General features: G+C 44.6%; 5 protein-coding genes across 6 annotated transcripts in view; 3 read left to right on the top strand and 2 right to left on the bottom strand.

Moving 5' to 3' along the window:
- Positions 1-32,202: 32,202 nt before the first annotated feature.
- LOC125548985 (transcription factor JAMYB) lies at positions 32,203-33,360 on the top strand. The gene has a single exon (XM_048712486.2). The coding sequence runs from the start codon at positions 32,291-32,293 to the stop codon at positions 33,215-33,217; it is 927 nt and encodes a 308-aa protein (XP_048568443.1). The 5' UTR covers positions 32,203-32,290; the 3' UTR covers positions 33,218-33,360.
- Positions 33,361-48,200: 14,840 nt separating this feature from the next.
- Positions 48,201-52,002, top strand: LOC125545692 (transmembrane protein, putative (DUF2358)). The gene is made up of 5 exons (XM_048709718.1): positions 48,201-48,451; positions 48,568-48,773; positions 50,989-51,069; positions 51,292-51,642; positions 51,738-52,002. Exons 1-5 carry the CDS (start codon positions 48,298-48,300, stop codon positions 51,837-51,839), a joined length of 894 nt encoding a protein of 297 aa, XP_048565675.1. The 5' UTR covers positions 48,201-48,297; the 3' UTR covers positions 51,840-52,002.
- A 1,124-nt stretch (positions 52,003-53,126) lies between these two features.
- Positions 53,127-54,289, top strand: LOC125545693 (thioredoxin F, chloroplastic). Its single transcript, XM_048709719.2, has 3 exons — positions 53,127-53,544; positions 53,726-53,825; positions 53,922-54,289. Exons 1-3 carry the CDS (start codon positions 53,210-53,212, stop codon positions 54,054-54,056), a joined length of 570 nt encoding a protein of 189 aa, XP_048565676.1. The 5' UTR covers positions 53,127-53,209; the 3' UTR covers positions 54,057-54,289.
- Positions 54,290-54,526: 237 nt separating this feature from the next.
- Positions 54,527-56,687, bottom strand: LOC125545689 (uncharacterized). The gene has a single exon (XM_048709717.2). It carries the CDS (start codon positions 56,679-56,681, stop codon positions 55,122-55,124), a length of 1,560 nt encoding a protein of 519 aa, XP_048565674.1. The 5' UTR covers positions 56,682-56,687; the 3' UTR covers positions 54,527-55,121.
- Positions 56,688-72,022: 15,335 nt separating this feature from the next.
- Positions 72,023-72,089, bottom strand: part of LOC125545694 (uncharacterized) — a 1,078-nt gene continuing 1,011 nt past the window's right edge. For both annotated transcript variants that reach the window (XM_048709720.2, XM_048709722.2), the window contains exon 2: positions 72,023-72,089. This exon is cut by the window's right edge. The gene's annotated coding sequence lies outside the window, so the exon portion shown is untranslated.

Raw genomic sequence — 72,089 nt, forward strand, 5'->3', positions numbered from 1 at the left:
AGTAGCTTCACCGAGGTCTTTCATTGAAAAATTCTTATTCAAGTATCCTTTTATGCTATTCAGAAATTCAGTATCATTTCCGATTACAAATATGTCATCTACATATAATATCAGAAATGCTACGAAGCTCCCACTCACTTTCTTGTAAATATAGGCTTCTCCAAAAGTCTGTATAAAACCATATGCTTTTATCACACTATCAAAGCGTATATTCCAACTCCGAGAGGCTTGCACCAGTCCATAAATGGATTGCTGGAGCTTGCACACTTTGTCAGCACCTTTTGGAACAACAAAACCTTCAGGTTGCATCATATACAACTCTTCTTTAAGATATCCATTAAGGAATGCAGTTTTGACATCCATTTGCCAAATTTCATAATCATAAAATGCAGCAATTGCTAACATGATTCAGACGGACTTAAGCATCGCTACGGGTGAGAAGGTCTCATCATAGTCAACTCCTTGAACTTGTCGAAAACCTTTCGCAACAAGTTCAGCTTTGTAGACAGTAACATTACCGTCAGCGTCAGTCTTCTTCTTGAAGATCCATTTATTCTCTATAGCCTGCCGATCATCGGGCAAGTCAAGCAAAGTCCATATTTTGTTCTCATACATAGATCCCATCTCAGATTTCATGGCTTCAAGCCATTTTGCGGAATATGGGCTCATCATCGCTTCCTCATAGTTCGTAGGTTCGTCATGGTCAAGTAAGATGACTTCCAGAACAGGATTACCGTACCACTCTGGTGCGGATCTTACTCTGGTTGACCTACGAGGTTCGGTAGCAACTTGATCAGAAGTTTCATGATCAGCATCATTAGCTTCCTCACTTACTGGTGTAGGAATCACTGGAACTGATTTCAATGATGAACTACTTTCCAATAAGGGAGAAGGTACAATTACCTCGTCAAGTTCTACTTTCCTCCCACTCACTTCTTTCGAGAGAAACTCCTTATCTAGAAAGGATCCATTTTTAGCAATGAATATCTTGCCTTCGGATCTGTGATAGAAGGTGTACCCAACAGTCCCCTTTGGGTATCCTATGAAGACACATTTCTCCGATTTGGGTTCGAGCTTATCAGGTTGAAACTTTTTCACATAAGCATCACAGCCCCAAACTTTAAGAAACGACAACTTGGGTTTCTTGCCAAACCACAGTTCATAAGGTGTCGTCTCGACAGATTTAGATGGTTCCCTATTTAATGTGAATGTAGCTGTCTCTAAAGAGTATCCCTAAAACGATAGCAGTAAATCAGTGAGAGACATCATAGATCGCATCATATCTAGTAAAGTGCGATTACGACGTTCGGACACACCATTACGCTATGATGTTCCAGGTGGCGTGAGTTGCGAAACTATTTCGCATTGTTTCAAATGAAGTCCAAACTCATAACTCAAATATTCGCCTCCACGATCAGATCGTAGAAACTTGATTTTCTTGTTACGATGATTTTCCACTTCACTCTGAAATTCTTTGAACTTTTCAAATGTTTCAGACTTATGTTTCATTAAGTAGATATACCCATATCTGCTCAAATCATCTGTGAAGGTGAGAAAATAACAATATCCGCCGCGAGCTTCAATGTTCATTGGACCACATACATCAGTATGTATGATTTCTAATAACTCTGTTGCTCGCTCCATTGTTCCAGAGAACGGAGTTTTAGTCATCTTGCCCATGAGGCATGGTTTGCATGTACCAAGTGATTCATAATCAAGTGATTCCAGAAGTCCATCAGAATGGAGTTTCTTCATGCGCTTTACACCAATATGACCTAAACGGCAGTGCCACAAATAAGTTGCACTATCAATATCAACTCTGCATCTTTTGGCTTCAATACTATGAACATGTGTATCACTACTATCAAGATCTAGTAAAAAATAGACCACTCATCAGGGGTGCATGACCATAAAAGATATTACTCATATAAATAGAACAACCATTATTCTCTGGTTTAAATGAATAACCGTCTCGCATCAAACAAGATCCGGATATAATGTTCATGCTCAACGCTGGCACCAAATAATAATTATTTAGGTCTAATACTAATCCCGAAGGTAGATGTAGAGGTAACGTGCCGACGATGATCACATCGAATTTGGAACCATTTCCCACGTGCATCGACACCTCGTCCTTAGCCAATCTTAGCTTAATCCGTAGCCCCTGTTTCGAGTTGCAAATGTTAGCAACTGGACCAATATCAAATACCCAGGCACTATTGCAAGCATTAGTAAGGTACACATCAATAACATGTATATCAAATATACCTTTCACTTTGCCATCCTTCTTCTCCGCCAAATACTTAGGGAGTTCCGCTTCCAGTGACCAGTTCCTTTGAAGTAGAAGCACTCAGTATCAGACTTAGGTCCAGACTTGGGTTTCTTCACTTGAGCAGCAACTAGCTTGTTGTTCTTCTTGAAGTTCCCCTTCTTCCCATTACCCTTTTTCTTGAAACTGGTGGTCTTGTTGACCATCAACTATTGATGCTCCTTCTTGATTTCTACCCCCGCAGCCTTTAGCATTGTGAAGAGCTCGGGAATCGTCTTATCCATCCCTTGCATATTATAGTTCATCACTAGCTCTTGTAGGTTGGTGGCAGTGATTGAAGAACTCTGTCAATGACACTATCATTAGGAAGATTAACTCCTAGTTGAGTCAAGTGGTTGTGGTACCCAGACATTCTGAGTATATGTTCACTGACAGAACTATTCTCCTCCATCTTGCAGCTGTAGAACTTATTGGAGACTTCATATCTCTCAATCCGAGCATTTGCTTGAAATATTAACTTCAACTCCTAGAACATCTCATATGCTCCATGACGTTCAAAACGTCGTTGAAGTCCCTGTTCTATGCCGTAAAGCATGGCACACTGAACTATCGAGTAGTCATCAGCTTTGCTCTGCCAGGTGTTCATAACATCTGGCGTTGCTCCTGCAGCGGGTTTGTCACTTAGCGGTGCTTCCAGGACGTAATTCTTCTGTGCAGCAATGAGGATAATCCTCAAGTTATGGACCCAGTCCGTGTAATTTCTAGCATCATCTTTCAACTTAGCTTTCTCTAGGAACACATTAAAATTCAACGGAACAACAGCACGGGCCATCTATCTACAACAACATAGACATGCAAAATACTATCAGGTACTAAGTTCATGATAAATTAAAGTTCAATTAATCAAATTACTTAAGAACTCCCAATTAGATAGACATCTCTCTAATCATCTAAGTGATCATGTGATCTATATCAACTAAACCATGTCCGATCATCACGTGAGATGGAGTAGTTTTCAATGGTGAACATCACTATGTTGATCATATCTACTATATGATTCACGCTCGACCTTTCAGTCTCCAGTGTTCCGAGGCCATATCTGCATATGCTAGGCTCGTCAAGTTTAACCCAAGTATTCTGCATGTGCAAAACTGGCTTGCACCCATTGTATGTGAAAGTAGAGCTTATCACACCCGATCATTGATACGTCTCCAACATATCTATAATTTTTTATTGTTCCATGCTATTATATTATCTATTTTGGATGTTAATGGGCTTTATTTTACACTTTTATATTATTTTTGGGACTAACCTACTAACCCAAGGCCTAGTGCAAATTGTTGTTTTTTGCCTATTTCAGTATTTTGCAGAAAAGGAATATCAAACGGAATGAAACCTCCGGGAGAGTTAATTTTGGAACAAACGTGATCCAAAGGACTTGGAGTAGACGTCAAGCAACCAACGAGGTGGCCACGAGGCAGGGGGCGCGCCCTCCCCCTCGTGGGCCCCTCGTGGCTCCACCGACCTACTTCTTCCTCCTATATATGTTCATATACCCCGAAAACATCCAGGAGCACCACGAAAACCTATTTCCACCGCCGCAACCTTTTGTACCCAAGAGATCCCATCTTGGGGCCTTTTCCGGAGCTCCGCCGGAGGGGGCATCGATCACGGAGGGCCTCTACATCAACTCCATGGCCCCTCCGATGATGTGTGAGTAGTTTAATTCAGACCTTCGGGTCCATAGCTATTAGCTAGGTGGCTTCTTCTCTCTTTGAATCTCAATACAAAGTTCTCCTCGATCTTCTTGGAGATCTATTCGATGTAACTCTTTTTGTGGTGTGTTTGTCGAGATCCGATGAATTGTGGGTTTATGATCAAGTCTATCTATGAACAATATTTGATTCTTCTCTGAAATCTTTTATGTATGATTGGTTATCTTTGCAAGTATCTTTGAATTATCAGTTTGGTTTGGCCTACTAGATTGATCTTTCTTGCAATGGGAGAAGTGCTTAGCTTTGGATTCAATCTTGCGGTGCTCGATCCTAGTGACAGAAAGGGAAACGACACATATTGTATTGTTGCCATCGAGGATAAAAATATGGGGTTTATATCATATTGATTGAGTTTATACCTCTACATCATGTCATCTTACCTAATGTGTTACTCTGTTCTTATGAACTTAATACTCTATATGCATGCTGGATAGCGGTCGATGTGTGGAGTAATAGTAGTAGATGCAGGCAGGAGTCGGTCTACTTGTCATAGACGTGATGCCTATATACATGATCATGTCTAGATATTCTCATAATTATTCGCTTTTCTATCAATTGCTCGACAGTAATTTGTTCACCCACCGTAATACTTATGCTATCTTCAGAGAAGCCACTAGTGAAACCTATGGCCCCCGGGTCTATTCTCCATTATATTAATCTCCCGCCAACAAGTTATTTCTGGCACCGTTTATTTTGCAATCTTTACTTTCAATCTATATCATAAAAATACCAAAAATATTTATCTTATCATTATTATCTCTATCAGATCTCACTCTCGTAAGTGACCGTGAAGGGATTGACAACCCCTTTATCGTATTGGTTGCGAGGTTCTTATTTGTTTGTGTGGGTATGAGGGACTTGCGTGTAGTCTCCTACTGGATTGATACCTTGGTTCTCAAAAACTGAGGGAAATACTTATGCTACTTTGTTGCATCACCCTTTCCTCTTCAAGGGAAAACCAACGCAGTGCTCAAGAGGTAGCAAGATGGATTTCTGGCGCCGTTACCGGGGAGATCTACGCACAAGTCAAGACATACCAAGTACCCACCACAAACTCTTATCCCTAGCATTACATTATTTTCCATTTGCCTCTCGTTTTCCTCTCCCCCACTTCACCCTTACCGTTTTATTCGCCCTCTTTTTCCTTCCTGCCTTCTGTGTGCTTGTTCTTGTTGCAATTTGTTGCCTTCATGTCTGAAACTAGGGAGGTTATCATTGATAAGGATAATAATATGGAAAACTTTGATGCTATTGATGATCCTCTTCAAAATCCTACTATTTTACACACTAAAAAGTTTCGGATTGGTAGCGGTAATATTATTGGGAAGAGAGTTATTCAAGATTTCTTTACTTGTGTCAGTGCTTTGCCCACCATGAGCGGGTCTATTCTTCATAAAACTAGTAGTCTCACGGATGCTATATCTTTGCTCATAGTTGAACTTGAAAGACAATTTTTACATATGCATCCTTCCATACAAAGGATTTTCCTAGAATTTTCTAATATTGAGCATTCTTCTGTTAAGCGAGCAGCGACCATCTTTTTAGCTCATGAGTTCAGATTTATAATAAAAGAGGCCAATGAAATTTTTGCACATTATAGGGTGGATGCCGGACGTCCTCCCATAGAAGCAATCCTTTTTTATCAAGAAGACATTATGCGTTTACGATCTTTAGATCATGTTGCTTTTAATGAAAACCTTAGAAAAAAGGTTCCTGCCGATGTTCTTGTTGACAGGATCTCTGAACTTAATGATAATTTTGTAATCCAGAATAATGGGTTAGGTTTTTCCCTTGAACAAAGGCTCATGACTTTTTGCCAAAAGAATGCTTATAATGATGAATTGGTTGTGCAATATGAGGGGCCAAAGGAGGAACCAATACCTCCCGAGCTTGATCTTGGGGGCTTTTGTCCCATTAAATTTAGCCCTTTTGATTACTTTTGCTTGCCACAAAGAAAGCTTGCTGCTGAACATAGGGAGTATGAGATGAGTTTTCGCGATTTACCTTATCATTATCATGGCAATACCTAGATCTATTCTTGCCTTTATGCCTAGCTAGGGGCGTTAAACGATAGCGCTTGTTGGGAGGCAACCCAATTTTATTTTTGTTCCTTGCTTTTTGATTATGTTTAGTAATAAATAATTCATCTAGCCTCTATTTAGATGTGGTTTTATACTTTTAATTAGTGTTTTTGCCAAGTAGAACCTTTGGGAAGACTTGGGGAAAGTCTTTGCGATCTTGCTGTAAAAAACAGAAACTTTAGCACTCACGAGATTTGCTGCCATTTTTTACTGGAGAGTGCTATTTAGTTAATTATTTTTGAATATTATTAATAGATAAATTTCTCACGTCCAGAAATTTATTTTAGAATTTTTGGGGTTCCATAAGTATTCGAAACCTACAAATTACTACAGACTGTTCTATTTTTGACAGATTCTGCTTTTCGTGTGTTGTTTGCTTATTTTGATGAATCTATGGCTAGTATTTGAGTGTATGAATCATAGAAAAGTTGGAATACAGTAGGTTTAACACCAATATAAATAAAGAATGAGTTCATTACAGTACCTTAAGTGGTGGTTTGTTTTCTTTTACTAACGGAGCTCATGAGATTTTCTGTTTAAGTTTTGTGTTGTGAAGTTTTCAAGTTTTGGGTAAAGATTTGATGGATTATGGAACAAGGAGTGGCAATAGCCTAAGCTTGGGGATGCCCAAGGCACCCCAAGGTAAAATTAAAGGACAACCAAAAGCCTAAGCTTGGGGATGCCCCGGAAGGCATCCCCTCTTTCGTCTTCTTCTATCGGTAACTTTACTTGAGGCTATATTTTTATTCACCACATGATATGTGTTTTGCTTGGAGCGTCTTGTATGATTTGAGTCCTTGATTTTTAGTTTACCACAATCATCCTTGCTGTACACACCTTTTGGGAGAGACACACATGAATCGGAATTTATTAGAATACTCTATGTGCTTCACTTATATCTTTTGAGCTAGATAATTTTGCTCTAGTGCTTCACTTATATCTTTTAGAGCACGGTGGTGGTTTTATTTTATAGAAATTATTGATCTCTCATGATCCACTTATATTATTCTGAGAGTCCTTTAGAACAGCATGGTACTTTGCTTTGGTTATGAATTTAGTCCTAATATGATAGGCATCCAAGATCGGTATAATAAAAACTTTCATAAAAAGTGCATTGAGTACTAGGAGAAGTTTGATACTTGATACTTGTTTTGAGATATAAAGGTGGTAATATTAGAGTGTGCTAGTTGAGTTGTTGTGAATTTGATAAATACTTTTGTTGAAGTTTGCAAGTCCCGTAGCATGCACGTATGGTAACCGTTGTGTAACAAATTTGAAACATGAGGTGTTATTTGATTGTCTTCCTTATGAGTGGCGGTCGGGGACGAGCGATGGTATTTTCCTACCAATCTATCCCCCTAGGAGCATGCGTGTAATGCTTGGTTTTTTATGACTTGTAAATTTTTGCAATAAGTATGTGAGTTCTTTATGACTAATGTTGAGTCCATGGATTATACGCACTCTCACCCTTCCATCATTGCTAACCTCTTCGGTACTGTGCATTGCCCTTTCTCACCTTGAGAGTTGGTGCAAACTTCGCTGGTGCATCCAAACCCCATGATATGATATGCTTTGACACATAAACCTCCTTATATCTTCCTCAAAACAGCCACCATACCTACCTATTATGGCATTTCCATAGCCATTCCGAGATATATTGCCATGCAACTTTCCACCGTTCCATTTATCATGACACACATCATCATTGTCATATTGCCTTGCATGATCATGTAGTTGACATCGTATTTGTGGCAAAGCCACCGTTCATAATTTTTCATACATGTCACTCTTGATTCATTGCCCTTCCCGGTACACCACCGGAGGCATTCATATAGAGTCATACTTTGTTCTAGTATCGAGTAGTAATCATTGAGTTGTAAATAAATAGAAGTGTGATGATCATCATTAATAGAGCATTGTCCCAAATAAAAAAAGGCCCAAAAAGAAAATAAAAATAAAAAGGGGCAATGCTACTATCCTTTTTTCCACACTTGTGCTTCAAAGTAGCACCATGATCTTTATGATAGAGAGTCTCTTGTTTTGTCACTTTCATATACTAGTGGGAATTTTTCATTATAGAACTTGGCTTGTATATTCCAACAATGGGCTTCCTCAAATGCCCTAGGTCTTAGTGAGCAAGCAAGTTGGATGCACACCCACTTAGTTTCTTTTGTTGAGCTTTCAAACATTTATAGCTCTAGTGCATCCGTTGCATGGCAATCCCTACTCCTTGCATTGACATCAATTGATGAGCATCTCCCTAGCCCATTGATTAGCCGCGTCGATGTGAGACTTTCTCCTTTTTTTTCTTCTCCACATAACCCCCATCATCATATTCTATTCCACCCATAGTGCTATATCCATGCCTCATGCTCATGTATTGTGTGAAAGTTGAAAAAAGTTTGAGATTACTAAAGTGTGAAATAATTGCTTGGCTTGTCATCGGGGTTGTGCATGATGAGAGCATTCTTGTGTGATGAAAATGGAGCATGACCAAACTATATGATTTTGTAGGGATGAACATTCTTTTGCCATGTTATTTTGAGAAGACATAATTGCTTAGTTAGTATGCTTGAAGTATTATTATTTTTATGTCAATACTAGACTTTTGTCTTGAATCTCTCGGATCTGAATATTCATGCCACAATAAAGAGAATTACATTGAGAGTTATGCTAGGTAGCATTCCACATCAAAAATTCTGTTTTTATCATTTACCTACTCGAGGACGAGCAGGAATTAAGCTTGGGGATGCTTGATACGTCTCCAACGTATCTATAATTTTTTTATTGTTCCATGCTATTATATTATCTGTTTTGGATGTTAATGGGCTTTATTTCACACTTTTATATTATTTTTGGGACTAACCTACTAACCCAAGGCTCAGTGCAAATTGCTGTTTTTTGCCTATTTTAGTGTTTCACAGAAAAGGAATATCAAACGAAATCCAAACGGAATGAAACCTTCGGGAGAGTTATTTTTGGAATAAACGTGATCCAGAGGACTTGGTGTAGACGTCAAGCAACCAACGAGGTGGCCACGAGGCAGGGGTGCGCCTACCCCCTGGGCGCGCCTAAAGGAAATATGCCCTAGAGGCAATAATAAAGTTATTATTTATTTCCTTGTATCATGATAAATGTTTATTATTCATGCTAGAATTGTATTAACCGGAAACATAATACTTGTGTGAATACATAGACAAACAGAGTGTCACTAGTATGCCTCTACTTGACTAGCTCGTTGATCAAAGATGGTTATGTTTCCTAGCCATAGACATGAGTTGTCATTTGATTAACGGGATCACATCATTAGGAGAATGATGTGATTGACTTGATCCCATTCCATTAGCTTATCACTTGATCGTTTAGTATGTTGCTATTGCTTTCTTCATGACTTATACATGTTCCTATGACTATGAGATTATGCAAATCCCGTTTACCGGAGGAACACTTTGTGTTCTACCAAACGTCACAACGTAACTGGGTGATTATAAAGGTGCTCTACAGGTGTCTCCAAAGGTACATGTTGGGTTGGCGTATTTCGAGATTAGGATTTGTCACTCCGATTGTCAGAGAGGTATCTCTGGGCCCTCTCGGTAATGCACATCACTTAAGCCTTGCAAGCATTGCAGCTAATGAGTTAGTTGTGGGATGATTTATTATAGAACGAGTAAAGAGACTTGCCGGTAACGAGATTGAACTAGGTATTAAGATACCGACGACCGAATCTCGGGCAAGTAACATACCGATGACAAAGGGAACAACGTATGTTGTTATGCGGTCTGACCGATAAAGATCTTCGTAGAATATGTGGGAGCCAATATGAGCATCCAGGTTCCGCTATTGGTTATTGATCAAAGACATGTCTCGGTCATGTCTACATTGTTCTCGAACCCGTAGGGTCCGCACGCTTAACGTTACGATGACAGTTTCATTATGAGTTTATATGTTTTGATGTACCGAAGGTTGTTCGGAGTCCCGGATGTGATCACGGACATGACGAGGAGTCTCGAAATGGTCGAGACATGAATATTGATATATTGGAAGCCTATTTTTGGACATCAGAAGTGTTTCGGGTGAAATCAGCATTTTACCAGAGTACCGGGAGGTTATCGGAACCCCCCGGTAACCTAATGGGCCTTAATGGGCCTAGTGGAGGAAGGGAGAGGAGGCCAAGGGGCAGCCGCGCGCCCCTCCCCCCCCCCCCCCCCGCCAAGTCCGAATTGGACAAGGAGGGGAGCGCCCCCCCCCCTTTCCTTTCCCCTCTCTCTCTCCTTCCCCCCCAAGTCCTAGTCCAACATGGAAAAGGGGGGAGTCCTACTCCCGGTAGGAGTAGGACTCCTCCTGGCGCGCCCCTTTCCTGGTCACACCTCCTCTCCCTTGATCCTTTATATACGGGGGCAGGGGCACCCCATAGACACAACAATTGATCATTGATCTCTTAGCCGTGTGCGGTGCCCCCCTCCACCATAATCCTCGATAATATTGTAGCGGTGCTTAGGCGAAGCCCTGCGATGGTAGAACATCAAGATCGTCACCACGCCGTCGTGCTGACGGAACTCTTCCCCGATATTCTGCTGGATCGGAGTCCGGGGATCGTCATCGAGCTGAACGTGTGCTAGAACTCGGAGGTGCCGTAGTTTCGGTGCTTGATCGGTCGGGCCGTGAAGACGTACAACTACATCAACTGCGTTGGTATAACGCTTCCGCTTTTGGTCTATGAGGGTACGTGGACAACACTCTCCCCTCTCATTGCTATGCATCACCATGATCTTGTGTGTGCGTAGGAATTTTTTGAAATTGCTACGTTCCCCAACAGTGGCATCCAAGCCTGGTTTTATGCGTTGATGTTATATGCACGAGTAGAACACAAGTGAGTTGTGGGCGATATAAGTCATACTACTTACCAGCATGTCATACTTTGGTTCGGTGGTATTGTTGGATGAAGCGGCCCGGACCGACGTTACGCGTACGCTTACGCGAGACTGGTTCTACCGACGTGCTTTGCACACAGGTGGCTGGCGGGTGTCAGTTTCTCCAACTTTAGTTGAACCGAGTGTGGCTACGCCCGGTCCTTGCGAAGGTTAAAACAGCACCAACTTAACAAACTATCGTTGTGGTTTTGATGCGTAGGTAAGAACGGTTCTTGCTAAGCCCGTAGCAGCCACGTAAAACTTGCAACAACAAAGTAGAGGACGTCTAACTTGTTTTTGCAGGGCATGTTGTGATGTGATATGGTCAAGACATGATGCTAAATTTTATTGTATGAGATGATCATGTTTTGTAACCGAGTTATTGGCAACTGGCAGGAGCCATATGGTTGTCACTTTATTGTATGCAATGCAATCGCCCTGTAATGCTTTACTTTATCACTAAGCGGTAGCGATAGTCGTAGAAGCATAAGATTGGCAAGACGACAACGATGCTACGATGGAGATCAAGGTGTCACGCCGGTGACAATGGTGATCATAACGGTGCTTCGGAGATGGAGATCACAAGCACAAGATGATGATGGCCATATCATATCACTTATATTGATTGCATATGATGTTTATCTTTTATGCATCTTATCTTGCTTTGATTGATGGTAGCATTATAAGATGATCTCTCACTAAATTTCAAGATAAAAGTGTTCTCCCTGAGTATGCACCGTTGCCAAAGTTCGTCGTGCCCAGACACCACGTGATGATCGGGTGTGATAAGCTCTACGTCCATCTACAACGGGTGCAAGCCAGTTTTGTACATGCAGAATACTCAGGTTAAACTTGACGAGCCTAGCATATGCAGATATGGCCTCAGAACACTGAGACCGAAAGGTCGAGCATGAATCATATAGTAGATATGATCAACATAGTGATGTTCACCATTGAAAACTACTCCATTTCACATGATGATCGGTTATGGTTTAGTTGATTTGGATCACGTGATCACTTAGAGGATTGGAGGGATGTCTTTCTAAGTGGGAGTTCTTAAGTAATATGATTAATTGAACTTAAATTTATCATGAACTTAGTACCTGATAGTATCTTGCTTGTTTATGTTTGATTGTAGATAGATGGCCCATGCTATTGTTCCATTGAATTTTAATGCATTCCTTGAGAAAGCAAAGTTGAAAGATGATGGTAGCAATTACACGGACTGGGTCCGTAACTTGAGGATTATCCTCATTGCTGCACAGAAAAATTACGTCCTGGAAGCACCGCTAAGTGCCAAGCCTGCTGCAGGAGCAACACCAGATGTTATGAACGTCTGGTAGAGCAAAGCTGATGACTACTCGATAGTTCAGTGTGCCATGCTTTACGGCTTAGAACCGGGTCTTCAACGACGTTTTGAACGTCATGGAGCATATGAGATGTTCCAGGAGTTGAAGTTAATATTTCAAGCAAATGCCCGGATTGAGAGATATGAAGTCTCCAATAAGTTCTATAGCTGCAAGATGGAGGAGAATAGTTCTATCAGTGAACATATACTCAAAATGTCTGGGTATCATAATCACTTGACTCAACTGGGGGTTAATCTTCCTGTTGATAGTGTCATTGACAGAGTTCTTCAATCACTGCCACCAAGCTACAAAAGCTTCGTGATGAACTATAATATGCAAGGGATGAATAAGACTATTCCTGAGCTCTTTGCGATGCTAAAAGCCGCGGAGGTAGAAATCAAGAAGGAGCATCAAGTGTTGATGGTCAATAAGACCATCAGTTTCAAGAAAAAGGGCAAAGGGCAAAGGGAAGAAGAAAGGGAACTTCAAGAAGAACAGCAAACAAGTTGCTGCTCAGGAGAAGAAACCCAAGTCTGGATCTAAACCTGAGACTGAGTGCTTCTACTGCAAGCAGACTGGTCACTGGAAGCGGAACTTCCCCAAGTATTTAGCGGATAAGAAGGATGACAAAGTGAACAAAGGTATATGTGATATACATGTTATTGATGTGTACCTTACTAATGCTCGCAGTAGCACCTGGGTATTTGATACTGGTTCTGTTGCTAACATTTGCAACTCAAAACAGGGGCTACGGATTAAGAGAAGATTGGCTAAGGACGAGGTGACGATGCGCGTGGGAAATGGTTCCAGAGCTCTTTGCGATGCTAAAAGCTGTGGAGGTAGAAATCAAGAAGGAGCATCAAGTGTTGATGGTCAACAAGACCACTAGTTTCAAGAAAAAGGGCAAAGGGAAGAAGAAGGGGAACTTCAAGAAGAACAGCAAGCAAGTTGCTGCTCAGGAGAAGAAACCCAAATCTGGACCTAAGCCTGAAACTGAGTGCTTCTACTGCAAGCAGACTGATCACTGGAAGCGGAACTGCCCCAAGTATTTGGCGGATAAGAAGGATGGCAAGGTGAACAAAGGTATATGTGATATACATGTTATTGATGTGTACCTTACTAGAGCTCGCAGCAGCACCTGGGTATTTGATACTGGTTCCGTTGCTAACATTTTCAACTCGAAACAAGGACTACGGATTAAGCGAACACTAGCGAAGGACGAGGTGACGATGCGCGTGGGAAATGGTTCCAAAGTCGATGTGATCGCGGTCGGCACGCTACCTCTACATCTACCTTCAGGATTAGTATTAGACCTAAATAATTGTTATTTGGTGCCAGCGTTGAGCATGAACATTATATCTGGATCTTTTTTGATGCGAGACGGTTATTCATTTAAATCAGAGAATAATGGTTGTTCTATTTATATGAGTAATATCTTTTATGGTCATGCACCCTTGAAGAGTGGTCTATTTTTGATGAATCTCGATAGTAGTGATACACATATTCATAATGTTGAAACCAAAAGATGCAGAGTTGATAATGATAGTGCAACTTATTTGTGGAACTGCCGTTTAGGTCATATCGGTGTAAAGCGCATGAAGAAACTCCATACTGATGGACTTTTGGAACCACTTGATTATGAATCACTTGGTACTTGCGAACCGTGCCTCATGGGCAAGATGACTAAAACACCGTTCTTCGGTACTATGGAGAGAGCAACAGATTTTTTGGAAATCATACATACAGATGTATGTGGTCTGATGAATGTTGAGGCTCGTGGCGGATATCGTTATTTTCTCACCTTCACAGATGATTTAAGCAGATATGGGTATATCTACTTAATGAAGCATAAGTCTGAAACATTTGAAAAGTTCAAAGAATTTCATAGTGAAGTTGAAAATCATCGTAACAAGAAAATAAAGTTTCTACGATCTGATCATGGAGGAGAATATTTGAGTTACGAGTTTGGTCTACATTTGAAACAATGCGGAATAGTTTCGCAACTCACGCCACCCGGAACACCACATCGTAATGGTGTGTCCGAACGTCGTAATCGTACTTTACTAGATATGGTGCGATCTATGATGTCTCTTACAGATTTACCGCTATCGTTTTGGGGTTATGCTTTAGAGACGGCAGCATTCACGTTAAATAGGGCACCATCAAAATCCGTTGAGACGACGCCTTATGAACTGTGGTTTGGCAAGAAACCAAAGTTGTCGTTTCTGAAAGTTTGGGGCTGCGATGCTTATGTGAAAAAGCTTCAACCTGATAAGCTCAAACCCAAATCAGAGAAATGAGTCTTCATAGGATACCCAAAGGAGACTATTGGGTACACCTTCTATTGCAGATCCGAAGGCAAGACATTCGTTGCTAAGAATGGATCCTTTCTAGAGAAGGAGTTTCTCTCGAAAGAAGTGAGTGGGAGGAAAGTAGAACTTGATGAGGTAAATGTACCTGCTCCCTTATTGGAAAGTAGTACATCACAGAAACCGGTTTCTGTGACACCTACACCAATTAGTGAGGAAGCTAATGATAATGATCATGAAACTTCAGATCAAGTTACTACCGAACCTCGTAGATCAACCGGAGTAAGATCCGCACCAGAGTGGTATGGTAATCCTATTCTGGAAGTCATGCTACTAGATCATGATGAACCTACGAACTATGAAGAAGCGATGGTGAGCCCAGATTCCGCAAAATGGCTAGAAGCCATGAAATCTGAGATGGGATCCATGTATGAGAACAAAGTGTGGACTTTGGTTGACTTGCCCGTTGATCGGCAAGCAATTGAGAATAAATGGATTTTCAAGAAGAAGACTGACGCTGACGGTAATGTTACTGTCTACAAAGCTTGACTTGTTGCGAAAGGTTTTCGACAAGTTCAAGGGATTGACTACGATGAGACCTTCTCACCCGTAGCGATGCTTAAGTCTGTCCGAACCATGTTAGCAATTGCCGCATTTTATGATTATGAAATTTGGCAGATGGATGTCAAAACTGCATTCCTGAATGGATTTTTTGAAGAAGAGTTGTATATGATACAACTGGAAGGTTTTGTCGATTCAAAGGGAGCTAACAAAGTGTGCAAGCTCCAGCGATCCATTTATGGACTGGTGCAAGCCTCTTGAAGTTGGAATAAACACTTTGATACTGTGATCAAAGCATTTGGTTTTGTACAGACTTTTGGAGAAGCCTGTATTTACAAGAAAGTGAGTGGGAGCTTTGTAGCATTTCTGATATTATATGTGGATGACATATTACTGATTGGAAATGATATAGGATTTCTGGATAGCATAAAGGGATACTTGAATAAGAGTTTTTCAATGAAAGATCTCGGTGAAGCTTCTTACATATTAGGCATTAAGATCTATAGAGATAGATCAAGACGCTTAATTGGACTTTCACAAAGCACATACCTTGACAAAGTTTTGAAGAAGTTCAAAATGGATCAAGCAAAGAAAGGGTTCTTGCATGTGTTACAAGGTGTGAAGTTGAGTAAGACTCAATGTCCGACCACCGCAGAAGATAGAGAGAAAATGAAAGATGTTCCCTATGCTTCAGCCATAGGCTCTATCATGTATGCAATGCTGTGTACCAGACCTGATGTGTGCCTTGCTATAAGTCTAGCAGGGAGGTACCAAAGTAATCCAGGAGTGGATCACTGGACAGCGGTCAAGAACATCCTGAAGTATCTGAAAAGGACTAAGGATATGTTTCTCGTATATGGAGGTGACAAAGAGCTCATCGTAAATGGTTACGTTGATGCAAGCTTTGACACTGATCCGGACGATTCTAAATCGCAAACCGGATACGTGTTTACATTAAACGGTGGAGCTGTCAGTTGGTGCAGTTCTAAACAAAGCGTCGTGGCGGAATCTACATGTGAAGCAGAGTACATAGCTGCTTCGGAAGCAGCAAATGAAGGAGTCTGGATGAAGGAGTTCATATCCGATCTAGGTGTCATACCTAGTGCATTAGGTCCAATGAAAATCTTTTGTGACAATACTGGTGCAATTGCCTTGGCAAAGGAATCCAGATTTCACAAGAGAACCAAGCACATCAAGAGACGCTTCAATTCCATTTGGGATTTAGTCCAAGTGGGAGACATAGAAATTTGCAAGATACATACGGATCTGAATGTTGCAGACCCGCTGACTAAGCCTCTTCCACGAGCAAAACATGATCAGCACCAAGGCTCCATGGGTGTTAGAATCATTACTATGTAATCTAGATTATTGACTCCAGTGCAAGTGGGAGACTGAAGGAAATATGCCCTAGAGGCAATAATAAAGTTATTTATTTCCTTGTATCATGATAAATGTTTATTATTCATGCTAGAATTGTATTAACCGGAAACATAATACTTGTGTGAATACATAGACAAACAGAGTGTCACTAGTATGCCTCTACTTGACTAGCTCGTTGATCAAAGATGGCTATGTTTCCTAGCCATAGACATGAGTTGTCATTTGATTAACGGGATCCCATCATTAGGAGAATAATGTGATTGAATTGACCCATTCCGTTAGCTTAGCACTTGATCGTTTAGTATGTTGTTATTGCTTTCTTAATGACTTATACATGTTCCTATGACTATGAGATTATGCAACTCCCGTTTACTGGAGGAACACTTTGTGTGCTACCAAACTTCACAACGTAACTGGGTGATTATAAAGGTGCTCTACAGGTGTCTCCAAAGGTACATGTTGGGTTGGCGTATTTCGAGATTAGGATTTGTCACTCCGATTGTCGGAGAGGTATCTCTGGGCCCTCTTGTAATGCACATCACTTAAGCCTTGCAAGCATTGCAGCTAATGAGTTAGTTGCGGGATGATGTATTACAGAACGAGTAAAGAGACTTGCCGGTAATGAGATTGAACTAGGCATTAAGATATCGACGATCGAATCTCGGGCAACTAACATACCGATGACAAAGGGAACAGCGTATGTTGTTATGCGGTCTGACCGATAAAGATCTTCGTAGAATATGTGGGAGCCAATATGAGCATCCAGGTTCCGCTATTAGTTATTGACCGGAGATGTGTCTCGGTCATGTCTACATTGTTCTCGAACCCGTAGGGTCCGCACGCTTAACGTTACGATGACAGTTTCATTATGAGTTTATATGTTTTGATGTACCGAAGGTTGTTCGGAGTACCGGATGTGATCACGGACATGACGAGGAGTCTCGAAATGGTCGAGACATGAATATTGATATATTGGAAGCCTATGTTTGGACATCGGAAGTGTTCCGGGTGAAATTGGCATTTTACCGGAGTACCGGGAGGTTACCGGAACCCCCCGGTAACCTAATGGGCCTTAATGGGCCTAGTGGAGGAAGTGGAGAGGAGGCCAAGGGGCAGCCGCGCGCCCCTCCCCCCCCCCCCAAGTCCGAATTGGACAAGGAGGGGGCGGCGCCCCCCCCCCCTTTCCTTTCCCCTCTCTCTCTCCTTCCCCCCAAGTCCTAGTCCAACATGGAAAAGGGAGGAGTCCTACTCCCCTTGCCTGGCCGCACCTCCTCCCCCTTGCTCCTTTATGTACGGGGGCAGGGGGCACCCCATAGACACAACAATTGATCATTGATCTCTTAGCCGTGCGCGGTGCCCCCCTCCACCATAATCCTCGATAATATTGTAGCGGTGCTTAGGAGAAGCCCTGCGACGGTAGAACATCAAGATCGTCACCACGCCGTCGTGCTGACGGAACTCTTCCCCGACATTCTGCTGGATCAGAGTCCCAGGATCGTCATCGAGTTGAACGTGTGCTAGAACTCGGAGGTGTCGTAGTTTCAGTGCTTGATCGGTCGGGCCGTGAAGACGTACGACTACATCAACCGCGTTGTTATAACGCTTCCGCTTTCGGTATACGAGAGTACGTGGACAACACTCTCCCCTCTCGTTGCTATGCATCACCATGATCTTGCGTGTGCGTAGGAATTTTTTTGAAATTGCTACGTTCCCCAACAGCGCCCTCCCCCTCGTGGGCCCCTCGTGGCTCCACCGACCTACTTCTTCCTCCTATATATGTTCATATACCCCGAAAACATCCAGGAGCACCACGAAAACCTATTTCCACCGCCGCAACCTTTTGTACCCAAGAGATCCCATCTTGGGGCCTTTTCCGGAGCTCCGCTGGAGGGGGCATCAATCACGGAGGGCCTCTACATCAACTCCATGGCCCCTCCAATGATGTGTGAGTAGTTTAATTCAGACCTTTGGGTCCATAGCTATTAGCTAGGTGGCTTATTCTCTCTCTTTGAATCTCAATACAAAGTTCTCCTCGATTTTCTTGGAGATCTATTCGATGTAACTCTTTTTGCGGTGTGTTTGTCGAGATCCGATGAATTGTGGGTTTATCATCAAGTCTATCTATGAACAACATTTCATTCTTCTCTGAAATCTTTTATGTATGATTGGTTATCTTTGCAAGTCTCCTCGAATTGTCAATTTGGTTTGGCCTACTAGATTGATCTTTCTTGCAATGGGAGTGTTGACGCTCAAAAGTGGCACGTTTACAAAGAGTGGCTTGAAGCTATGTCCAGAGTAATTCAAACTTACTGTTGAAAGTCACTATGAGATGGCTCTCTTCGAGAATATCAAGATGAATATGAAGATGGTCTAAAACGGAGTTCGGATGCAAAAGTTATAACAACTTCAGAGATGCTCATGTTGACACCAGATTAAAGAATGGCTTGAAACCCAATTAAGATGTCCTCATATGGGAAAATGATCAACACGAATTGTCTTCGTCTGGTCGAAAATGGTCAATTTTGATATAAAAATCGTCCCAATCTGAGTTCGTATGCAAAAGTTAGAGCTATCGGAGTGCAGCCCTGTCACGAGGCAGATGTGGCGCGCCCCACCACACATAGGTCTGATGGGTAGCACGAGCGAACAGGTGTTCTGCGTGACCGTTTTGGCCCAGAAGATGGCCTCAAATTGAAAAATGTTCAACATGAAAGTTGTTCGTCTCGTTGAAACGGTCAAGATTGCTTTTGCGCTCGTTTCCATGCGAGATCGTTTACCACCACAAAAAGTACCCGCAAGGTGCAGCCAGTTTAAACCGAACAGTTTTGGAAAGTTCGGACAATACCAATCCGAATTTGACTAGGGTTTTGGACGTGAATCCAAGCCTTTTCTTTGCACGGGAAGTCCAGCCGCCTCTTATATATCTAAGGGGTGATGGCCGATTGAACAACACACAATCGAACAAATCTATCTACATCTTTTACCTTTACTTTTCCTTCTCCCTTGTTCTTCTTCTTCCTCGTTCTTCGTTCGTTCTTCTTCATTGCAGGGCGGCGAACCTCGAGGCCCTAGGGGCGGTCAGGCCGACCTAGGGCAGCCCATAGCTGCCGCGCGCCCTGACGGGGTCCCTCCCGGGCGTGTGGGATTTCGGGTCTACAAAAGCGCCCGCTGGATTGTCTTGCGTACCGTGCTTCCGGCGGGTCTCCTTCGACGTGAGCTGCGGTGCATCACCCTCGGCGTTGGAGGTGCACGGTGACGTGTTCGTGTGCGAACACACTTTTTGGTGACTCCGCTGGGGATGAAGCTTTGAACGGTCTCCAGCCCATTCTTGCTACGAAGAGATCGTCATCAAGTTGCTGCAATCTACAAAGGTAATATGAATACCCAATTCCCCTTTGTAGATGCAAATAATCCATATGTTGTTGCTAGATCACCTAATGAGCATAATGTATCGGCTAGCCCTAGTTTTATCAATCATGCATCTAATTATGCGCAAGGGCCGATGCAAAGAAATCTTCATGCTTCAAATTCTTATGATTTTAGCAACGTACAACATATGTATCCAAACTCTCATGCATTGGCAACCCCACAAATCCATATGCCGATGAACAACATAATGGGTTTGGTTAATCAATTTGAAACACCTCATGTTAAAATTTCCAATAGCATACAAGAAAGTGTTTCACCTTTTTATTCATCGGCAACTAATTTGCAATATGTGAATCCAACCTTGCCGATGAATGGGAGAATTGGCCATGCTACTACTAGCTATTCGGCCAGTTACTCTCAACCATCATATGCTACACCTCATGTTAGTAATTTTTTAGCACCGTATGCAACTGTAGATGTTCATAATTCGGCCCCGCATCTTCATGGTCATAGCCGAATAAGTGAAAATTTTACAGGAACACATGTGCGGTCATCAAATACTGTAGCATATAATGCATACTCTACGCAATTCAAGAGTTTCGGCAACACTCACAAATCATTGCCGAAAGAATCTGAAAGTATTGCGGAGCAATCCCTTCCAGAAGCGGTTGTGGCTGCATTAAAAAGAGCTTGGCACAAAACAAGAGAATTAGTGCTCTTTGCCTTGAACAATATGAAAAGGGGTTGTTTCCTGATTATGCTGCAATAAAGGCTAGAGTTTTGCAGGAAGATGAAACTTCATCAATTGATAGTATTGGTGAGAGAGCATATGGTTATACAGCAGTGCATACACCTCCACCTAGTACGCAGCATATTATACACCCCCTACACAATTGCAAATTTTCGGCAACACTAACACTTCATTGCCGAAAGATCCTAAAAGCATTGGGCGCAAACTAATCTAGAGCTGACTGAAATTGAGAGGGGAGTTAAAGCTTTGCATGATAGGGTGCAAGTACTTCGCCAAGAGAGAATTGATAGGGAATTAGCTCAAAGAAAAGAATCCTTGCCAATTGATATAACCGGTGAAAAGAATGATGATTCGGAAGCTAAAAGTACTTCGGTTGAAAAAGCCGAATCAAGTAGTATATATTCTGAATCCATCAAATCCAAAGAGGCAAACATCATTGAGAAAGGGCATGGAAAGTATAGCAAGACAGCCATACTTGATTTTTCTGAAGTTAATGGAACCTACTTCCTGCCCTATGAGTTTCGTGCCATAGAAATTGATGAGCTTCAAGAACAAGAACAAGTGTCCGAAGAAAGTTTGGTGGAGGAAGTTCTTCAAACTAATGATGCACGAAATCAAGAGAAAGATGATGACAAGGCGTTGGGGAGCTATCCGAAGGCGGAGCAAGATATTCTTCAAGTCACACCACCATCATGCTCTCCCAACATATTTGAAGAGGTATGTCTAGCAATTAATTTACCTGTTTTCAGATTTGGTCATGACTTAGTTGTTGATGCATATATTAGAAAAATCTGCATAAGAAATATTGAGAGGCCCATGAAGAAGGGTAATTTATCTGTTAGCAATCAAATTGTCACAAAGCATATCGGTCAACATATTGCACCATTCAGAAAGACCGATTGCGAAAAATTATTGCAGCCAAGGCTTTCCCCATTGCTTTATCTAAAGCTCATATCTAATTGGGTAGCTCTGCTTATTTCTTACTTGTCTTACACTTGGTCTCAATTGAGACATGTATGTTCTAGCTATTTTCGTTTCAGAAATTTAAAGCCAAGGTTAAAATCTTCTGAGCAAACCGATGCCTGTATAGTTTCTTATCCAAAGACATCGGATATAGAGTGCAAAACACAATGCATAGCCGAATGGGGTGATGCAAAATCTGAACCATTCGTTTGCTTAACTCCAAAGCCGTTCTCGCAACAAGATCGGCTAGAAAACAAGAAGTATACCTTCAATTCAAGCATGTGTGATCAAATATTTGATTTGTTGCTGAAAAATAATTACATTACAATTCTTGATCACCATGTTAAGCCATCAATCCAAGGACGAATGTATTGTAAATTGCATGATTCGTCCACGCATAATTTTGAGGATTGCAACATGTTTCGTCAAATAGTTAAATCGGCCATTGAAAAAGGACAATTGAAGTTTATTGAAATACCAAGAGATGACCAGTCTATTCCGATTGGTCCCTATGGCAAAAAGTTTTTGCATCGGCTGCTTCAAGCCGGTCCATTTAAAGAGAAGGTAAAAACTGCAGGTGATGGGATCAAGCTTTCAAGTAAAGAAGTTGTTGAAGAGCATAATGAACATAATCTTAAGGGCGAGAATTCCATCGAAGTTACAATGGAGACGCCAAGGACTGGGGGCAGAAAGAAAATCCAATGATCAATGAAAGCAAACCAAAAGAAAACAAAGACCGAAATAAGCGCAAGTGTAAGAGATCAAAAATCACCTTCGCTGAACTATTGGATAAATATCAAAAGAAGATTGAAGAGAAGAATGCTTATCGGCCAAATCATGCAAAGAAACCAAGATCACCCCCAAGGCGCAAATATGAGGATCGGTATTGGCAAAGTGAGAATTTTAATGCAACATATTCATATCCTTATTTTGGGCTGCCAATGCCAATGTCGTGGATGCCTCCCTATGCTCATATAGATCCATATTCCTCATGGGACAGGTATGATACAAGGGCACATTCTCCATCTTATTTTAGACCATCTCACCAATATTATGCAGCTCCGAGAAGATCAACATTTGAACAATCACATGTTAAAGACCGTTTCAATCATAAGGAATTGGTGCAGAGCTCAAGGAAGAAGAAAGAGGTGGTCAAGCAAGTTTACCGTGTTAAAAGAGATGGGTCGTAAGAGTGCAACTTCAGATTTGATCTCAAATGAAAAAGAGCCAATTAATGTGTTGACATTGGCTACTAAAGACAATGAGACAAAGCAACCAATTATTGAGAGTCGAAGTGCCAAATCTGAAGAAAAGAAGTTGAGAGTGCACAAGGCCAAAAAGGAATTTCCATTGGTCAAAACAAAATCATAGCCGAGATGCCTGTTCAGCTTATCGTATTGGCAAAAGAAGAAATTACAAAAACTTAGTGCACAAGAACTTGAAGAAAGGAACATGGCATGGGTTCCCAAAGGAAGTTCTCAAAATAAGAATTATGTGCAGGCTTCCATTACAAGAAGTGCGGCAAAGGTGAAGAAAGAAAAGAGTGAAAACTATGAAGGACCAAGCCGAAGGTTTCAACATCTTTGGTCTACACATTATCCATATTCTTCAACTATGCCATGGAATTCGTCATCAGGTATGATTGGTAACCCTCAATGGTCTTATTTTAATCCATGGATGCAATATAATTTCTTACGTCATGAAAGGGTATTACCAAGTCACTATACATTTGATTAGCTACAAGTTTGTTGTTGATCCAAAGGGCCGAAATACTTGTCATTCCATTTGTTTATTTCGGCTATATGTGTTTTGAATGAATTTTACATGGTAATGGCCAATATTTATCTATCGTCCTAAGAGTATGCCAATACATGGCCGTGTAGTATTCTAACATCATCCTTAGTTCGATTGGAGAGCGAAACAAGGTACGTGCTCATGGAAATTTATATGTATGCCTATATTATGATTGAATGGAGTTGGGACATAGTGACCTATGTCATTGAATATATGCTGCATAGGCCAATTCATAGTTGCAGAATTGGCTAGTGGGCTTATACTTTGTTTGGATATGATTTGGCTTATGCATCTCTGAGATCTATAAGAGGCCAAATCATAGCTGATTTTATTACTAAACATCGGAGTAATGACATGCATAATGTTGATATTAGCCTTGTCTTTCTAGTACTATGGAGATTATGTTTTGATGGTTCAATTCATAGCAATGGCCAAAGTGTTGGTGTTGTTTATATATTTCTTTATGGTATTGTTTTTTAAGCCTCGTGCCTCTTAGAATATTTTTATGCACGATTAATGAAAGCTGAATATGCATTGTTATTCGGATTGAGTCTTTTACTTGCTATAGGTTCTATACATACTGAGGCTTTCAGTGATTCGTTATGAGTAGTGCAACAAATATCCAGGGTTTATTAATGTTTTGACGAATCACTCATAGTTTATCTTGGGGTATGTCTAGATGCAAAATTTACCTTGGTTTGCTTTAAAATTGTTCATATATTTAGACATGGCAATTCGAAAGAATTGGCACAGCAAACATCCAGCTACTATGTTAATCATGTTGTATTGCATTTCTCTCAATAGCCGATGCTTAGTCTCGTCAACATAGGTAAGGCCGAACCGAAGTCCATAGCTTCGGCCACTAATGAAATTTTTATGCAGGCAAAAGTAAGGATTGGAGAAAGTATTGTCGATTATCTACAAAATCCTAGCAAAAGGGTGAACAATATGGTTCGTAGGATGACCTTGAGATACATATCTATTGTACTTTATCACTGGATTGTTAATGAAGCTGAGAAGGTTTCACCCAAGTTTGCATCAGAAAGTTCACACAAGACATGGTCGATATATACTTATCATCCTAAGGACATATAAATGGCCGATGGAGTGTTGACATCGTCCTTAGAACAAACTTGGTACAGGTTATTTTTCGGCACACTAGCTTTGCCGAAAAACAGGGGGGCATGTGTTGACGCTCAAAAGTGGCACGTTTACAAAGAGTGGCTTGAAGCTATGTCAAGAGTACTTCAAACTTACTATTGAAAGTCACTATGAGATGGCTCTCTTCAAGAAGATCAAGATGAATATGAAGATGGTCTAAAACGGAGTTCGGATGCAAAAGTTATAACAACTTCAGAGATGCTCATGTTGACACCAGATTAAAGAATGGCTTGAAACCCAATTAAGATGTCCTCATATGGAAAAATGATCAACACGAATTGTCTTCGTCTAGTCGAAAATGGTCGATTTTGATATAAAAATTGTCCCAATCCGAGTTCGTATGCAAAAGTTAGAGATATCGGAGTGCAGCCCTGTCACGAGGCGGGATGTGGCGCGCCCCGCCGGACATAGGTCTGATGGGTAGCACGAGCGAACAGGAGTTCTGCATGACCGTTTTGGCCAAGAAGATGGCCTCAAATCGAAAAACGTTCAACATAAAAGTTGTTTGTCTCGTCGAAACGGTCAAGATTGCTTTTGCGCTCGTTTCCATGCGAGATTGTTTACCACCACAAAAAGTACCCGCAAGGTGCAGCCAGTTTAAACCAAACAGTTTTGGAAAGTTCGGACAATACCAATCCGAATTTGACTAGGGTTTTGGACGTGAATCCAAGCCTTTTCTTTGCACGGGAAGTCCAACCGCCTCTTATATATCTAAGGGGTGACGGCCGATTGAACAACACACAATCGAACAAATCTATCTAGATCTTTTACCTTTACTTTTCCTTCTCCCTTGTTCCTCTTCTTCTTCTTCCCCGTTCTTCTTCATTGCAGGGCGGCGAACCTCAAGGCCCTAGGGGCGGTCAGGCTGACCTAGGGCAGCCCATAGCCGCCGCGCGCCCTGACGGGGTCCCTCCCGGGCGTGTGGGGTTTCGGGTCTACAAAAGCGCCCGCCGGATTGTCTTGCGTACCGCGCTTCCGGCGGGTCTCCTTCGACGTGAGCTGCGGTGCATCACCCTGGGCGTTGGAGGTACACGTGACGTGTTCGTGGGCGAACAGGGAGAAGTGCTTAGCTTTGGGTTCAATCTTGCGGTGCTCGATCCCAGTGACAAAGGGAAACGACACGTATTGTATTGTTGCCATCGAGGATAAAAAGATGGGGTTTATATCATATTTCTTGAGTTTATCCCTCTACATCATGTCATCTTACCTAATGTGTTACTTTGTTCTTATGAAGTTAATACTCTAGATGCATGCTGGATAGCGGTCGATGTGTGGAGTAATAGTAGTAGATGCAGGCAGGAGTCGGTCTACTTGTCACGGACGTGATGCCTATATACATCATCATGCCTAGATATTCTCATAATTATTCACTTTTCTATCAATTGCTCGACAGTAATTTGTTCACCCACCATAATCTTATGCTATCTTGAGAGAAGCCACTAGTGAAACCTATGGCCCCCGGGTCTATTCTCCATTATATTAATCTTCTGCCAACAAGTTATTTCTGGCACCGTTTATTTTGCAATCTTCACTTTCAATCTATATCATACCAAAACTATTTATCTTATCATTATTATCTCTATCAGATCTCACTCTCGCAAGTGACTGTGAAGGGATTGACGGCCCCTTTATCGCATTGGTTGCGAGGTTCTTATTTGTCTGTGTATGTACGAGGGACTTGCGTGTAGTCTCCTACTGGATTGATACCTTGGTTCTCAAAAACTGAGGGAAAAACTTACGCTACTTTGCTGCATCACCATTTCCTCTTCAAGGGAAAACCAACGCAGTGCTCAAGAGGTAGCAATCATCACGTGGTATCTCGGCACGACGAACTGTAGCAATGGTGCATACTCAGGGAGAACACTTATACCGTGAAATTTAGTGAGAGATTATCTTATAATGCTACCGCCGAACTAAGCAAAATAAGATGCATAAAGGATAAACATCACATGCAATCAATATAAATGATATGATATGGCCATCATCATCTTGTGCCTTTGATCTCCATCTCTAAAGCACCGTCATGATCACCATCATCACCGGCTTGACACATTGATCTCCATCGAAGCATCATTGTCGTCTCGCCAACTATTGCCTCTATGACTATCGTTATCGCTTAGTGATAAAGTAAAGCAATTACATGGCAATTGTATTTCGTATAATAAAGCGACAACCATATGGCTCCTGCCAGTTGCCGATAACAGTGTTACAAAACATGATCATCTCATACAATAAAATTTAGCATCAGGTCTTGACCATATCACATCACAACATGTCCTGCAAAAACAAGTTAGACGTCCTCTACTTTGTTGTTGCAAGTTTTACGTGCCTGCTACGGGCTGAGCAAGAATCGTTCTTACCTACGCATCAAAAACCATAACACGGTATACTGATTGCTTTTTGATCTTTAGAAAGAACCATGTTCATTGAATCTGATTCAACTAAAGCTGGAGAAACAGACACCCACTAGCCACCTGTGTGCGAAGCACGTCGGTAGAACCAGTCTCGCGTAAGCGTAAGCGTACGCGTAATGTCGGTCTGGGCCGCTTCATCCAACAATGCCGCTGAATCAGGAATCAACTAGTGACGGCAAGCAATATGTATATACCCACGCCCACAACTTCTTTGTGTTCTACTCGTGCATATGACATCTACGCGTAAACCTGGCTCAGATGCCACTGTTGGGAAACGCAGTAATTTCAAAAACAAAATCCTACGCACACGCAAGATCATGGTGATGCATAGCAACGAGAGGGGAGAGTATCGTATACATACCCTCGTAGACCGTAAGCGGAAGCGTTATGACAACACGGTTGATGTAGTCGTACGTCTTCACGATCGACCGATCTAGCACCGAAGATACGGCACCTCCGTGATCTGCACACGTTCAGCTCGATGACGTCCCGCGAACTCACGATCCAATAGAGCTTCATAGAAGAGTTTCGTCAGCACGACGGCGTGATGACGGTGATGATGATGCTACCGGAATAGGGCTTCGTCTAAGCACCGCTACGATATAACCGAGGTGGATTATGGTGGAGGGGGGCACCGCACACGGCTAAAAGATCAATGATCAACTTGTGTGTCTATGGGGTGCCCCCCTCCCCCGTATATAAAGGAGTGGAGGAGGGGAAGGGCCGGCCCTCTCTATGGCGCGCCCTAGGGGAGTCCTACTCCCTCCGGGAGTAGGATTCCCCCCCCCTTCCAAGTAGGAGTAGGAGAGGAAGGAAGGAGGAGAGAGGGAGGAAGGAAAGGGGGGCCGGCCCCCCTCCCAATTCGGATTGGGCTTGGGGGCGCGCCTCCCTCTTTTCTCTTCCCTCTCCTCTATTCCATTAAGGCCCAATAAGGCCCATATACTCCCTGGGGGGTTCCGGTAACCTCCCTGTACTCCGGAAAAATGCCCGAACCACTCGGAACCACTCCGATGTCCAAATATAGGCTTCCAATATATCGATCTTTACGTCTCGACCATTCCGAGACTCCTCGTCATGTCCGTGATCAAATCCGGGACTTCAAACTACCTTCGGTAAATCAAAACACATAAACTCATAATACTGATCGTCACCGAACATTAAGCGTGCGGAGCCTACGGGTTCGAAAACTATGTAGGCATAACCGAGATATGTCTCTGTTCAATAACCAATAGCGGAACCTAGATGCTCATATTGGCTCCTACATATTCTACGAAGATCTTTATCGGTCAAACCGCATAACGGTATACGTTGTTCCCTTTGTCATCGGTATGTTACTTGCCCGAGATTCGATCGTCGGGATCTCAATACCTAGTTCAATCTCGTTACCGGAAACTCTCTTTACTCGTTATGTAATGTTACATCCCGTAACTAACTCATTAGCTACATTACTTGCAAGGCTTATTGTGATGTACATTACCGAGAGGGCCCAGAGATACCTCTCCGACAATCGGAGTGACAAATCCTAATCTTAATCCATACCAACTCAACAAACACCATCGGAGACACCTATAGAGCACCTTTATTTTCACCCAGTTACGTTGTGACGTTTGGTAGCACACAAAGTGTTCCTCCGGTATTCGGGAGTTGCATGATCTCATAGTCATAGGAACATGTATAGTTATGGAGAAAGCACTAGCAACAAACTAAACTATCATCATGATAAGCTAACAGATGGGTCAAGTCAATCACATCATTCTCTAATGATGTGATCCCGTTAATTAAATGACAACTCATGTCTATGGTCAGGAAACATAACCATCATTGATTCAACGAGCTAATCAAGTAGAGGCAAACTAGTGACACTCTATTTGTCTATGTATTCACACATATACTAAGTTTCCGGTTAATACATTCTAGCATGAATAATAAACATTTATCATGATATAAGGAAATATAAATAACAACTTTATTATTGCATCTAGGGTATATTTCCTGCACGACCACCCTTTTGGAAGCGAGAAATGGTGGTTTTTTCCTTTACTTACAAATTTGAATGTTCATAATTAAGAAATTTAGATGCATAAGTTTCACCTTATTTTTCTTGCACTTCTTCACAATTTTTATAGCGAGCCAATGCAAATTGCACTCAAAATTGACTGAACGCTACAATAGAGTAATCAAAACAAAATTAGAGAATGAAGATAATCCTCTATTCTTAACTAATAATCCAGAGAAATAAAGATTTAACACTCAGTGACTCGGCAGAAAAATCAGACGGTGGGAGAATTGCACATGCCGCCGCCATTTCCAACTTTTCTACTAGATGGTAGATGTGTGTGCCGTGTGTGGCTGTGCGCCAGTGGACGCCGTGACACCACACGCGAAGCCGTGAAGGAGATCAATAGGCGACGGCGTGGCGATGAGATGATGCGTCGGTTGCTTCCGATGGCCGATGCGAGCATGTGGCGCGGTGATGTGCCCTAGTTTCTCGATGTTGCGGGCCGATGGTTGAATCAGTGGAATCTCTGAATCAAAGGCTGGCGGTGTTGCTCTGTGCCTCCTAGTCTTGGGAGCTCCTAATTGGCGCTTCAGGCGCCAGTTCCCTAAGTTTGCGCCGATGCACCATCGATCGCCGATTCCTTCCATCGATCACAACCCCTAAAAAAACCAATCAACCATTGATTAATAAGAAAAAAATTGCAAAATAAAAATTTGTCAATTAAAAAAAGTTCATGATTTTGAAAAAATGTTCACAATGTTTTTAAAAAATTCGATGAATTTGAAAAAAAGTTCATCGAATTTATAAAAAAGTTCATTCGATGTGAAAAAAGTTCATCGATTTTTTGAAAAACGTTCATCGAATCTGAAAACAAGTTCACAAATATGAAAAAAGTTCATAAATTTGAAAAAAAAATCATCATTCAAAAGGCAGTACATCGATTTAAGGAAAATTTTACGTATTTTCAAACAATTCATCAAACCTGGACAAAGAAAAAAGAGAAAACAGTAAACGAAAAAGGGAAAGACAAGAAAGACTTCCGACTCGCTTAAGCGAGCGACCATTTGGGCCGGCCCATGCGCGTGGGAAGCACCCGCCTATTTCCTATTTCGTTTTTGCTTTCCTATTTTAGTTTTGGTTGTACTTTAAAAACAATCTTAAAAAATACATTTGAAAAATATTGAACAAGTATTTGAAAAAAAGTAGAATAAGTATTAAAAATGTTGAACAAGAATTTAAAAAATGTTGAACAAGTATTTAAAATGTTGGATAAGTATTAAAATTGTGGAAAAAGTATTTGAAAAATGTTGAATAAGTAATACAGAATGTTTAAAAATGTTGAATAAGTACTAAAACAATGAACAAGTATTTCGAAAATGCTGAACAAAGTATTAAAAATGTTGAACGAGTAGTTCAAAAATGTTAAAAAAGTATTTGAAAAATGTTGATTAAGTTTTAAAATGTTGAATAAGCGTTCGGACAATGTTGAACTTGTATACAGAAAATGTTGATCACTTATTAAAAAAAATATTTTTGCCATATACAGAAATGTAGAGTGGAAACGAAAACAAACAAAAGAAAAAATGGAGAAGAAAAAAGAAAACAACAAAAAATTGGAGAAGAAAAAAAGAAAAACGGAGAAGAAATTAAAAACCAAACAAAAAAAGGGAGAAAACAGAAAGTCCCGATGTTTTCCCTCGAGTAGTTCGCATGTCCTATCCTAACTTGAACACAGCCATAGCGCAGTGGCAAGAATCACGAGCCACCACTTTCGCGACCCGGGTTCGATCGAGCTCCTTTGTGTCTCTATTTCTTCTCTTTTGTTACTATATGTGCGCTAAATGGGCTGTCTCCTCTGCTTCGTCAAATTGGCCAACCTAAACCTTAGGATAAGGCCCAGTAGTATTAACAAGCAATATAGCAGCCCAACATAGGCCCAAGTGGCGCTGAATCATTCTTTTCTTTGTTTCTCTTGTTCTGTACGTCCATACGTTATACTCCCTTCATTCCCTTTTATAATGCACCTTATTTGTGGCACTTATGCCAAGACATGTGTGAACAAATTACCATTGCTGACTAACTAAAATTGTCGTCAAAATGTCCACAAATGCTACTTCCTTTTAGCAAACGGTCGCTAGATAAGAGGGTGCTTATTATTGTCAACAGTTGCCATTCTTTTGTCTCATCCTCAAAGGTTGGAAGCAGCTCCCCTGACATACGGTGCATACCGTTGGGCCACTGAAATGTGGGGCAAGTTCCCAGCAGGCCTACATATTAATGGTCGAACGGCACCCTGTTATACGGTAGAGGATCTTGGTCCCCTCAAGGTTATGTTTATCAAAAGAAGAAGAGAAGATGATGGGCCTAGTCTGTTGCGGTTGCCGCCTTGCCGGCGTTCCACAAATATCAACCCTTGGTACATTAGTTATTGTCATCATCAAAGTCGGTAAATTTCATTACTAATATAATCTAATCCGCTAAAAAGTACAGTAACATACTAGTACAGTAGATATACCAATTTTTTTTTGCAAAAGATAATGGCTATGTAGTGCATACCATTGAATTAGCCTAGCTCCGTCTCAGAGTATACGCGTGTATATATGAGCGTCTGCGTCTTTGTTGTGTTTTACAAAAAACTTGCCCCTGAGAAATGAACACCCAAACATGTTTACCAGAAATATGGAATTATTTTGTTGTTGTTTTATATTTGTTATTATTCATCAGGGTGCACGTGATCTCGAGAGCCACCCTCAGTTGGTCGAAAAGAAGTCAGATAGAGATGAAAGAAAAAGGAGAGTTTCGTTTCATAGCCAAAGCAAAGGTCACGCACGCTGCACGCATCAGTAGTACATCAGTCGTCAGGTCAACGTTCAACCCTCAGCAGTCAAGCAGTCGCCCAAGTGGATTTAAATAATTCTGCTATGCGACCGATCCTGCCCAACAACACGAGAGCGCGCATCTTTCTTCTCATTTAAAATCAGCATTAGCATGCCTTTCCATTTTGCGGCTGGGTAGCACTACTGCGGCAAACACATGTCCTATATTCTCCTTTGACCAGCCCACACGTCTTCCTCCACTATATAACCCGCCGTCCCCCCCTCTCCTCGTCTCATCCGAACTTCCACCTGCACCAGCAAACGACAACAACAACGACATACTCAAGCTCTAGATCACTTCCAACTCTAGCTCACTCTCGAGTCCGGCCATGGATCACTTCGACTCCTTCGGGTCGACCGGCATGGACGCCGTCTGGACGGGGCCTTGCGGATGGCCGGCGGCCGCGGCGACGACGGGCGGGGAGCAGGAGGCGACGGACCTCCGGAGGGGGCCGTGGACGATGGAGGAGGACGCGCTCCTGGCCGGCCACATAGCCAAGCACGGCGAGGGCCGGTGGAACGAGCTGGCCTCCGCCGCGGGGCTGAGGCGCACGGGGAAGAGCTGCCGCCTCCGGTGGCTCAACTACCTCCGCCCCGACGTCCGCCGCGGCGACTTCACCCCGCAGGAGCAGCTGCTCATCCTGGAGCTCCACTTCCGGTGGGGCAACCGCTGGTCCAGGATCGCGCGGGAGATGCCGGGGCGGACGGACAACGAGATCAAGAACTACTGGCGCACCCGGGTGCAGAAGCACGCCAAGCAGCTCAAGTGCGACGTCGACAGCCGCCAGTTCCGGGACGTCATGCGCCACCTCTGGATGCCCCGCCTCCTCGAGAGGATCCAGGCCGCCGCCGCCGCCACGCCCGCGCCGAGCCTGGAGCACGCGGCGTCGCCCGTGCACCCTCTTAGTGTCGCGCCGGCCTGCCGCGGCGGCATCGGCATGTGCCACTCCCCTGAGACGACGACGGTGACCACGTCGAGCACGGCTGGTTCATCGGTGTCTCTCGAGGTGCATTTCCCGTCGAACCAGCTTGTCTTGACGGCCGGCAGTACGACGAACTGGTCAGGCTCAGGCAGCGACCAGTGCGGCAGCGCCAGCGCGAGGAGCGATGACATGCTCGACGGGAGCTGGTCGGAGCTCCTCGCTCGTGCGTGCGACGACGGCGCCGACTCTGTGGTGTTCCCCCACTTTGAATTAGGGGAATCCGGCGACGACAAGTGGAGCTTGGAAGACATCTGGTCGCAACACCAGTACTGAAACTTGACTACTGATCAATTAGAAGTATACTGTGCTACGTCAGCTACCTCGATTTTATTAACGACCAGATTTACTGTAGTGTGATCTGCTTGATTACTAATCAACACAGTTAACAAAATGGAAGGGTGCTCTGAATTCTGATATATGCCTCCTTGCACGGTCGAATTACCATAGGACCATTAGTTTCATAAAAAAAGTTTTGGGAGAATTCACTCAAATTTGAAATGTTTCGGTCAGTCAAGTAGTAGTACGTTTTTTAAGCCCAAACCTATTGGTCTACGGTATTTTCACTAATATAAATCAAACAAGTCTAACATGTACACAAAAGAAGGAGGAAAAGGAATGAAAAACAAAAAAACAGAGCTTATTATCCAATGCCAGTTCTTTGTGACTATCATGGTCAAACTCCAGTTGCTATTTTGCTAGTGCAGTTCATTCTAGATGTGCATCAATCCATTCTTGCAGAACCAGTAAGTTTCTTCTTTTAAAAAAAAATGAGGATGCACTCCCGGCCTCTGCATCTGGACGATACATACGACCACTTTATTAATTATTAAGCACAAAAGACCTTATAAAGTAGTACATCAGTAAGTCTGAAGCCACCATCTAGGCAACATCTGCCGCTACTCCTACCCCTTGATGCAGTGGTGCCGAATGTCCGAGCCTAATACCAAACAGACATCGCACCAAATCCTAACATCTAATGCCGGATGCCCCATCCTAGCCACATACCGGGACTGGGTCACACGCCGGTCCGGCACTCACCGAGGCTGCCGCCGCCTTCTTCCACCGATCCATCTCCAGAGCAGGTACTGACGCACAAACCTTGCCAGGCCTGCCGTCGACGCCACCATGGCGCCAGACAGCTCGACCACCCTGTGCTCGTCCATCCAGCCGCATCCGTCGTCGATATGCAGCTGCACCATGCCGCCACCACTCGTCGTCAATGACGCGGTAGATACAACGCCGCACCACCTGGCAATCTCCGCACCATCGCCACTGCTGGAGCTACTCGGAGCCCACCATCCACAACATCTCTCCCTCGAACATCAGTTCCTCCCAAGACGGCGCCTCCATGGAGGATACGACGCGCAGGACGCCGCCGCCGCCCAATCCAGACTGAATTTTGGACTTTCATCCGGGAGGGGTTCGGGGGTGGATAGGGGGGACCTCGGCCTCGCCTCCAGGAAGGGTAACGGCGTCAAGTGACGTCGCCGATGCCGGGCCAAACACGCCGACCAAAGTTTCCTCCGGTCCCCATCCTAAGCCACCAAACCTCCGTGTACTCCGGATCCGGCAAGCCACGATCCGAAACCCGCGAAGATGAAAGAGCCATGGGGTTCAACTCACCAGAAAGGAGGATCGAGAAGAACTCCTTGTAGATCTCCAGACGCCGAATTTCAACGATCCGATGTGGCCAGCGACAATCATCACCACCCCGCGGCGGCCGACGGAGTCCGAAGAAAGGATTCAGATGGATCTAATCTGGATCCGGCGGCACCCGCGACCACCGGTCAGGCCAACGCAGCCACCACCTCACGACACGCAGGTCGCCACCGTCGCGCCGCGCACGACGCCGATGGGAGACCCGCCCACCGCGCCGCCGGACCCCACATTCGCCCGGCATTCCTATGGATCCCGCTGTCCCGCGCCAGCCAAGACAGAGAGGATGGGGAGAAGCCCCGCCGCCGCCCAGCCGGCCAGGCTTTGCCCGGCGGTGCTATGGACGGCGGCGAGGAGGGGGAGAGGAGGAGGATACTCGAGGGGCGGCGGCTAGGGTTTTCCCCTCAGATCGCCCGCGGGGGCGACGCGAGGGGCGAGGGGCTTATCCCGAAGGGGAACCAGTAAGTGCTTTGCTTTGATCTGTGCTCCAGCAGCTTTAAATCCCGTTTTATCTTAAACTCCTAGCAATTCACAGTAGCAACCTCATTTCTAAAAGCCTTCCCATTCCTTTGGATCCAGATGTTTCAGCAGCCCTGGATGACTACTTCCATAGCAATCTAAAGGGGAAGCAGTTGATGTGCCAATACTGTAACATCCAAGACAGAAATGCCAAGCTTCTTTGAGGGGAGAATGTTGCTCCAACAATCTTGGGAGAAGCAACAACCCCAGAAAAGATATCTCATAGTTTATACCGTGCTTTCATTGCAAAAGACACAATCATAGTACTCTAAGTGGAAGGATTTTCCTCAAAAGATTTTTAGAGTTAAATCTATCATGTAAAAGTAGCCAGAAAAAGATGTCCGGTTTTCTTTCTGTATTTTTCATTTGTTTTTTCTTCCAGCTTATTTCTTTCCTTATTTCTTTTACATTTTTCCTCTTCTTTCTTGTTTTCATTCTTTTGTCAACATTTCATAACGAGCCACAATGTCTTGTAAACTTTCTCAAATGCACGACAATTCTTCCATTTCGTGAACTTATTTTTAAAATTATAAACCTTTTTCAAATCCATGAACATTTTTTGAGGTTTTATGAACTTTTTCCAAATTCGTTAAAATTTTCAAATTCACAAACCTTTTTCAAGTTCATAAAAAATTTATAATTCCTAATATTTTTCAAACTGGTTAAGTTTTTCTCAAACTTGTGATCTTTTCTGAATTCGTGAACTTTTTAAAGTTCATAAACTTTTTTCAAATTCATCATTTTTTAAATCTAAAAAAAAATTGATTCACAATCTTTTTCCAAATTAGCGAACATTTCTTGAGTTCACGAACTTTTTCAGATTCTATGTACTTTTACCGAATTTGTGAACATTTCTCAAGTTCACAAACTTTTTTCAAATTCATAATTTGTTTTCAATTTTTCATGAATTGTTTTTACTAAATTCATGAAAATTTCCAACTATGAACTTTTTCCAAATTCGTGATTTTTTACGAATTTCCTGTTTTCTGAAAAGTCAACGGTTGACCGATCACCTGGTCCAGGGGTTAACTTTCCACCTGTTACCCGAGTGAACAAATAGGCAAGCGGTCGGCACAAGAAGGGAGATATAGCTCTCGTCTTGAGTGAAGCTTTTCCCTCCTGTGTCGTTTTTGGGCCAGCCCGTTTAGTGTTTTTTCTTTCGCTCGCTAGTTCTCCTTTGTCGTTCACTTCGATTCGAACATATAAATGGAAAATATGTTCCAGATTCTTCTGTTGTTTGTCCGGTTTTTCTTCTGCACTTTTTCGTTATTTTTTTTGCTTTTATTTGTTTCTTCATGGTTTTTTTTCTTTTTCTGTTTTCCTTACTTTTCACCGATTTTCTTTGTTTCTTTCTTGGTTGTTTTTGGCTTTTCCTATTATTTCTTTGTTTCTTTCTTAGTTTTCATCACCACTAACAGTACGTCTTTCGTTTTCTTTGTTTATTTCATGGTTTTCATTCGGGTTTCTTCTTTGTTTCTTTATTGGTTTTGGTTGTTTCCATTATTTTTGCACTGTTTTTTTTTCTTTTCTGATTTTCTTCAGTTTTTTCTTTCTCTTTTGGTATAGAACATGAACATATTATTATACGTGTTTAACATTTTTTCAAATACATGTATAAACATTTTGTATAGATCTGAAAACATTTTTCCTATACTTGTTGAACATTTTTTCAAATGCATGGTTACCATTTTTTTCCAAACATATATTTTAGTGAAAACTTTTTTATACACATTCTGCACTTTTCAAGAAAAAAATCATATACATATTTAACATTTTCCAAAGACATGATTAGAATTTTTTTGAAAATGTATATTTTTTATGTCTAGTGTTTTACATACACATTGTACATTTTTTGTGTACATCAGGAACATTTTCTAAATACATGTTTAACATTTTTCAAATACATTACTAACATTTTGGAAAACATATATTTTTTAGAGTAAAATGCATCACAAGTCCTAAAACTATCATAGGTGTGTCAGTTTAGTCCTATAACTTTCAAACTGCACTTTTGGGTCCTAAAACTATAGGAAGTATGTCAGTTTAGTCCTATAACTTCGAAACTGCACTTTTAGGTCCTAAAACTATTGGAGGTGTGTCATTTTTAGTCCCATAACTTCAAAATTGCAGTTTTTGGTCTCAAAACTATGTATGTTTGTTCATCTGAGGTCCTAATCTTGCATGGCCACTATCCATGGAGCATTTTTTCAACTGAGCCCTTTGTATGTGTTTATATCCCCCAAAGTGGTACATACGCTTCCACGTTGCAGTGTGTCCTGCAACCTGCATGGCCATGAGCTGCACGGTAGCCTCCCTGAGAGGTTTGGCGTGACCGTCGGGGAGACCCCGAGCTAGTCGGCATGAAGGACGACATCCCTCTCCCTCGGCGAGGCCGCCGGGGAGATCCCGAGCCAATTGGGATGGAGTATGCCATGCCACCTCTCTCTCTGTGTGTGTGTGTGTGTGTTTGATGATATCGTCGTTGCCCCGACACCCTTGCCGTAGAGTTGGCCGTGCAGGCTGTTGTTTGGGCACGAGCATGGTCATAGGTGGTGAGCTGTCGGGCGACACAGAGGAGTGCGCGGAAACTGCAAAGCTGGCGCAGAGGTCGTCGAGAGTGACACAACCCTAGCAATAGCCATAGGTGGGTAGCAATTGGACGTTGTGCGACATGTCGTTCTGCTGCTGTTGGGGGAGGCTGAGATGACTGGTCTACTGTAACGCCCGGATAATTTGGCTACAGTAAAACTCTCCTAATGATGCCGTGACATCTGCGATTACTGTTACTAATCTCGGGATAATTCGAAACCACGTCAAATTCTAACTTAAATTTAAAGTCGACAATAAAAGTTTTCAAATATTAAAAATTAAAATGTTTGGGCTATGTCTATTATTGCATCGGTAATTATGGTGAAGTAAACGCATTTTTATAAAAAGCCTAGATGCTTTTAAATGAATTAAACAGAAAAGAATAAATAAAAACAAAAGACAAAAAAAATAATAGAAGAGAACCCCCCGGGCTTTGGCCCAGCTGACCACAGGCCCAACTGGGCCACCACCAGGCCCAGCCGGCCACTCCCCCACTCCCTCTTATCCACTTCCCCCTGGAAACCCTAGCCCACGCACCACTTCCCCCCCCCCACGTCGCCACTCCCCGCCCCTCCCCCGATCCGATCTGGATCGGGGCCCGTCGCGCCCTGCGTTCGACACCGGTGACACAACCCCCCCCCCCCCGCCGCCGTCGTTGCCCGTGGCCCATGCCGGGGCCGCCTCTCACCGCAGCCGCTGGACCTCGTCGTCCCCGTCCTCAGCCCCGACGACCGCGCACGGCGCCGCCCTCGCCGGATTCGTCAAGCCCTTCCTCGCCGGACTGCCTCCGCGACGAACTCCCTCACGCCTCGACGCCCCCACTCCCCTTCAACGCCGGTGAGGACCCCGGTCCTCCTCTCTGCCCTCTACACGCGCCGTCAGTGAGCCCTGCTGGCTTGCGCCCACGGCGGCCTCGCCTCACGCCCGAACCACCTCGCCGCCGTCGAGCCCGTGGCGCTCGACTCCGGCCACCATAGCCTCCGCAGCCACCCCCATTCGCTCCGCCGTCGTCCTGCCATTCGAATGCGACCGGTCCCGCCCATTTTGGTGGCCTGCAGACGAAACCCGCCACTCACCCGAGCCCCGACGTCCGCCTCTCTGCTCGCCGGCGACAGCTCCGGCGACCTTGGGACGAACCACCACCACCACTAGATGCGCGTCTTCGCGCTTGTTCGAACGGGCCCAGGCACGCGCGGATCCGTGCCCTGAGCACAAATTCCGGCGAACTCCGGCGGGTCGGCGCCGTGCTTTTGGTCGCCGGCGGCGAGAGCCGGCCCTGCTGACCTGGCACCGCGGGTCCCACCACCCGGGCCACTGACTGGTGGGCCCAGGGCCCCCTGTTGACCTGTTGACTGGGTCAACTGCTGACTGGGCCGCCCCTATCTCACTGACCTATAGGCCCCACTTCAATAAACGAAATAAATAAAAAGAATAATTGGTTAATTAAATAGTTTAGCTAATTAATACACTAATCTCTCACTGACTACTGGGCCCCACCCTTATTTAACCTGTTTAATTAGTCTAAAACCCCCCCTGTTAGTACCCTGTCAATGACATGTGGGTCCCACTGGACCCACCTGTCTGGTTTGACTGGTCAACCGACCAGTTGACCTGCTGACATCACTCTGATGTCATGCTGACGTCATCATTCACTGTTTTGGATAATGTTGGAATAAAATAAATAATTAAAATCAGAAAATGATTTAAATCTTTAGAAAATCATATCTTTTAATCCGAAACTCGGATGAAAATACTTTCTACATGAAAGTTGCTCAGAACGACGAGACGGACCTGGATACGCAGCCTGTTCGTTCGTCACGCATCCCTAGCATAGTGAACACGCAACTTCCCCCTCCGGCTCCTCTGCCCGAAAACGCGAAACACCGGGGATACTTTCCCGGATGTCATCCCCCTTCACCGGTATCACCTACTACCGCGTTAGGGCACCTCTAACGTCGTTACTTGTCATGTCATGCATCACTATGCATATGCTTGCTTATATATTTATTGTTTCTCCCCCCTCTTCTCTCGATAGACACCGAGGCCGACGCCGCTACTACCCAGTACGACTACGGAGTTGACGATCCCTCTCTCTTGCCAGAGCAACCAGGCAAGCCCCCCCCCCTTGATCACCAGATATCGCCTACTCTCCTCTATACTGCTTGCATTAGAGTAGTGTAGCATGTTACTGCTTTCGTTATTCCTATTCTGATGCATAGCCTGTCCTTGCTACTACTGTTGATACCTTTACCTGCAATCCTACTTGCTTAGTATAGGATGCTAGAATTTCCATCTGTGGCCCTACATTCTTGTCCGTCTGCTGTGCTATACTATCGGGCCGTGATCACTCGGGAGGTTATCGCGGGTTTATACTATGTACTTTATACTTGATACATGTGGTGATTAAAGACGGGTCGGCTCATAGGAGCACCCGCGAGTGGATCTTTGAGGCGGAGCGACAGGGCAGGTTCAGACCACCTAGGAGAGAGGTGGGCCTGGCCCTGGTCGGCGTTCGCGGTTACTTAACACGCTTAACGAGATCTGGGTATTTGATCTGAGTCTGGCCATTTGGTCTATACGCACTAACCATCTACGCGGGAGTAGTTATGGGTATCCCGGCGTTGTGGTATCAGCCGAAGCCTTCGTGACGTCAGCGACTGAGCGGCGCGCGCCGGATTGGAACGTAAGCCTGCTCTTGTATTAAGGGGGCTAGTTCTGCTTCCGGCCGCGTTCGCAACGTGCAGGTGTGCTAAGGGCGATGGGCCCAGACCCCTGTGCGCTTAGGTTTAGACCGGCGTGCTGACCTCTCTGTTGTGCCTAGGTGGGGCTGCGACGTGTTGATCTTCCGAGGCCGGGCATGACCCAGGAAAGTGTGTCTGGCCAAATGGGATCGAGCGTGTTGGGGTATGTGGTGCACCCCTGCAGGGAAGTTAATCTATTCGAATAGCCGTGATCTTCGGTAACAGGACGACTTGGAGTTGTACCTTGACCTTATGACAACTAGAACCGGATACTAAATAAAACACACCCTTCCAAGTGCCAGATACAACCGGTGATCGCTCTCTCACAGGGCGACGAGGGGAGGATCATCGGTTAGGATTATGCTATACGATGCTACTTGGAGGTCTTCAGTCTACCCTCTTCTACATGCTGCAAGACGAGGCTGCCAGAAGCGTAGTCTTCGAAAGGACTAGCTATCCCCCCTTATCCCGGCTTTCTGCAGTTCAGTCCACATATAATAGCCTTATTCCAGTTGATATCAATGCATACATATGTAGTGTAGCTCCTTGCTTGCGAGTACTTTGGATGAGTACTCACGGTTGCTTTCTCCCTCTTTTCCCCTATCCCTTCTACCTGGTTGTCGCAACCAGATGTTGGAGCCCAGGAGCCAGACGCCACCTTCGACGACGACTCCTACTACACCGGAGGTGCCTACTACTACGTGATGCCCGCTGACGACGACCAGGAGTAGTTAGGAGGATCCCAGGCAGGAGGCATGCGCCTCTTTCGATCTGTATTCCAGTTTGTTCTAGCCTTCTTAAGGCAAACTTGTTTAACTTATGTCTGTACTCAGATATTGTTGCTTCCGCTGACTCGTCTATGATCGAGCTCTTGTATTCGAGCCCTCGAGGCCCCTGGCTTGAATATGATGCTTGTATGACTTATTTTATTTGTAGAGTTGTGTTGTGATATCTTCCCGTGAGTCCCTGATCTTGATCGTACACGTTTGCGTGTATGATTAGTGTACGATTAAATCGGGGGCGTCACAAGTCTACTCTCCTCGCTGGAGCTCAAACCATCATTCCACTGATGGCCTCTGTACCGTCTCCTCTGAGCATTCTGTGCGTGGGAGAAGACGAGCGCGTGAGAACGAGGCGAGACAACGCTCTAGTTTTTTTTGCATATTTACCTGGTGGGCCCATTGGGTCAGGTCAACGTGGCTACAATCCAAGCATTTCCAAGTGACTCGTTGGTGGGTCAATGCTAACCATGCAAGCTTAGGACCTAAGAGGAAGAAACTTACATAGTTTTGGGACCCACAACTACTGTTTCAAAGTTATAGGACTAAACTGACACACCTTTGATAGTTTTAGGACCCAAAAATGCAGTTTCAAAGTTATAGGACTAAACTGACACACCTCTGATAGTTTTAGGACCCAAAAGTGCAGTTTCAAAGTTATAGGACTAAACTGACACACCTCCGATAGTTTTAGGACTTATGATGCATTTTACTCTATTTTTTATGTCTAGTTTTTCTGAAGACATTTTAGAAATTTTCATACACTAGGCAACCTTTTATATACATGTTTATCATTTTTTAAATGCATGATTAACATATTTTTCATTTATATGTTGTGATGTCTACTTTTTCCCTTCACATTGTGCAAGTTTCGTATACATTATTACCATTTCTTTTTATACACATTTACTAACATTTTTCAAATACGCAACTAATTGTTTTCATTTTTGTGCATAAAGTGTTTTATAATAGATATATTTAGAATATTTCTAAATATAAGAAAAAATAAAGCAAAAATGAATGCGAATATGAGAAACCACACTAAAAAAAGGTGATGAAGTACTCTATGCCAGGCCGGCCCATAGTTGCGCTTACTTGAAGCAAGGCTCCACTAGGTCTCACTGCAGGATAGAGTCACACGCAGCAATGAGCGCTGAGGAGGAGTTATCTACCACGGTGAACTGAGCGCAGCTAAGATGATTAGGTTCCTTGTTGTGGAACCAACCTATCAGGATTCAAGTCCAAGAATTGGCATTGGTGGTTGTATTTTTTGGGACTTATTTCAGAGCTTCCTATCAGTGGGAGGAGACGTTCCTGGCGACGAAGGTGTGCGTGGCGACTTGCCGTCACCATCGAGTGCCACCGTGCTGAACCCAAGAACGTCGAACTCGCCGTCGAGTGGCATCGTGCTGGCAAGGCTGCAGGCGAACAACGCCCGGTCGGTGATGTGCATCCCGACGGCGGTGACCTTCTCGGCGGAGATGTAGCCGGTGGTGTTGATCCCCGGTCCATACTGGTAGGTGTACCAGCAGGTGTAGCTGGTGTTGTTTCCGCAGGCGTCCTCCTCATCGAGCGCCCTTCGGCAAGTCTCGTTGAAGCTGAAGACTTCAGTGAATCCCGACAACACCGGGCATTGCGCCCAGATGAATTCGGTGGCGATGTTGATGCCGCCGGAGAAGACCTCCTCCGCATAGCCGACGAAGAGCTTGTGGACGACGAGCCCGACGTTGTCGGCGGCCGCGCTCCCTAGTCGGTCCTTGTTCGGCACAATGAAGGGTCGCGTGATCAAAATACAAAAATTCTGATGTGTGCACAAATCATGGGGAGCTTCTCTAGTTTCTTTAGAACACTCCTTCGCTCATATCATAATATCCTTTTTTTCATGTAGCTCGTAGGATCTTTGGTCTAGTTGGTTCAATTGATACCCGTTGATTGTTTGCTTCAATTGGTACCTTTTGATTGCTTGATTGCTTGTGTCTCTCTTTGTTATGTCCTTGTGGCATATCATTCCTTTAGCAATCTTGGTACCTCAATATAGTTGGTCTTCCTCCAAGTATTACCGTTGGATATGTGTATTGCATTCCACTCTCTTGTTGAGAAATACACAACTTATGGAGGAACACAATTTATATTGGGCTTCTAAGCTTTTCGCCCATGGCAATCGATGCCAATGGGGGAGAAGTTTCAGAGAGTTTTGTGGATAAGTTTAGAGAGTTTTTTCTTCTTGCTTTGGTTTTGTACCTAAGCATTTGCATCTCATACACATGCATTATTGGTTGTTGCATTGCATGGTGATAAATAATTCCTTATATAAACTCTCTTGAAAGTGATTGTCATCAATTACCAAAATGGGGGAGATTGAAAGGACATGCGGTGCCCCCATGTGTGGTTTTGGTAATTGATGACAATCTCTATGGACTAACGGTTGCCTTGAGTTATATTTGAAGGATTTGTCCATAGGATTGTCTTGAAGGCCATGTGTTGGTTTCAAGGAGTTTATGAGATGGCCAAAGTGCTTTTCAAGGAATTATCCAAAGATTGGTCATGTGTGAGTTGAGATGGCCAAAGTGCTTTTCAAGGAATTATCCAAAGATTGGTCATGTGTGAGTTGAGCTTATTGCAAGCATGTCTTGAAGAAGAAGATTGTGTGATCATTCATGTTTACCTTCAAGACATCATCCAAATGAAGAGAGTTGGAAAGATTCAATGTTGATCAAGACTAAGTCAAGAGTGAATCAAGTTGATCAACTCACAAAGCGTAGAAGAAGTACTGAGAGGGATCAAGTGATCACATGGTATGGTAAGCATTGTCCATTACGCTTTGTGTACTAACCCATGGTCTACGTGAGAGTTCTTTGTGGGGTTAGGTATGTTTCCATGGTTTTGCGTCAAGAGGAAGATCTCATACAACCCATGAAGGATGACATCAAGTGGTGATCGTCATCAAGTTTGCAGTGTGCAAGTTCAAGTGGAGCAACTCGAAGAGTGGCTCACCCATAATGGAGTATGGGGGAGCAATCAAGCTTGAAGCTTTCCGTCCATTGTGGTGTCAATGGAATTGTAAAGATGTGCCAAAGAGTGGCTCACCCATAGTGGAGTATGGGGGAGCAATCAACTAGTCTTCATCGAGCCAACACAATCAAGAAAGGTGGTACAACTTGAGGAAGTCAAGATTGTCATCATCTAGCTCAAGTGGACTATGTGCAAGGTAAAGGTTTGCCCTTGATAGGTTTTCTATTTTACCGGTCTCATAGTGGTAGTTGGGAGACCGGGTTGTAGGATCGATTGCCGTACTATCAAGGGGGGCTCTCTAGGGAGTAGCTTGATCGTATCATTCGTCGAGAGCTCAAACCATTGCATCCTTGCATCATCTTTTTTGGTTCTTATTTGGTTCCATTTGTGAGTCTTAGAGCTTATGGTCATCTTGATGACAAGCTTGAGTTCGTCGAAAACGGAGTTCGCATGCATCTTTTATGATGTTTTCGGTGTTGGAGGTTTTACTGGTCTTATCCGAGGAAGGGTTCTCACCATTTTATTATGGTACTTTTCTCATTTTCTTCTTATTGATATTTCTCTCAAGATTGTGTTAGCCCTTGTCGTTAGCTCTCCAACAAACTTGATTTCGTCGAATTCGGAGCTCGTATGCGAAAGTTGTGGTTGTTTTGATATTGCTTGTTTTACACAGAGAGGTTGTACCGCCCCATGGAGAGGTTGTACCGCTTGACCGGTACAACCGGTGTTTGGAGCGGTTGTACCACTCCAGAATTGGTCCGGAGGTTGTACCGGTCATGTACCACTCTACCACCGGACTGGCCTCTGTTGTGGTGTGGTTGTTGGGCGGTTGTGGGCCGGTTGTACCGCTTATTGCCTGTTACTGGTTGTACCGGTGCTCATAGAGGTTGTACCGCTCCTATGTTGTTCTGTACATAACAGGCAGATTCATGGGGACCTATTTAAGGGGGTCTTCTTCCCCAATGGTTCCCTATCTCTTGAGCTCGTTTTTGCCCCCATTGTTGACCTTCTTTGAGCTTGCTAACTCTCAATCCCTCCATGGATTCTTGCTAGTTTTTGAGGGAAAAGAGAGAGGAGATCTAGATCTACATTTCCACCAATCACTTTCTCCTCTATGTGAGGGGAACCCCTTGGATCTAGATCTTGGAGTTCTTGGTGTTCTCCTTCTTGTTCTTCCTCTCATTTTCCTCCCTAGCATTAGTTGCTCCGGTGGGATTTGAGAGAGAAGGACTTGGGCACTTCGTGTGCCCTTGCCATTGCATTTGGTGCATCGGTTTGAGTTCTCCACGGTGATACGTGGAAGTGAAGTTTGAGAAGCTTATTACTCTTGGGTGTTTGGGCACCCTAGAGCTTGTTCCTCTTGGGTGCCTTGGCGCCCTAGACGGTTGGTGTTGTTCGGAGCTCAATCATTGTGGTGTAAAGCTCCGGGCAAGCGTCGGGGTCTCCAATTAGGTTCTGGAGATCGGCCCGAGCAATTTGACGGGTACCGGTGACCGCCCCCAAGGGTTGCCAAAGTGTACGGGTTCGGTGACCGCCCCCAAGGGTTGCCATTTGTACGGATTCGGTGATCGCCCTCAAGGGTCCCTTAGTGGAATCACGGCATCTTGCATTGTGCGAGGGCGTGAGGAGATTACGGTGGCCCTAGTGGATTCTTGGAGAGCATTGTGCCTCCACGCCGCTCCAAACGGATATTAGCATCCGCAAGGGTGTGAACTTCGGGATACATCGTCGTCTCCGCGTGCCTCGGTTATCTCTTACCCGAGCTCTTTACTTATGCACTTTACTTTGTGATAGCCATATTGTTTCTTGTCATATATCTTGCTATCACATAGTTGCTTATCTTGATTAGCATAAGTTGTTGGTGCACATAGGTGAGCCTAATTGTTTTAGGTTTTGTGCTTGACAAATTAACCGCTAGGTTTATTCCGCATTTGTTCAAGCCTAAATCGTAATTATTTTAAAACGCCTATTCCCCCCCTCTAGGCGACATCCACGATCTTTCACCTTTATCATGAATAAGGAAATATAATAATAACAACTTTATTATTGCCTCTAGGGCATATTTCCATTAGCCACGTGTCATCACCAATCTCAAAGCATCTTCAGCTTTCCCAAAGCTATTCCAGGAAGCCAATCGGGCAATCTTTTATTTAGGATTTTCTTTTTTGTGAATCCAGGATTCATATTCTATTTGCAATATTGTATCATCCATGATTTATGTTCTCCAAAACTACACAGTATAACGGCTAAATGGCTAATGGCTACTGCTTGCTAGATTTTTTCTGTTTGTTGAGTCATGCTCCATGAAAACTATTACGAGTTCAGTCGACTTGTTGATTGAACGGGGAGCGGACGTTGACTCTGGGAGTCGGCGAGGAGACAGATTGGCGACGCGGCGCACGCCCAGAGTGTCAAGGTCCTCGAGTTGTACCGCGGGAAGAAGTTGTGCTTGTTGCCGGTGTGCGCGCAGCTCACCCCGTACCCCATGGTCGTGTCCCCAGCCCTTCCTCCTCCAATGGCAATTCAGATGTGGCGATAGAGGGGGAGGCTTCGGTGAAAGTTTCTTCCTTACCAGTGAACTATCATGAAAGATGTGAAATCATGAATAAAAAGATTGTGTGTGGTACTGTGGTTTCATGGGTAATAGCTTTGAGGAAGATGGAGATGATTTGAGATTGGCGGTGAAACGTGGCTTCATCTTGGTTGGGTCTCACATGATGGGTGGAAAGACCGGGTTGCATAATAATTTTTTCCAAAATTACGAGCGTGCTTTTTTGAGTCGAGTCAACAACAACCACAACGGCGACAACTGTTGGGGCAATTCATGAAGTCCTTCACCCTAGAACCGAGGGGGGAGGAACATAGGGGCGTCAAGGAGGCACGAGGTGAATTGTTAGCCTTTTGGGGGTAGCCAACAACACCAGATTTGAAATCTGTTGGCATTTTAACATGAAACAAGCATGCAAAGCTATTGAGCATGTAGGCAATACCAATTGGGTATACAACTTGGGCAAAATCGTTTAACAAGTTGGTAAAATCATTCTAATTATTCCTCAATGTTGTTTCCGTCATGTCGTGACTTGATCAACATTTCATATGTCAATATTTGACCATGTCTGTGTGGTTGTGTTCAATGTCCATCTTCTCGCATTGCCCGGAATGGTCAGAATGGTTGTTTCAGATACACCCCTACTACCTCATATTTATCTCAGGTTTTCGAGCCAGGGGTCAAACAAAGTGTAAGATGCTTATTCCTGCGGAGGTACATTTTTTTTAATTTAATCCTTATCGCTATAATAGTGTGTGTGTCGCATGCACTTTTTATACATGGTAGTTTGTCTTTCCTTTTGGTGTGTACATCAAGGTCTAATAGACAACGTCAGGCCAGGCAATGAATATGGAATATTCATGCATATGGGGTAGGCGTCGAGCAACTCTTAATCATTTCTCGTGCCTAGGTGAGAGGTAATTCTCATTCCCAATTTCGACTCAATACCTAATGCCTTTTTAGAGACTTGCTTATTTCCATGTTCTGCGTGACCAGAATCAATTGTTTATTGACTTTCAGTTATTGTTTTTTTCTTCACCATAGCTATTATTGGGGCTAGTAGATATACATGACAATAATTCAAACTCAATTTCAAACTGGTAAATGAATTGCATAGTGTACAAAAGAACTTGTAATATGATTGCAAATTCTTTTTGTTTCATGTTTATGGTTCAAATAGCCATATTTTTAGTAGAAAACTTTGCTAGTGTACATTATATCACCGTTAGGGATTTCTACAACTTTGAGATCTTTTATGTGCCTCAAAATGGAATGAAAGCATGGCTATTAAGAGAAGAAAACAGTCTTTGCTTGCGACTGCTCGTTTTCTTTGTGACACGGATGCTAAGAAAAACAATACGTACTTCAAAAACGGGAATGGAAATTAGGCCGTAGGGGTTGGGCCACGGAGGCCACGGGACGGAACGAGAGGCCGTGGCGCGCCGCGGCCTTATCCGCACCGCGCCACACCTTGACGTCCCGCCACGCCGACCGCGCAATGGGCCACTAATGGCCACCACCGCCGCCGCCGCCGCTCTCTCCTGCTCCTGCTCCCCGTCCCCGTCCCCTTCCTCCACGCTCCTCCTCCGGCGAACCGTCTCCGCCTTCCACCGCCGACCTGCCCATGCCGGCACCCGCCGCCCCCGCCTCGCCCCCTTGCACGGTGAGACCATTGCCCCGCCGTCGTCTCTCTGCTTATTCTCGATCATACTGCACGGCACATACGTATGCTCCTCCCTCTTCTGCTGGATAACCGGACGGTGCTGCGCGCCTGTGCAGTGGTGGACGACTCCAAGGAGGTGGAGACGAGGTCGGAGACGGACAGGCTGGTGGACGGCCTGAACTTCGGGGAGCTGTGCAACGACTTCGAGTGCATAAGCAGCCCGTACGTGGAGTCCACGGCCAGGCAGATCGCCAGGGACATCCTCGAGATCCGCCAGGACAACCGCGCCCTCAGCTGCTACGCCGTCGCCGTCAAGTACAAGGTGCGTCTGCCTGCCCCCCTTCAGCTCCCAGCTATCTATCGATTCAACTTGTATGATGACCAGTCTTTTTTTTATCCGTTATTAATAGAAGTTTTATCGATCAGAGTTCATCTCTAGCTTCTGCATATTAAGATACATACACACGACCGAAACAAGTGGGGAAGTATTAAAAAAAGAATGGAATGTAAGCAAAAGTAATGAAAAACAATGAAGTGCCTATCCGTAGAGGGAATCGACATTCATGCTGGGTAAAAAGCTCACTGACTACTAGCTCTAGGCAAAGACATGCTGCCGTAGCCATCTCTTAATCCTCCATCTTGAGAAGCGTAGACCAGGTATGGAGCCACAGTGTGACTGTGTACATGAGTTCATAACCCGCATGGGTGAAGAAATGCTCATTTTGTTAAATAGCACATCATTTCTAGGTAGCCACCAGCCACAATGCCAACAAAATACGGCCATGACAAACATCAATAAGAGCACACTAGAGCCCAAAGGTAGGATTTCATCGCCGCTCATCTTCGTCTGAGAGGCAAATATTTTTGAGCCCGTTAAGTACCTCATGCAACCTGCCAAATTTGGTCCGATTAGGTTGCTCCTGAACAAGATATTAGGAGCAGAGGCACTATGGACCTCGGCAATGGTGTTCACGTAACGGTGCTCTCCTTGGCCATTTGTCCTCCCAAAACACACTTCGGATCCATCCTTGTTAAAAGAGCCATAGAGGGGGAAACGACTAGCCTTTGTCAAGCCAGCCCAAAAGTGAGAGTCACGAGGTTTCCATTCCACCCAAGACATGGCTTTGTAGCCTTGCTGTTTTTTATGGAGTAATTTCCTACCAAATGTCATCCTTTGTTCAGAGCTTAAAAAAACCATTTAGTGAGTAAGACAATATATTTTTTAATTTCCATCATGGATTCCTAGTCCTTTGATATTTGAGGCAACAAAGAATACTTCATTTGGGCAGCTGATATTTATTATGTTGGCTATCATTTTGGCAAAAGAATCTTCAGTGAACAGTCAATCCATCGTAAAATTCTACAAGAATATATCTTGAAGAAAGACATCATATACATGACCATACTACTCAAGACAAAATTAATAAGAACAAGACAACCCCCTGTCAAGAGGATCTTACCCATGAACTACTAAGCCTCTTCTGAAACCTTTCTCCAACCTCTTCCAGTTTGAATTCCAAAGTCTCCAAAAATGAATATGAATACCGAGGTAACACGGATGTGGAGTTGTCACATGGCACAACCGATCAACTCAGAATATTGCTCAGCGGCATCTACAAGACTACAACTTCCCAAAAGAAAAATAACATGCTCTTATGTAAATTAATCTCTTCGACCTAGAGGTTCCACAAAATCACACAGCGGGAGCTTGAGGTTGAGAGCTTTCTCGAGGTCATGCTTCATAAAAAGAATCGTTACATCCACAAGGTTATGCACCATCCCATCAATCTGCATGTCAACTTTGGCACTTTCAGTTAGGATGACAAGCATGTAGGCAACCGTGTTAAAACTAAAAAAGAATCCAGGACACTGGGCCCCTCTACCTCAAACCTTATTTTAGTTTGGTAAAGAATGTCAACATCATGGTTGACCTCGATGGCCACACTCCCTCTAATACAAAGTTCTCAACCCAAGCACGCCACTTTGAAGAGAAAAAGACAATTTGACTTCATCATAAGCTTTCTCGAAATCAATTGTAAAATTGACTCCACTCATCTTATTCCGCTGTAGGTTATGCATAGTCTCATGACATGACAGCCTCTTCCGGATGTCCCTCCCTTGCATAAGTTTCGTTTGTGTACGCCGAACCACGCGATTAATCCGGTTATTCGCAACTTTAGTAAAAATAAATAAAGCTTACATTCAATAAGCAGATATGCTGATCTTGTGTGATGAACTGACGACCAATAAATATATAAGTATACGATCCTATGAACAATGACCTTATATTTCTGTAAAATACTTCTATCTAGCTAGTGAATAGGAATGTTAAGGTGTTGTTCAGAACGCTTGGTGCGGATAAAGTTCGTGTTTGAATTCCCAACATGCCAAAGTACGTAAAACTGGGAAAACTGATGTGGTTTTGATTTCCATGCCTCAATAGATGCACTTCCAGTGCATGAATGGGATACTTGCAGATTTCAGGTTACACGCATACTATCATACCGCTAGGGTGACAAACTGCGTTCTTCTTTCAGGATCCTCTCAGGTCATTTGTTGGGCGTGAGAAGTACAAGAGGCCATTGTGGATCACCGAGGCCCTGGAAAAACCTATAGTGGTAAGGATTGATCGAGCTTCATGCCATTACTTATTATATACCACTCATATATGTTCACCACAAACAACTATCGGTTTAGTTATGCATGTGGATGAACGCAAAATCAGTCCCTGGAATTGCATGGAATCACACACTCCATAAAACTTGCCGCACGGCACATCATTTTTCGGTACCCGTTTCAAGCATGATGCCATCTAATCAACACTCTGGTTACTGCGTCAGACAGTCCAGGAAATGTCAATGCAATCCACAAGCAGTCTGACCATCAAGTGGACACTGAGGGGGAAACCCAAGAACGCCTTCTTCGCGGCCGCGGGAGGGGAGCTGGTCGTCCGTGTCGACTCGCAGTTCATCCTAAACCAGATCAGCGGGCAGGTGCTGGAGCACTTTGAGTCGTGGGACCTCTCTGCGTCGTCCCCTCTCGCCCAGGCCTACTTCTGGTTTTCCAGGAGGGTTTACTCCACCGTGGAGGCCGGCAAGGACACGATCGAGGCCGCCAAGGGCTTGGCGTCCCGGCTGAACAAGGACGATAATATTGAGGTCTATCCCGACCCTCTGGGAGATCCGACGAAGGTACGAGTACATACATGATTTCTTTTGTGGACTGCTTGTGTTGGTTGATCAGTTTGGTTGTGCCAATTGCTGATGGAGTCTTGTGCATGATGCAGTTCTTTACGAGGCCTGATGATCTGAACCAGGACGTGGTTCAGATTGGGCTCTTCCTGGCCGTTCTCTACTTCATTGTACAGTTCCTGAAAACGACTCTGTGATGATGACTGTATTAGCTACGACCCGTATCTGAAGAACACTTGGAATGTCATGGTGAACTCGATCTCCAGAATGAGGTTGTGTGTATATACATACCATGTATCGATGTCTAACATACTCATATCACAGGCATTCATGCCCACGCAGGCATGAGTTTTGAGACTAGTCACTTTATGGTCAGTGTGTGCACGTGTATATGTCTGGCATTGATCCCTTGGTTTCGTCGCTCGTCGGCTGTAGAATAGCGAGCAGCAGTTGATCAGGATCCAAGGTGGTCTTGGTGATTTCAGTGGCCAGGGTCGGGCACCGGAGCAAACACTTACCACTGGATGGTGGCAATGGCAACGGAGCATCAGCCTCTGGCTGGCCCAAGCTCACCAGCCACGCAGTTGCTGCCGCTCCGCTACCGTCCGCGATGGTTACGTGTTTTTCTACTTCTGCGTCGCGATCGTAGCCGCACGTCGCAGGATCTCTGGCGTCTCCCGGTAAAATATCTCCGGCCAGAACTTTCCATTGCTTCTCTGAAGAAGTTAGCGGAGCCACAGACTTTGCCATCCAAGCTAGATTTCGTGCAAGCTGTGGAGGTTTTCTGGCAAGACAGGCAGAATCCGCACAACGTGGGGCACGCGAGCGGTACAATCGCGATCTATACTTCTGCTAGAGAGAAAAGCCAGTGGTTTCATCTCGGCTCTCGGGTGATGCTGATTCGTTTGGAGATGCTGGCTACTTTGTCCACTGGAGAATGTAGAGCTGCCCTGAATTACGCTGCATCACGAAAGCACGTTTTTTGTTTGGAGGAAGCATCATCATGAAAGTAATTGAAGCAGAACATAGATGAACACAAAGTAGGCGAGGTAACTTTACTCGTTTCAGTCAGAAATGGAAGGAGAAGCATCTAAGATGCTGATTCCATGTACTCCTAATACCCATCGTGATACCTCAGGAGTCATCAACTAGTCACGATACACACATGTGGCGACGACCTGTGGCCGTGTGTGGGCTCATAAGGTCCGTAGCCCACAAGTCGCTGGTGCAAGTGTCACATACAGATGTCACACACGCTGTCCGTGGAACAGATGGAACAAGGGAACCGAGCAGGGCACCACACGATCAGATCTTCCGGTTACCCAAAACACCCTCAGCGGTGACAAGTACAGGATCCAGCGTCACCACAAAACCGCAGGAACTTCCGAGGGCAGCCACGTCCATTCTCAGAAGAAACCATCTCTGCCCGATAGCCGACATATACCACCAAGCAACCGGGATTTCCCCTCAAGCTCACCCACTCATCTGCTCCAGGGAAACACCACTCTGTAGACCACCAACTCACACCACCCGTTGAGGGCGTTACCTTCCAAAACTCCTGCATCCAATGGCGTTACGCCTCTCCGTCTCCTCGCCGCAGAGCACGGCCTCGTCGCCGGCCATCTCCTCATGCCGCCCCGCCGCCTGCGGCCGCTTCCTGGCCTGCGTGGCGGCTTCTCAGAAGAGGAGCCTGATGGTGGTGTCTGGCGCTGACGCGAGGGCAGTGGCTCCGGTGAAGTCGGGCGGCTTGGAGACGGCCACGACGGGAGCCGACGAGGTGGAAGCGCCAACAGCGGCGGTGGCGGTGACCGGGCAGGTCACCGAGGTTTGCAAGGACACCTTCTGGCCAATTGTCAAGGCAGCAGGGGAGAAGCCCGTCGTCCTCGACATGTACACCCAATGGTACTGTGCAAGCCCCATACATTTCTCCGTTTCAGCTCTTCTTCACTGATGAACTACTGTCTCAGTCTCCCATATTCCTGACATACAAGCTAGGCCAGATTATTTAGAGATGCATGGGTATTGTTATAATCAAGACCAGATGTCATCCCACAGCAGAGTGATGAAACTTCCCTGTCTGCAGGTGCGGCCCTTGCAAAGTTATGGCACCAAAATTCCAGGAGATGTCTGAGAAGGACCACGACGTCGTATTCCTCAAGCTCGATTGCAATCAAGACAACAGGGTATGTTAGAAACTGGAACCATCTTGCTGTCTCATGTGTGTTTTGTATTTTGTCTGAATATATCATGGTAAGCTTCTTGGTGCTTGTCAATTGTAGCCACTTGCAAAGGAGCTTGGTATAAGGGTTGTACCAACATTCAAGATTTTCAAGGATGGGAAGGTTGCAAAGGAGGTCACTGGTGCGAAGATTGATGAATTAGCGCGTGCCATTGAGGAAGTGAAGTCAAGCTGAGCAATTCCCTGGAAAGAAATGCAGCAATTAGCATGCTATCACTAGTGTACACTATGGGATGAAAACAGCCTTTGTGGAAGTGGATAATCACCGTGGAGAAAAACAGTTATTATAGTTCTTCTGCTTATGATGATTTACCAATCGTTCTGGACAATATACACCCATCCATGTGGAGTGTATGCTGTAAATAGTCATTTAAATCTTTCTGAAAATACGGTTGCTTCCTGATCTCACTAATTTGCAGGCATACCAAGCATGTTTTGCAAAACATATTTAAAAAATCTTGTTCTTACAGATGCAGGCATCGTGACACTGAGCTAAGATTGCTTTACTCAATTCATTCCTATTATACCATGTGAACCATAGCTTAAATATCTATAAAGTGTGTCAATAACTTCAAATATTAGCCGTCGGATATGCTCTATCAAACAGTTGAGAGATTGCAATCCGAACATTATCATCTGTTGAATAAAGTTTTCAACTCATAAGATTTTGCACATTGCCTTCTAACTGAACCCCAACTCTGTCATCTGATGTGTTCTAGAAACATCTTTCCCCATGCTTATCTGATTCTCTAATAAAATAAGAGACTGAGAACAATCTGGATTCTAGAGGGGTAAGAACCAAGTTGGGATAGAGTTGGATCTTGCCAATATGATTCCAGGAAAGGAAATAAATATCAGTGTGTATTTTTCCATGCTGTTATATATCTAAATGGAGTGCAAAGCACGTACAATTTACTGGTTTTGTTAAAAATACTTATCTAAGATACAGAGCTTAAACTGCAATAGCAGTTTGTGTGGAGATTACAAACTTATTATGGAAAAGTAACTCTGAATACCCACGCAAATCAATATAAATTAACCATGGTGAGTTCCAAGTATAAAATGAGCTGTGAAGAAATGAAGGTACCTTGCTAGCATCCCAACTTAGTTGCATTCTTGATAGTTCAATTAGCCATGTTTTCTGCCTCAGCCTGCACCGATTTAACATATAGCAAACAGAAATGTTTGTGGTGCTTTTCAGCTCCTCAAAAGACAACCTGCCTTGCTCCCTCTGCTGATCCTAAAACCAACTAGACCCTGGCTGTTTGAAAGGTAATTTTGTTTTCATCAGCGACCGAACTCTTTCTGCCTCCTCCCATTGTCCTCTCCCAGCATATATACTCGACAGCAGTATATAGTTCCCAGTATTTCGAGGTTCCAACTCAAAAAGCTTATTTGCAACAACTTCAGCAATCTCAGCATTGTCGTGTGTCTTGCACGCACTCAGCAGGGCGCCAAGAGCACCTGGATGGGGGCCCATCGGCATTGTTTGGACCATCTCAAAAGCCTCCTCAAGCCTCCCTGCACGACCAAGCATGTCGACAACACAGGCATAGTGATCTGCCCGACGGTTCATCCCATACTCATGCACCATTGCTTCCCAATAGTCCAACCCTCTATCAACAAGCCCTGCATGGCTGCACGCAGTAAGCACTCCGACGAAAGTGATCGGATCAGGTCTAACTGCCTGAGCTTGCATCCTTTCAAACACTTGAAGTGCCAGCTTTGCGTGCCCATGAGTCGCCAGCCCACTAATAAGTGCAGTGTAAGGGTATGCATCCGGCTGTTCAATCTCCCTAAAAGCATTGAGAGCCTGCTCGACATTCCCACACTTGGCATGCATATCAACCAGTGCTGTAAGCACCTTCTCATTCCTTTCAATCCTCTTCCTGTCAACGTAGGTTCCAACCCACCCAGCTAATGCTGTGCTACCTATCTGGGAAGCAGAGGAGATAACTCCGACCATGGTGGCTGCATCTGGCTCAATCCCAGCAGCCTCCAGTTCCCTAAAAAGTGCTAGTGCCTCCTTAGGCCGCCCACATTGAGCATACCCATTTATCATCGCTGTCCATGTCACAAGATTCTTCCCTGGCATTTTATCGAACAGCTCCCGGGCGCTCTGCATCGACCCGCTTTTGCAGTATCCAATAATCAACACCGACCAGGAGGCGGAATCCCTGGTAGGCATTTCATCAAACACCCGGTGAGCAGAGGCAAAGTCTCCGGCATTGACGTAGACGACCACCATGGCGTTCCAGGAGACCTGGGTTCTGGAGGGCATGGAGGTGAAGAGCGACTCGGCGGCGGGCACAGAGGCGAGGCGGGCGTGCGTGCAGAGGAGAGAGTTGAACGAGACGGCGTCGGGCACCGGGATGTCGGCGAGCGCGGCGTGCGCGGCGGGGAGGTCGTCGCACTTGGCGTAGAGGGCGACGAGGGCGTTGGCGACGGGGAGGCAGGTGGGGGCGAGCGCGAGGCGGAGCGCGACGGAGTGCAGGGACGCGCCGAGCCGGAGGAGGCCAAGGGACGCGGCGGCGTTGAGCGCGAAGGGGACGGTGAAGTGGTCGGGGGAGACGGGCAGGCGCTGCATGAGGAGGAGCAGGCGCAGCGCGGCGTGAGGGCGCGGCTTGCACAGGCGGCGGATGGCATGGTTGAGGAGCGAGCGGATGACGGGGGGAGGGGTGTCGCCGTGCGCGCGGATGAGGCGCGCGTGGACGGCGGCCGCCGGCGGGGGCGGGTGGTCGGAGGCGAGGACGCGGGAGAGGTGGTCGAGACGAGGATTGCGGTTTGGTCGGGCCGCCATGGTCAGCTAAGGAACTCTTCGGGCTGGGGGCATGTCATGTCATGCACTTTTGTGTGACTTTCAACTTGCAGATTGGGCTTTGTTAGTACTCATGGGCTGAGTATGACGGTCCAGTAAGTCGGACAGTTCGTCCCAGTAAAATTAATATGTTTGTCTCAAAAAAAAGTAAAATTAATATGTTTCTAAAAAAAAGAAAAATTAATATGGCTTGCCAACCCTAAAAAAATGGCTTGCCAAATAATGGAGCTTTAAGAAAAGCAAATTTATTCTGGACGCAGCTGTTCTGAGAGCTCGGGTGAACAGTAAAATCAGAAAAATGAAAAAAAATCTGATTTTTTTAGTGAGACTTTGACAGATGTTTTCATAGCTTGCAAAATTTCATCACCATATGACATTCGTGGAAAATGTGGCCATAAAAACAATATTGATGCTCCAAAACGTTATTTTCAAACGCATTTTGGAGCATCGATTTTGTTTTTTTTCTTTGCCACATTTTACACGAATGTCATCTTGTGATGAAATTTGCAAGCTATGAAAACATTTGTCAAAGTTTCACACAAAAAAATCAGAATTTTTTGATATTTTTTTTATTTTAATGCTCAACCAAACTCATGTGGGCTCAGGATTAGTACATCACTTTCGATTTATTCTACAATATATATAAGGAGAGTTTCCTCTTCCATTTCATTTAACTGAAACCATGGTGTCTTCTTACAAGCAACTACATAAGAGAAAAGACAAAAGGTACACTACAGACACATAAGGACAACTCTAGAGTATTTGTTATATGGGCGATCGCCGTATGGGTTATGGAGCACACTCCATATTGATATGTAAGACGCCTAGGCTGTGCTCAAACACAGAATCGCCATATGCAGCCTTCATATCTTTCCTTGTCTTTTTTTGTTGCATCAACTCAAAAATCACACACTCAATTTTAGGGATTGAACATCCAAATTTAAGATAACATTGCATTACAAAGTGAATACATACAGGTGGAAATTTTGATTAGGGCATTTTTTTACTAAACTAATGAATTTACGTCTTGAAGAAGCACTAATTGCTCCACACCCCAACGACGGTGAATGTGGTGCATGGGGCACATGCATATGTCACGAATTCACTTGTCGTCTACACATGGTGGTATGACTATATAGCGTCCTCGTCTTCATTCCATTCCTGCACACGGTTAGTCGCAACCTGTCTCGGTCCATGACGCCTTCCCACACGCGGTTTTCTTGAAGATTTATCTATGGCAGATGGCAGAGGCGAAGGCCTTGTAGTGCTCATCCCATGTCTCCTTAACAACAAGGTGAAGGGGAACACATGATGGCAGATACAAGCTATGTGAGCAAGGTCTCTCATGCGGATGTAAGATCAGCTCGTAAACACTACGCGGGTCAAACTTGATGGAGTGTGTTTTCAAATGGCAATCCAACCACTCATCAGGATGGAGCTTGCGTATTCTCAATTGCGTAAAGGCGACCCTCCTACTCAGCGATGGGGTCAGCCTCCTGTTGGGGAATGTAGCAGAAATTCAAAATTTTCTACGCATCATCAAGATCAATCTATGGAGTAATCTAGCAACGAGGGGAAGGAGAGTGCATCTACATACCCTTGTAGATCGCTAAGCGGAAGCGTTCAAGTGAACGGGGTTGATGGAGTCGTACTCATCGTGATCCAAATCACCGATGATCCTAGTGTCGAACGGACGGCACCTCTGTGTTCAACACACGTACAGCCCGGTGACGTCTCCTACGCCTTGGTCCAGCAAGGGGAGAAGGAAAGGTTGGGAAAGACTCCATCCAGCAGCAGCACGACGGCGTGGTGGTGGTGGAGGAGCGCGGGACTCCAGCAGGGCTTCGCCAAGCACTACGAGAGACGAGGAGGGAGAGGGGTAGGGCTGCGCCAACATGGAGAGCAAATCACATGTGTTGGGCAGCCCCAAACCTCAAGTATATATAGGGGAAGGGGAGGGGCTGCGCCCCCACCTAGGGTTCCCTCCCTAGGGGTGGCGGCAGCCCCCAGATCCCATCTGGGAGGCGGCCAAGGGGGAGAGAGAGGGGGGCGCACCTAGGGTGGGCCTTAGGGCCCATCTGCGCCTAGGGTTTGCCCCCTCTCCTCTTGAGGACGCCTTGGGCCTTAGTGGGAGGCGCCCCAGCCCACATAGGGGCTGGTCCCTTCCCACTATTGGCCCATGTAGGCCTCCGGGGCTGGTGGCCCCACCTGGTGGACCCCCGGACCCCTCCGGTGGTCCCGGTACACTACCGGTGATGTCCGGAACACTTTCGGTGGCCAAAACCATACTTCTTATATATCAATCTTTATCTCTGGACCATTCCGGAACTCCTCGTGACGTCCGGGATCTCATCCAGGACTCCGAACAACATTCGGTAACCGCGTACATACTTTTCCTATAACCCTAGCGTCATCGAACCTTAAGTGTGTAGACCCTACGGGTTCGGGAAACATGCAGACATGACCGAGACACCTCTCCGGTCAATAACCAACAGCGGGATCTGGATACCCATGTTGGCTCCCACATGCTCCACGATGATCTCATCGGATGAACCACGATGTCAAGGACTTAATCAATCCCGTATACAATTCCCTTTGTCTAGCGGTACGATACTTGCCCGAGATTCGATCGTCGGTATCCCGATACCTTGTTCAATCTCGTTACCGGCAAGTCTCTTTACTCGTTCCGTAACACATCATCCCGTGATCAACTCCTTGATCACATTGTGCACATGATGATGTCCTACCGAGTGGGCCCAGAGATACCTCTTCGTTTACACGGAGTGACAAATCCCAGTCTCGATTCGTGCCAACCCAACAGACACTTTCGGAGATACCTGTAGTGTACCTTTATAGCCACCCAGTTACGTTGTGACGTTTGGCACACCCAAAGCACTCCTACGGTATCCGGAAGTTGCACAATCTCATGGTCTAAGGAAATGATACTTGACATTAGAAAAGCTTTAGCATACGAACTACATGATCTTGTGCTAGGCTTAGGATTGGGTCTTGTCCATCACATCATTCTCCTAATTATGTGATCCCGTTATCAACGACATCCAATGTCCATGGTTAGGAAACCGTAACCATCTATTGATCAACGAGCTAGTCAACTAGAGGCTTACTAGGGACATGGTGTTGTCTATGTATCTGAGTTTCCTATCAATACAATTCTAGCATGGATAATAAACGATTATCATGAACAAGGAAATATAATAATAACCAATTTATTATTGCCTCTAGGGCATATTTCCAACAGTCTCCCACTTGCACTAGAGTCAATAATCCAGTTCACATCGATATGTGATTAACACTCAAGGTCACATCCCCATGTGACTAACACCCAAAGAGTTCTGGGTTTGATCATGTTATACTTGTGAGAGAGGTTTCAGTCAACGGGTCTGCAGCATTCAGATCCGTATGTACTTCGCAAATTTCTATGTCATCTTGTAGATGCAACTACTACGCTACATTTGGAGCCATTTCAAATAACTGTTCTACTTGGAGCTATTCTAAATTGTTGCTCCATTATACATATCCGGTATCTCTACTCAGAGCTATCCGGATAGGTGTTAAGCTTGCATCGATGTAACTCTTTACGTCGAACTCTTTATCACCTCCATAACCGAGAAACATATCCTTATTCCTCTAAGGATAATTTAGACCGCTATCTGGTGATCTACTCCTAGATCACCTTTGTACCCTCTTGCCAAATATGTGGCAAGGCACACATCAGGTGTGGTACTCAGCATGGCATACCGTATGGAGCCTATGACAAAAGCATAGGGGACGACCTTCGTCCTTCCTCTTTCTTCTGCCGTGGTCGAGCTTTAAGTCTTAACTTCATACCTTACAACTCAGGCAAGAACTCCTTCTTTGACTGATCCATCTTGAACACCTTCAAGATCATGTCAAGGTATGTGCTCATTTGAAAGTACCATTAAGCGTTTTGATCTATCCTTATAGATCTTGATGCTCAATGTTCAAGTAGCTCAATCCAGGCTTTCCATTGAAAAACACTTTCCAAATAACCCTATATGCTTTCTAGAAATTCTACGTCATTTCTGATCAACAATATGTCAACAACATATACTCATCAGAAATTCTATAGTGATCCCACTCACTTCTTTGGAAATACAAGTTTCTCATAAACTTTGTATACACCCAAAAACTTTGATCATCTCATCAAAGCATACATTCCAACTCTAAGATGCTTACTCCAGTCCTTAGAAGGATTGCTGGAGCTTTGCATACTTGTTAGCATCTTTCAGGATTGACAAAACCTTCCGGTTGTATCACATACAACCTTTCCTCAAGAAAATCGTCGAGGAAACAATGTTTTGACATCCTATCTACAAGATTTCATAAATAATGCAGTAATCGCTAATATAATTCCAACAGACTCTTAGCATCGCTACGAGTGAGAAAGTCTCATCGTAGTCAACTCCTTGAACTTGTCGGAAAACATCTTAACGACAAGTCGAGCTTTCTTAATGGTGATACTTACCATCATTGTCCGTCTTCCTTTTAAAATCCATATGTACCTAACAGCCTTACGACCATGAAGTAGTTCTTCCAAAGTCTACACTTTGTTTTCATATATGGATCCTCTCTCGGATTATATGGCCTCGAGCCATTTTGGAATCCAGGCCCACCATCGCTTCTCCATAGCTCGTAGGTTCATTGTTGTCTAGCAACATGACTTCCAAGACAGGATTACGTACCATTCTGAAGTAGCACGCATCCTTGTCATCCCACGAGGTTTGGTAGTGACTTGATCTGAAGTTTCATGATCACTATCATAAGCTTCCACTTCAATTGGTGTAGGTGCTGCAGGAACAACTCCCTGTGCCCTGCCACACACTAGTTGAAGAGACGGTTCAATAACCTCATCAAGTCTCCACCATCCTCCCACTCAATTCTTTCGAGAGAAACTTTTCCTCGGGAAAGGACCCGATTCTAGAAACAATCCCTTATTGCTTTCGGATCTGAGACAGTAGGTACACCCAACTGTTTTGGGTGTCCTATGAAGATGCATTTATCCGCTTTGGGTTCGAGCTTGTCAGCCTGAAACTTTTCACATAAGCGTCGCAGCCCCAAACCTTTTAACAAATGACAGCTTAGGTTTCTCTAAACCATAGTTCATACGGTGTCATCTCATCGGAATTACGTGGTGCCCTATTTAAAGTGAATGTGGTTGTCTCTAATGCCTAACCCATAAACTATCGTGATAATTCGATAAGAGACATCATGGTACGCATCATATCCAATAGGGTGCAGTTATGATGTTCGGACACACCATCATACTATGGTGTTTCAGGATGTATTAGTTGTGAAACAATTTCCACAATGTCTTAATTCTGTGCCAAACTCGTAATTCAGATATTCATCTCTATGATCATATCATAGATATTTTATCCTCTTGTCACGACGATCTCTCACCTTCACCCTGAAATTACTTGAACCTTTCAATAATTCAGACTTGTGATTCATCAAGTAAATATACTCAACATCTACTCAAATCATCTGTAAAGTAAGAACATAACGATATCCACTACACGCCTCAGCACTCATTGGACTGCACACATCAAAATGTATTACTTCCAACAAGTTACTTTCTAGTTCCATTTTACTGAAAACGAGGCTTTCAGTCATCTTGCCCATGTGGTATGATTTGCATGTCTCAAGTGATTCAAAATCAAGTGAGTCCAAACGGTCCATTTGCATGGAGTTTCTTCATGCATATACACCAATAGACATGGTTCGCATGTCTCAAACTTTTCAAAAACGAGTGAGCCCAAAGATCCATCAACATGGAGCTTCTTCATGCGTTTTATACCGATATGACTTACGTGGCAGTGCCACAAGTAGGTGGTACTATCATTACTATCTTATATCTTTTGGCATGAACATGTGTATCACTACGATCGAGTATTCAATAAACCATTCATTTTAGGTGCAAGACCATTGAAGGTATTATTCAAATAAACAGAGTAACCATTATTCTCCTTAAATGAATAACCGTATTGCGATAGTCATAATCCAATCATGTCTATGCTCAATGCAAACACCAATCTCGATGGTAGAGGGAGCGTGCGATGCTTGATCACATCAAGCTTGGGAAAAACTTCCAACACATATCGCCAGCTCACCTTTAGCTAGTCTCCGTTTACTCCGCAGCCTTTTATTTCGAGTTTACTAACACTTAGCAACCGAACCGGTATCCAATACCATGGTGCTACTAGGAGTACTAGTAAAGTACACATTAACACAATGTATATCCAATATACTTCTATCCACCTTGCTAGCCTTCTCATCTACCAAGTATCTAGGGTAATTCTGCTCCAGTGGTTGTTCCCCTTATTACAGAAGCACTTAGTCTCGGGTTTGGGTTCAACCTTGGGTTTCTTCACTAAAGCAGCAGCTGATTTGCCGTTTCATAAAGTATCTCTTCTTGCCCTTTCCCTTCTTGAAACTAGTGGTTCAACCATCAACAATTGATGCTCCTTCTTGATTTCTACTTTTGTGGTGTCAAACATCGCGAATATCTCAAGGATCATCATATATGTCCCTGATATATTATAGTTCATCACGAAGCTCTAGCAGCTTGGTGGTAATGAGTTCGGAGAAACATCACTATCTCATCTGGAAGATCAACTCCCACTCGATTCAAATGATTGTTGTACTCAGACAATCTGAGCACAAGCTCAACAATTGAGCTTTTCTCCCTTAGTTTGAAGGCTAAGAAAATCGTTGGAGGTCTTATACCTCTTGACGTGGGCACGAGCCTGAAATCCCAATTTCAGCCCTCGAAACATCTCATATGTTTCGCGACATTTCAAAACGTCTTCGGTGCCTCAACTCTAAACCGTTTAACTAAACTATCACGTAGTTATCAAAATGTGTATGTCAAATGTTTGCAACATCCACAGACGACGTTCGAGGTTTAGCACACTGAGCGGTGCATTAAGGACACAAGCCTTCTATGAAGCAATGAGGACAATCCTCAGTTTACGAACCTAGTCCGTATAATTGCTACTATCAACTTTCAACTAAATTTTCTCCAGGAACATATCTAAACAGTAGAACTGAAGCGCGAGCTACGACATAATTTGCGAAGACCTTTTGACTATGTTCAGAATAATTAAGTTCATCTTATGAACTCCCACTCAGATAGACATCCCTCTAGTCATCTAAGTGATTACATGATCCGAGTCAACTAGGCCGTGTCCGATCATCACGTGAGACGGACTAGTCAACATCGGTGAACATCTTCATGTTGATCGTATCTTCTATACGACTCATGTTCGACCTTTCGGTCTTCTGTGTTCCGAGGCCATGTTTGTACATGCTAGGCTCATCAAGTCAACCTAAGTGTTTGCATGTGTAAATCTGTCTTACACCCGTTGTATGTGAACGTTGGAATCTATCACACCCGATCATCACGTGGTGCTTCGAAACAACGAACTGTCACAACGGTGCACAGTTAGGGGGAACACTTTCTTGAAATTATTATGAGGGATCATCTTATTTACTACCGTCGTTCTAAGTAAACAAGATGCAAAAACATGATAAACATCACATGCAATTAAATAATAGTGACATGATATGGCCAATCTCATATAGCTCCTTTGATCTCCATCTTGGGGCTCCATGATCATATTGTCACCGGCATGACACCATGATCTCCATCATCATGATCTCCATCATCATGATCTCCATCATCGTGTCTCCATGAAGTTGCTCGCCAACTATTACTTCTACTACTATGGCTAACACGTTTAGCAATAAAGTAAAGTAATTTACATGGCGTTTCTCAATGACACGCAGGTCATACAAAAAATAAAGACAACTCCTATGGCTCCTGCCGGTTGTCATACTCATCGATATGCAAGTCGTGATTCCTATTACAAGAACATGATCTCATACATCACATATATATATCATTCATCACATCCTTTGGCCATATCACATCACAAAACACTTGCTGCAAAAACAAGTTAGACGTCCTCTAATTGTTGTTGCAAGTTTTTACGTGGCTGCTATAGGTTTCTAGCAAGAACGTTTCTTACCTACGCCAAAACCACAACGTGAATTGCCAATTTCTATTTACCCTTCATAAGGACCCTGTTCATCGAATTCGATCCGACTAAAGTGGGAGAGACAGACACCCGCCAGCCACCTTATGCAACTAGTGCATGTCAGTCGGTGGAACCAGTCTCACGTAAGAGTATGTGTAAGGTCGGTCCGGGCCGCTTCATCCCACGATGCCGCCGAATCAAGATAAGACTAGTAACGGCAAGATAATTGACAATATCGACGCCCACAACTACTTTGTGTTCTACTCGTGCATAGTAACTACGCATAGACCTAGCTCATGATGCCACTGTTGGGGAACGTAGCAGAAATTCAAAATTTTCTACGCATCACCAAGATCAATCTATGGAGTAATCTAACAACGAGGGGAAGGAGAGTGCATCTACATACCCTTGTAGATCGCTAAGCGGAAGCGTTCAAGTGAACGGGGTTGATGGAGTCGTACTCGTCGTGATCCAAATCACCGATGATCCTAATGCCGAACGGCCGGCACCTCCGTGTTCAACACACGTACAACCCGGTGACGTCTCCTACGCCTTGATCCAGCAAGGGGAGAAAGAGAGGTTGGAGAAGACTCCATTCAGCAGCAGCATGACGGCGTGGTGGTGGTGGAGGAGCGCGGGACTCCAGCAGGGCTTCGCCAAGCACTACGAGAGACGAGGAGGGAGAGGGGTAGGGCTGCGCCAACAGGGAGAGCAAATCACATGTGTTGGGCAGCCCCAAACCTCAAGTATATATAGGGGAAGGGGAGGGGCTGCGCCCCCACCTAGGGTTCCCTCCCTAGGGGTGGCGGCAGCCCCCAGATCCCATCTGGGAGGCGGCCAAGGGGGAGAGAGAGGGGGGCGCACCTAGGGTGGGCCTTAGGGCCCATCTGCGCCTAGGGTTTGCCCCCTCTCCTCTTGAGGACGCCTTGGGCCTTGGTGGGAGGCGCCCCAGCCCACATAGGGGCTGGTCCCTTCCCACTATTGGCCCATGTAGGCCTCCGGGGCTGGTGGCCCCACCTGGTGGACCCCCGGACCCCTCCGGTGGTCCCGGTACACTACCGGTGATGCCCGGAACACTTTCGGTGGCCAAAACCATACTTCCTATATATCAATCTTTACCTCCGGACCATTTCGGAACTCCTCGTGACGTCCGGGATCTCATCCGTGACTCCAAACAACATTCGGTAACTGTGTACATACTTTCCCTATAACCCTAGCGTCATCGAACCTTAAGTGTGTAGACCCTACGGGTTCGGGAAACATGCAGACATGACCGAGACACCTCTCCGGTCAATAACCAACAGCGGGATCTGGATACCCATGTTGGATCCCACATGCTCCACGATGATCTCATCGGATGAACCACGATGTCAAGGACTTAATCAATCCCGTATACAATTCCCTTTGTCTAGCGGTACGATACTTGCCCGAGATTCGATCGTCGGTATCCCGATACCTTGTTCAATCTCGTTACCGGCAAGTCTCTTTACTCGTTCCGTAACACATCATCCCGTGATCAACTCCTTGATCACATTGTGCACATGATGATGTCCTACCGAGTGGGCCCAGAGATACCTCTCCGTTTACACGGAGAGACAAATCCCAGTCTCGATTCGTGCCAACCCAACAGACACTTTTGGAGATACCTGTAGTGTACCTTTATAGCCACCCAGTTACGTTGTGACGTTTGGCACACCCAAAGCACTCCTACGGTATCCGGGAGTTGCACAATCTCATGGTCTAAGGAAATGATACTTGACATTAGAAAAGCTTTAGCATACGAACTACATGATCTTGTGCTAGGCTTAGGATTGGGTCTTGTCCATCACATCATTCTCCTAATGATGTGATCTCGTTATCAACGACATCCAATGTCCATGGTCAGGAAACCGTAACCATCTATTGATCAACAAGCTAGTCAACTAGAGGCTTACTAGGGACATGGTGTTGTCTATGTATCCACACATGTATCTGAGTTTCCTATCAATACAATTCTAGCATGGATAATAAACGATTATCATGAACAAGGAAATATAATAATAACCAATTTATTATTGCCTCTAGGGCATATTTCCAACACCTCCTCCACCACCGCGCCTCATCTAGGATCCGCTCTTCCTCCGTCGAAAGCAGTTGCCAGTCAGTCCGCGTGAGAAGCGACATGGCTACGAGTAGAGGGAAGTGGAGGTTGTGAGCAGTGGTGTTTGAACTAAAGCATGTGAGCTACTTGGTCGTGGCGTGACCTTTTATAGCCGCGGGTTGGGGCCGAGTGATGGTGCAATACATTGGGGGTGGCCTCTCAGTGGGAGCCCGACAATGATACCGTCTCGGTGCCAGTGAAGATTGGCGGAGGTCTGACCACAGCAGGGTGCCCAGCGCTGATACATCGGTTGGAGAGAGAGAGAGTCCTCGCCAGGTTGGGGAGGCATTGCTAGCACAACTAGCTGTGCACCCTCCTTAGGTTAGGGCTTCATGTAAAATAGCCCCCTCCATGGTGAATATGCCTTTTATAAATATAGTTTGAATTTGTGAAATAACCTCCCTAGGTACCCCATTCAACTTGTTCATGGGTACTTTAGTGAAAATTTTGAAACAGACATTAAGCAGACAAATAGACGTATTATTTTATTTGATTGGATCCCTTGGTTTTAGAACCAAGGAGATAATTCCATAACCAAGTCTAGATATATCTGTTTTGCCTATATGAAAATCATCAAACAAAGATTTCATATCAAACTTAACCAAATCCCAAAATTGTTGATAAAATTCTATAGTGACCAGCAAAGTGCTCATGTGCTGCAACGGGTCCAAAATTGATTAATACATGTTCACAAACTTAAAATAAAATCACCCTATTTTTGGTATAGATATCACTAAAACTATGTTGGCTTTTCCCAAAATGTATTATTCATACTCCCTCCAACTACTAATACAAGGCCCCTTAACAGTTTTATCTCTAATTTTAACCATTAATTTTACCAACAAAATGTAAGTTATATGTCATAAAAAGTATGCCATTGTATGCACATTTGAAAGAACTTTTCGATAATATATTTTTATGACATACAACCCATATTTTCTTGACCAAAATTATAAATCAAAGTTTAACACAAAAAAAGAGTGGCCTTTTATATAAAAATGGAGGGAGTATATGTTCGTATGAGTTGGGGGTAGACGTGGATAGTCTGGAGGGGCTGACGAGTGTTTTGTGAATGTAGAGCAGAGTGTCATGGGTCATTTTGTAAAGAAAATGTCAACTTGCCTCGCATGAGTTAGATGTAGACCAGGCGATGATTAGAAATAACGAATGGCATACACACCATCGTCACAAATTGGGCTTTTATAGGAGTAGGGAAACCATCTGGTCTCGGGGATTTACTATGGGCCATACTAAACACTGCAGTTTTAATTTCTTTCAAAGAAAATCTTGAGTTAATTTGTCTACAACTTCCATAGGAACAGTATGGGGATCCTCTATATCCAAAGATAGTAGAAACTTCAGGACACCAAAAATAAATTATTATAAAAAATGGCAATATACGCAATCAATTCCTTAGCCCCTTCAATATGATCTTCCTCTTTATCCAAAGAGTGGTCATGTTTGTCCACCGCCTTCCATTGGCTTTAGCTTGAAAATATTTTGTATTAGTGCCAGCTTCAAGGATATCTTTAAACTTAGTTCTTTGTTTCCATTTCAGTTCTTCGTGTTTCACCGGTCTATCTATATGAACTCTAAGATCTTCCTGCCCCTGCCTCATTTGAGCAGTCAAGGCATGTAACTCCCAATATTTGTCAATGTTATCCAATTTAATCAGGATGTCGTTCTCATATCTTTGTACCAAATATTTGTCTTTCTATTCCATCCTTTTTTATCATTTATGCCATTAGTTGTGTCCAACTACTCTGTTTTGCCATTAAAAATTACTACTACTCAAAAATGCCATCAGTTCGTGAGATGCCTTCTCAAAAATGCCATTAGATATCTAAAATATGCTATCGTTTCATTAGATGTTTGCTCAGAAATGTCATTAGACATTGTTATTTTCAGGTCAAACCCGTTGACCATGTTATATGATGAAACTACCCCTATGCCCACATGTCAGCTCTCTCTATCTCACAATGATAAGTGTAGACCCCACATGTCAGGAGTAAGCAAGCGAATAATTTTAGAGAAAATAAGAATGCTATTGGGATCAAGTGGGACCCAAACTTTATTGTAGTGAGATAGAGGAAGAGTTGACATGTTGTTCTATAGATATTTTGGTCATTATGACATGGCAAATCAGATTTGAGCTGACAATAATGGTGTCTGGTGGCATTTTTGAGCATGCGCCCAACGAAGTGATGGCATTTTTGAGCGCATGAAATTTGTAGTGGCAAAACCGAGTAGTGAAACACAACCAGTGGCATAAATGATAAAAACCCAATAATTTTCCCCTAAGCTTTCTTAGCATCCTTTGTCATTTATCTACGTTGGATCCGTGGATAGTTGAGTCCAACATCATATACAGTTTTCTGAATAGCTTCTCTCGGCGACTAGGAATTTTCAAACCTAAAAACTAGATCAGTTTTTTATTTCAAAAATCTTAAAAAAACACACACTTTTTTGAAAAAAGATCTAGATCTATTATATAGGTTCACAAAAAATACAAAATCTTCCCAAATATAATAAAAATTACATCAATGTCCATGGACCACTAAACGACCAATGCTGCCTTCAGAACGAGTCGTTGATGTGCCGCTATTGCCTTGCATACTAGAGGCAACCTGAGGGCATCTATGACCGAACTTAGTAAATCCGCCCCCCTAAAGAGTGGACGCGTCAACGTCCCCTCAGATTATGTCCGTGCACACATCCGTGTACTTCATATCCCCCCCAATATGAGAGGAACTATGTAAGATTAGCATACCAAATATAGGAACAAATGGACACAGATCAACATAATTCCATACGGGCATAGCATCACAGCTTGCCGACCATAAGAGATTGTTCATCGGACCACACATACATAGTTTCATACTAAACATAACTAAATACTAAAGGAGATGGACATGGGCGTTAAAAAAACACCATTTCCTCGGCGGGCCCTTGCCGTTGCGGTCACCGGAGCGGTTGTAGCTCTCCGCATAGGCGTCGACGGCGAGAGAGGCGTCAACGGATTCTTGGTTGTGACGCTCTCAGACGAGGAGGAGATCATGTCGGCCATCCGACGAGACGGCGCATGCCTGCTGCTTCGCGAGTCGGGCTTTCGCGTTGCGGCCGCCCCTCTCCGTCGTGAGGCACTCTGACTACTCAATGCCGAGCCAGAGCGCCTTCCTGTTCTTGTGGCGGAGCCGTCGTGTCCGTCTCTGCCATGGTTAGTAAGCGGTGGAAGACCATCACGAGGAGCTTCTCCTCCGCATTGACCGCCAGGGGGACAGGGACCAGCGGGAGGAAGATGCCTCTACCTCCACCGTCCTCTCCCTTGCTTGCTGCCTCTCACGGCGTGCAACACGCACCTCCGATTCGGTCATCCGCATTTGTGGTGGCGCGGGCACAAGCACCCATCGATCACCGTGAGGAGCAGTCGCTGGAGGGTTTGGAGAGGGCCTCGGGGCAGCGGGGCGGAGCGCACGGAGCTACGCGATGGGCAGGCGCCGGCATCCGCGTTGCGTCGCCACAGACCAGAGCTCGAGCTACCGCCCTTGTCCACCCGCGGCCGATGTAGCTTGATGCAGATGAGGAGTTTCTCATTGTCGTTGGCCTCCAGCTCGTGGACGAGGATGTTCCAATCGACGGGGTCGTCCTCGCATCCGCATCCGCCGCCGGATGCGCTGCCATTGCTCGACATTGGGAGAGAAGGGGACGGAGAGTGGGGAAGAATCGACGGGAAGCGGAGTGAAGATTGGGAGAGTGAGGTAGGGTATGGTTCGAGTGAGGATTTTAGTGGAGCTGAAGTGGGGTTGGCACGAGCCAGCGTGGGCTGGTCCGACGTCGCACACTCGTCCGAGTCGTCCTACATCCGGGTGCCGGATAGCTTGGACGTATATGGTGTGTTTGAGGAGGTTGGTTGCGTCAGAAAATACTGACCAAGTTGTTTGCCCGGTCAAAATAAGGAGTCCAACCTTGTCGATAAACTGCCCCGGAGGCGCAATTGAGGAATTGATCCGAAGTGTGCTGAATGTTTCAAATCCACGAATTTATTTCTCATCAACGTCACCACGACTGAACACCCGTAACCTGCAAGCTGACCGCGCCGGCCAGACGACTCGCTCTCAACTCCTGCATGCACGCGCCATCGACCCTATCCCGACCAACGAACTCACTATCTTATCGTGATCCAACAAACCCAAAACCGACGGCCACGTCGCCGGCCGGCCGGGAGCGGCAGCGGCAGACGGCGCAGGAGAAAACGACGGGGGCGCCCGGCGCTGGCTGACACCCCAGGTGCCCGTCTTTGCCGGATTTATATACCCCCGGCGTCCCACCCACTGCACCAGCCCGGCCGCGCCGCAGTGGACGCACTTGTCCATTTCTCATCATTGCCACCCGTCGCACATGCCCCTGCCTCGCCCCCTCCGTATTCCAGCTTATCCCATCCATCATCATCGCTTCCCTCGCCGTTGCCCCGTTCCGGCTTCCAACCCGGAGCACTGCCGCGTGGGAGCGTACGCACGCGCTCGCTGACACGGGGCCCGGCTTGCTGAGTGGCCCAGATGCCAGTGCCCGCTTTGCGATCGTGTACTGTACTGCATGGACTGTGTGTTTGCGGGAGCGCTTTTCGCTGGACTAATTAACCGTGGCAGTTGTACAACAACCACCGCGATCTCCGAGGGAGGAGGAGCGGACGAGCTGTGCTGATTGATTGCCGTTTCCCGGGGATCGATTCAGACTTGCTAGAGTAGCATTTTTTATCAGTTTAATCGGGATGTCAGAATTGCATCAGTCAACAGCACCAACCGTGCATTGAAAAAGAAGAACACCGAACCGAGCTTGATTGACTGAGCGGCGTGACTGATCACTTCCAGATCATGGTGAATGACTGAATGGCAACGAGAATATGAGATGCCGCTGCGAATCCATCACATTGGATGCCAGTGGTCAAGCGATAGAGGCGCTAGTACAGCGAACAGCGACACGTTCCCCTGTACAGACTACAGCGCAAAGGACGATTCAGTTCAGTTGGATTTGACAGACTGAGGGAGTGAGGAGAAAGGCACTGGCGCGGTATCACGCTGGATTCGATGAGTAATATGCAGAACTAAAGGAAGATCAGGATCATTGATCACACAAAATCTTTGACATATACAAGCATCATCCATTACCGTG

The sequence above is a fragment of the Triticum urartu genome, chromosome 3A (genome assembly GCF_056163025.1).
Source record: "Triticum urartu cultivar PI428250 chromosome 3A, HENAU_Tu73, whole genome shotgun sequence".
Lineage (NCBI taxonomy): Eukaryota > Viridiplantae > Streptophyta > Magnoliopsida > Poales > Poaceae > Triticum > Triticum urartu.

Coding starts and splice junctions, on each gene's coding strand:
- LOC125548985 (XM_048712486.2), top strand. CDS start 32,291: ATGGATCACTTCGACTCCTTCGGGTCGACCGGCATGGACGCCGTCTGG.
- LOC125545692 (XM_048709718.1), top strand. CDS start 48,298: ATGGCCACCACCGCCGCCGCCGCCGCTCTCTCCTGCTCCTGCTCCCCG. Junction 48,774..50,988: donor CCGTCGCCGTCAAGTACAAG/GTGCGTCTGCCT, acceptor TTCTTCTTTCAG/GATCCTCTCAGGTCATTTGT. Junction 51,643..51,737: donor CTCTGGGAGATCCGACGAAG/GTACGAGTACAT, acceptor TGCATGATGCAG/TTCTTTACGAGGCCTGATGA.
- LOC125545693 (XM_048709719.2), top strand. CDS start 53,210: ATGGCGTTACGCCTCTCCGTCTCCTCGCCGCAGAGCACGGCCTCGTCG. Junction 53,545..53,725: donor CTCGACATGTACACCCAATG/GTACTGTGCAAG, acceptor CCCTGTCTGCAG/GTGCGGCCCTTGCAAAGTTA. Junction 53,826..53,921: donor ATTGCAATCAAGACAACAGG/GTATGTTAGAAA, acceptor TGTCAATTGTAG/CCACTTGCAAAGGAGCTTGG.
- LOC125545689 (XM_048709717.2), bottom strand. CDS start 56,681: ATGGCGGCCCGACCAAACCGCAATCCTCGTCTCGACCACCTCTCCCGC.